The following is a 72,089-nucleotide window of genomic DNA, read 5'->3' as shown; positions in this document are numbered from 1 at the left end:
TAGTGAATGTTAATAGAGCGGTACTCACCACCCAGGGCTTATCACAGAAGTTATACACAGAGTGCAGAGAGTTTAGGCTTGGGACTCCAGCGTACTGCAGGCCGATCACCAAGCTGCGGAAATCGCCGTTCCGGGCCATGCTGAAGGCGTGCTGGCGGATGAGCACGAAGTCGGGCTTTAGAGACCTACAGGATCCAATAACAAGGAATTATAACTCCCAGGGTAACCAATATATCAGTATTATACTACCATGTTACCAGCAAGTACCAGAAAAAAACAATATGGCTCCTAATACCAGTCTACAGGATTTAATACCAAACTTTCCTAAGAAGCTTAACGGCAAATCAACCTAACCATACATCAACAGGGGAGCAGTGGGGTGTCTATCCGCACACTCCGCTCTATGGAGGCCGCACTATTGTTATCTGCATAGATGTGACAGCGACCTCCAGGCTACAATCACCGTGGAGTCAGGGGCCCCATATCCCCCTATATCTGAGTGTTAGGGCCTCAGGGGTTCATGTACTGCGGTGACTGCAATGTGACAGTCTGCCATGCCGCATTGCTCCCTCGCCAATAACCCGCAATGCAGTGGAGGGGCGAAGCGCTACACAGCTGAAGGTACACAACTGGGGGCCTTACTGTGTGTATTGTCGGGTATTGGAGTACATGGGATTACAGATACACCTATATGTTCCCCAAGGAGAAGAAACAGTAGTATGATCCCTTCTCCTCTACAATCACTATACCCATGATCCATCCTCCTCCTCCTCTATAATCACTATACCCATGATCCCTCCTCCTCTATAATCACTATACCCATTATCCCTCCTCCTCTATAATCACTATACCTATGATCCCTCCTCCTCCTCATCTACAATCACTATATCCATGATCCCTCCTCCTCCTCATCTACAATCACTATACCCATGATCCATTCTCCTCCTCTATAATCACTATACCCATGATCCCTCCTCCTCCTCATCTACAATCACTATATCCATGATCCCTCCTCCTCATCATCTACAATCACTATACCCATGATCCCTCCTCCTCCTCATCTACAATCACTATACCCATGATCCCTCCTCCTCCTCTACAATCACTATACCCATGATCCATTCTCCTCCTCTATAATCACTATACCCATGATCCCTCCTCCTCCTCATCTACAATCACTATACCCATGATCCCTCCTCCTCCTCTATAATCACTATACCCATGATCCCTCCTCCTCTGCATCTACAATCACTATACCCATGATCCCTCCTCCTCCTCCTCCACAATCACTATACCCATAATCCCTCCTCCTCCCCTACAATCACTATACCCATGATCCCTCCTCCTCCTCTACAATCACTATACCCATGATCCCTCCTCCTCCTCCTCCACAATCACTATACCCATGATCCCTCCTCCTCCTCTACAATCACTATACCCATGATCCCTCCTCCTCCTCCTCCACAATCACTATACCCATGATCCCTCCTCCTCCTCTACAATCACTATACCCATGATCCTTCCTCCTCCTCTAAAATCACAATACACATGATCCTTCTTACTCCTCCTCTACAATCACTATACCCATGATCCCTCCTCCTCCTCTACAATCACTATACCCATGATCCATCCTCCTCCTCTACAATCACTATACCCATGATCCCTCCTCCTCCTCATTTACAATCACTATACCCATGATCCCTCCTCCTCCTCATCTACAATCACTATACCCATGATCCCTCCTCTACAATCACTATACCCATGATCCCTCCTCCTCCTCTACAATCACTATATCCATGATCTATCCTCCTCCTCTACAATCACTATAACCATGATCTATCCTCCTCCTCTATAATAACTATACCCGTGATCCCTCCTCCTCCTCCTCTATGCTCACTATACCCATGATCCCTCCTCCTCCTCTACAATCACTATACCCATGATCTATCCTCCTCCTCTACAATCACTATAACCATGATCTATCCTCCTCCTCTATAATAACTATACCCGTGATCCCTCCTCCTCCTCCTCTATGCTCACTATAGCCATGATCCCTCCTCCTCCTCCTCTACAATCACTATACCCATGATCTATCCTCCTCCTCTACAATCACTATACCCATGATCCCTCCTTCTCCTCATCTACAATCACTATACCCATGATCTATCCTCCTCCTCATCTACAATCACTATACCCATGATCCCTCCTCCTCCTCATCTACAATCACTATACCCATGATCTATCCTCCTCCTCTACAATCACTATACCCATGATCCCTTCTTCTCCTCATCTACAATCACTATACCCATGATCCCTCCTCCTCCTCATCTACAATCACTATACCCATGATCCCTCCTCCTCCTCATCTACAATCACTATACCCATGATCCCTCCTCCTCCTCATCTACAATCACTATACCCATGATCCCTCCTCCTCCTCATCTACAATCACTACACCCATGATCCATCCTCCTCCTCTACGCTCACTTTACCCATGATCCATCCTCCTCCTCTACAATCACCACACCCATGATCCATCCTTCTCCTCTATGCTCACTACACCCATGATCCATCCTCCTCCTCTATGTTCACTACACCCATGATCCATCCTCCTCCTCTACGCTCACTTTACCCATGATCCATCCTCCTCCTCTACAATGAATACACCCATGATCCATCCTCCTCCTCTATGCTCACTATACCCATGATCCCTCCTCCTCCTCATCTACAATCACTATACCCATGATCTCTCCTCCTCCTCCTCTACAATTACTATACCCATGATCCCTCCTCCTCTACGCTCACTTTACCCATGATCCCTCCTCCTCCTCTACAATCACTATACCCATGATCCCTCCACCTCTACGCTCACTATACCCATGATCCATCCTCCTCCTCTATGCTCACTATACCCATGATCCCTCCTCCTCCTCTACAATCACTTTACCCATGATCCATCCTCCTCCTCTATGCTCACTATACCCATGATCCATCCTCCTCCTCTATGCTCACTATACCCATGATCCCTCCTCCTCCTCTACAATCACTATACCCATGATCTCTCCTCCTCCTCCTCCTCTACGCTCACTTTACCCATGATACCCTTCCCATTCATTACACACGGCTCTCTTTTATTATTCCCTTGCTGACATGGTGTCAGATGTTGCAGACAAACACATCATGCGTCGCTGGAGAATAAAGCTTCTTATGATGGTTAGAAAACACTCAACCTGCTTAATGAGTGGTTACTATGTTGCAGTACTCCACGCTCTCCACAGGGGGCACCCTACACAGTAACTCAGGAACAATGGCCGCAGCGTGATGTGTTATTAGACTGATCGATGTGAATGAGTGAGCAGGGACATGAATGGCACTGAGTGACGGCTCATACTGTACCGTGTATAAAGCAAGCGTCGCCTAGTCTACAAACACGACACAAAGCCACGCTACCTACATCTGTCCAGGTGCTGCAAAACTACAATTCCCATCATGCCCTGACAGCCAAAAGCTGTCAGGGCATGATGGGAGTTGTAGTTTTGCAACAGCTTGCCGTATATCATCCTGCCGTTTGTATATTCTGCAATGACAGCTTTCAACCACAAGGGGTCAGTGTGTCAGTCTTCACTGCTATTCTGCCATTCTATTCATGTATCCCGCTACGCCAGGCGCTTTGTATGGATTTGCCGCCATGTTGTAAACCGGTGTCAGTAAGTTATCAGCTTTCTGCCTCACTGGCTGTCTAGACTGTACGTGAGGATCATGTCAATGCATTATAGGAGACGAGGGGCTGCTAGGACTCCCGCTGCCGCTCATCTCCACCCAGTGCCCGCAAAGAGCTTTACCCAGCACTGGGTGGGATGTGAGCGGCTCTGCTACCTCATATATGTCATGCACTTAGTATTCTCCATCAGTCCCGCTATTACCGTGCGGCCGGGGGAGGGGGCGGATGTTATCACCAGCTGGAAATTTACATACTGACTATAAGTTATGGCCCCTGCCGGGCAGCGCTGCCGATCCTCCAGCATACAGGCCGATGGCGATACCAGGAGAAGCAAGATGAAGGGAGCGGCAGGAGCTCCGCAGGTATACAGCAATTGGTATACAGGGGGATGACTGGTATACAGGAGGATGACTGGTATACAGGAGGATGACTGGTATACAGGAGGATGACTAGTATACAGGGGGATGACTGGTATACAGGAGGATGACTGGTATACAGGAGGATGACTAGTATACAGGGGGATGACTGGTATACAGGAGGATGACTGGTATACAGGAGGATGACTAGTATACAAGGGGATGACTGGTATACAGGAGGATGACTGGTATACAGGAGGATGACTAGTATACAAGGGGATGACTGGTATACAGGAGGATGACTGGTATACAGGATGACTGGTGTACAGGAGGATGACTGGTATACAGGGGGATGTCTGGTGTACAGGGGGATGACTGGTATACAGGAGATGACTGGTATACAGGAGGATGACTGGTATACAGGAGGATGACTAGTATACAAGGGGATGACTGGTATACAGGAGGATGACTGGTATACAAGGGGATGACTGGTATACAGGAGGATGACTGGTATACAGGGGGATGACTGGTATACAGGATGACTGGTGTACAGGAGGATGACTGGTATACAGGAGGATGACTGGTATACAGGAGGATGACTGGTATACAGGAGGATGACTGGTATACAGGATGACTGGTGTACAGGAGGATGACTGGTATACAGGAGGATGACTGGTATACAGGATGACTGGTGTACAGGGGGATGACTGGTATACAGGGGGATGACTGGTATAGAGGGGGATGACTTGTATACAGGAGAATGACTGGTATACAGGGGGATGGCTGGTAAACAGGAGGATAACTGGTATACAGGATGACTGGTGTACAGGGGGATGACTGGTATACAGGGGGATGACTGGTATAGAGGGGGATGACTTGTATACAGGAGAATGACTGGTATACAGGGGGATGACTGGTATACAGGAGGATGACGGGTATACAGGAGGATGACTGGTATACAGGAGGATGACGGGTATACAGGAGGATGACGGGTATACAGGAGGATGACTGGTATACAGGGGGATGACTGGTAAACAGGAGGATGACGGGTATACAGGAGGATGACGGGTATACAGGAGGATGACTGGTATACAGGAGGATGACGGGTATACAGGAGGATGACGGGTATACAGGAGGATGACTGGTATACAGGAGGATGACTGGTATACAGGAGAAAGATTGGTATACAGGAGCATTTATGGTATACAGGAGGATGACCGATATACAGGAGAATGACTGGTATACAGGAGGATGACTGGTATACAGGGGGATGACTGGTATACAGGAGGATGACTGGTGTACAGGAGGATGACTGGTATACAGGGGGATGACTGGTATACAGGAGGATGACTGGTGTACAGGATTACTGGTTTACAGGAGGATGACTGGTATACAGGGGGATGACTGGTATACAGGAGGATGACTGATATACAGGAGGATGACTGGTATACAGGGGGATGACTGGTATACAGGGGGATGACTGGTATACAGGAGGATGACTGGTGTACAGGAGGATGACTGGTATCCAGGAGAAAGACTTGTATACAGGGGGATGACTGGTATACAGGATTACTGGTGTACAGGAGGATGACTGGTATACAGGGGGATGACTGGTATACAGGAGAAAGATTGGTATACAGGAGCATTAATGGTATACAGGAGGATGACTGGTATACAGGAGAATGACTGGTATACAGGAGGATGACTGGTATACAGGAGAAAGACTTGTACACAGGAGGATGACTGGTATACAGGAGGATGACTGGTATACAGGAGAAAGATTGGTATACAGGAGCATTAATGGTATACAGGAGGATGACCGACATACAGGAGAATGACTGGTATACAGGAGAATGACTGGTATACAGGAGGATGACTGGTATACAGGAGGATGACTGGTTATACAGGGGGATGACTGGTATACAGGATGATGACTGGTTTACAGGAGGATGACGGGTATACAGGAGGATGACTGGTTTACAGGAGGATGACGGGTATACAGGAGGATGACTTGTATACAGGATGATGACTGGTATACAGGAGGATGACTAGTATACAGGATGATGACTGGTATACAGGAGGATGACTAGTATACAGGATGATGACTGGTATACAAGAGGATGACTAGTATACAAGGGGATGACTGGTATACAGGATTACTGGTGTACAGGAGGATGACTGGTATACAGGATAATGACTGGTATACAGAAGGATGACCGGTATACAGGATGATGACTGGTATACATAAGGATGACCGGTATACAGGAGGATGACGGGTATACAGGAGGATGACTGGTATACAGAAGGATGACCGGTATACAGGGGGATGACTGGTATACAGGATGATGACTGGTATACAGGAGGATGACTGGTATACAGGATAATGACTGGTATACAGGATGATGACTGGTTTACAGGAGGATGACGGGTATACAGGAGGATAGCTCCGGAGCAGGGGGATGACTGGTATACAGGAGGATGGCTCCGGAGCAGGAGGATGACTGGTATACAGGAGGATGACTGGTATACAGGGGGATGACTGGTATACAGGAGGATGACTGGTATACAGGAGAAAGACTTGTATACAGGAGGATGACTGGTATACAGGAGAATGACTGGTATACAGGAGAAAGACTTGTATACAGGAGGATGACTGGTATACAGGAGAATGACTGGTATACAGGAGAATGACTGGTATACAGGAGAAAGACTGGTATACAGGAGGATGACTGGTATACAGGAGAATGACTGGTATACAGGAGAAAGACTGGTATACAGGGGGATGACTGGTATACAGGAGGATGGCTCCGGAGCTTGTTCATCATTACGGCCTTATTTATTTTTGCTGGAGTACTCCTTTCAATCAGGAACTTGGGGTATCCTTGGTCAAAAAGTCCATGTAGTGGGGGCGTAACTCACCTGACCACCTTCACGCCGTTCCTCATGACCTCCAGGTCCACAGAGAAGGTGCCATTAGAGTGGGCCACCAGGTTCAGATCGGAGAACTCAGCCTGTGGATGAGACAACACACTGGTGATGTACAGGGATGATGGGAGCCATATTACTGGAGATTATTGTGTGAATATGATCGAACGCTAAACAATTGTGAGCTTTCCTGCTCCCCGCAGAGGATCTGACGTCGTCTGCGGCTGAGAGGAGCCATGTCTAATCTCCAGCTTTAAAGAGTATTTTATAGATCCTGTATAAAGACGGCTTGTTCCTCCCATAAAGCATCGTCCCGCAGGAGCGGCTAATGGCTGCCGGCAAGGAGGGCTGGAGGATTTCCAGCGCAGACACACTGCACCAGAAACCAACACAAAGGGGGGATCGATAGATAAAGCCGTCCGAATGTGTATATATAGCAAGTGTAAAGGGGAGCCATACTGTAAAGGGGGACCCTGGAGTCTCCGCAACAGATAATGAAAGCTAAAGGGGCTAGCCAAGTATTACAGCCTGTGTATAGGGGATAACCAGCTGATCAATAGGGGGCTGACTGCTGGGACCCCCACTCATCATGAAAACAGACATCACGTGGTCCTGGAATAGCAGCTTGTAGGCTTCATTCATTGTCTATGGGACATCTGGACTTGCGGAGCACTGCTAACACTGCTGAAGTCCTATGGAGGGGAGGATGAGCATGCCCACTACTGATCCATTCTCATAATCAGTGGGGGTCACAGTGGTCAGGCCCCAGCAGTCGTGAAGTGATCCCCTATCCTATAGACAGTGAATGGAGGGAAGGATGAGCATGCCCACTACCGATCCATTCTCATAATCAGTGGGGGTCACAGTGGTCAGGCCCCAGCAGTCGTGAAGTGATCCCCTATCCTATAGATAGTGAATGGAGGGGTGGCTGAGTACGCCCACTACCGATCAATTTATTTGCCCTTCATTCCCATAGGCACTGGGGGTCCTAGTGATCAGACCCCAGAAGTAATATAATGATCCCCTATCCTATTAACAGTGAATGGAGAGGTGGCTGAGCATGCCCACTCTTGCTCTATCCACTTGACCTCAGTTTTCATAATCAGTGGGGGTCCCATTGGTCAGACCCCTGCAAACAAATATCCTATGGACCTCAGACTCAACTCTGCTCATTTGCATATTTAGCAGGCAGACTAGCGGGTGGCGATTTCTTTATGGGCATCAGTAGCAGTAGGAGGAGGTAAGTATATGATCCTTTATCCAGGGGTAGGGTGGGTTCTGCCCCGGGTGCCAGATTCCCTTTAAGGCTGTTGCCTAGGACCCAGCTCACTAGTCAGCCGGTGACCACAGTGACTCTCAGGTGTCCTATGACAGCTGAGTAGTCACCCACCAGTCTGCAGAAACACCTCACCTCCACCCTAGCGGATCTCTTCTAGGATAGATAAAGAGTGCGGGCGATAGATATAAGGTACAGGACGATATAACACTCAGCATTTCCTTTACTTACTTGCTCAACCTTGATGTCAAACTCTCCGCCGATTTTCTTCCCTTTAAAAATTTTCACCCTGCAAGGAGAATAAGATGCTACATGAGACGTGACACAGGCCGTAAGGGTCAGTACAGCAGCTGTAAAGCGAGTCTCACAGTGAAGCCCTGCCGATTTAGTGTCTGCGCTGTCCTCCTAACATACCTTTTGTCAGGTGACTTAATCACATGACGACATCATCTGTGCAGCGCTTCACAAGGTCATGTGACATCACCCCCCCTATCGTTTACCTACAGTCACTGACTGTAATCACAGGGAAGAAATTATCAAAACTGCCCCCACAGGGGAAAAGAAGTACTGCAGGAAGTTCCATCAAATCATGAGCCGTCTATGTACTGATCGGACATGATGGTCCTCCGCTGTAATCATAATGGAGGAGACAGACCCTTCCCCACCCACTCAGCTATTAGTTTCCTAACCAGATGTCCCTTTACACCCCTGAATAAGCAGCTGCAAAACTACAATTCCCATCATGCCTGGACAGCCAAAGGCTGTCCAGGCATGATGGGAATTGTAGTTTTGCCACAGCTGGAGGGCCAAAGGTCCCGAGTCCCTGGTTTAAAGAGTAAAGCAGCGGTCCCTAACCTGTGGTCCCGAACCAGTAAAACTACACCTCCCAGCTTGCACCCATCTGTGGAGTCACAGGACGCGCCCCCCCCCCCCCTTTTCCCCATCACTACCATGTAATAGATGATGCGTTCTGCTTTAGAGCATAATAAACACGTTGCCATTTATCTTCTCCTCCAGGACGTATGCGGATTAATTACCCAGTGCCGCGGGCGTCCACCCACAGGGAGCTGAGATCACTGCCGAACAATGAAGCCAGGGAGCCCCATCCTCTTAAAGGAGACACCTTCCCATATGTCTCTGACAGCCCCTCCAACATCCATGGCTGTTATCAGCCCCCCATATACTTTACTCGCCAGATCCGGGATGATCAAAGGGAATTCAATTATGAAAAGGGTTAACACAATGAGACAATCCCTTTAACCCCTTAAAGTGTATCCGCCATGATAGCCTGCTCCCGGATCGGGGGAGGTCTCCTCTCTTAATCAGGAAGTTTGGGTCTTCTTAGATACCAACAGACAATAAAACCATAATGTACTCAGCCTCCTTCTGGATTAGAATGGGGATCGTGTGGATCATTGTGTCTCCATCGAGACTGAAACTTGTAGATTAAAGGGGTACTCCAGCGAAATTTTTTTTTTTTTTCAGATCAACTGGTTTCAGAACATTATACAGATTTGTAAATTATTTATATTAAAAAATCTCCAGTATTCCTGTACTTATCAGCTGCTGCATACCATGCAGGAAGTGGTGTATTCTTTCCAGTCTGACACAATGCTCTCTGCTGCCACCACTGTCCATGTCAGGAACTGTCCAGAGCAGGAGAGGTTTTCTATGGGGATTTGCTGCTGCTCTGGACAGTTCCTGACATGGACAGAGGTGGCAGCAGAGAGCACTGTGTCAGACTGGAGAGAATACACCACTTCCTGCAGGACACACAGCAGCTGATAAGTACTGGAAGACTGGAGATTTTTAAATAGAGTACACCAGTTGATTTGAAATAAATTTTTTTTTTGCTGGATTACCCCTTTAAGTCAGGGGTGATAAGGGGTTAACTCCGTGATGTTTAACCACATTCATTACGTTGCGATCTGCCGTTGCTATTGATCGGCTTCGGAGGCGACCTCCACAATCGTGTACGCAGCTCAGCGGGTGTATGGTGTACGCAGCTCCTGTGAGGCGCGCCCATCCGCCATCACCGCAGAGGCTGCAGAGATGAAGCCGCGGGATGGGGGGGGGATAATTGCCAGGTAATTACATTGATAAGAGAGGGCGGTCCGGCGAGGCCGGGGATGTAATCCTGCCGGTGGTTATAACCTAGAATGATGGCGCTGGAGGGAGACGTACTGGGAATTAAAAAGCAATCTCGTCCTAATAAAGAGAATCTGCTGACTACACTATACAGGGCTCACCATGGTCTCCTGGGTAATGGAGGCCAAGCAGGGTGACAACTCCTCCCCACAGGTTGTCCCTGCCGCACACCACAGGTCTCTGCTGCTCTGGACACTTCAGGCTTCACGGCCTAAAGGTTTAGAATCAGCTCAGGACCTTCAAGCTTCTCCGTAGGAGCGTTCTGATGTATGAAGAGCGTGTGTCCTCCCAGATAGAGCCCAATGATTGAGGAAGCCACTCAACACTGACCATTCGGCTCTCCTATATCTCATCACTGACCATTCGGCTCTCCTATGTCTTATCACTGACCATTTGGCTCTCCTATATCTCATCACTAACCATTCGGCTCTACTATATCTCATCACTGACCATTCAGCTCTCCTACATGCTATCACTGAACATTCGGCTCTCCTATATCTAATCACTGACCATTCGGCTCTCCTACATGTTATCACTGATCATTCGGCTCTCCTGTATCTTAACACTGACCATTCAGCTCTCCTACATGTTATCACTGACTATTCGGCTCTCCTATATCTAATCACTGACCATTAAGCTCTACTACAGTATATCTGAACACTGACAGTACGGCTCTTTTACATGTCAACACTTACCATTCAGCTCTACTATATCGCATCACTGACTGTCCGGCTACTCTATATCGCATCACTGACTGTCCGGCTACTCTATATCGCATCACTGACTGTCCGGCTACTCTATATCGCATCACTGACTGTCCGGCTACTCTATATCGCATCACTGACTGTCTGTCTCTTCTATATCGCATCACTGACGGTCGACTCTCCTATATCTCAACACTGACCGCTCGGCTCTCCTATATCTGAATGCTGACTGTTCTGCTCTCCTATATCTCAACACTGACCACTCGGTTCTCCTGTATCTCATCACTGACTGTTCGGCTCTCCTATATCTCAGCACTGGCCACTTGGCTCTTCTATATCTCAAAACCGATTGGCTCCTCAACCTGACTATATGTAAACATGATAGCTGCTAAATCAGGAGGGGTCCAACCTCAGGATCCAAAAGCATCATAGACTCTGTCCATATACGTCCATTAATGTCTGACCCCAGTGAATTCCATCCTTAGGGCCAGTTCACACGGAGTAAAATTGGCAAAATTCTGTGGTGGACAGTAATCCCTTCTTGAAATTCTGCCAGTTTTACTCCATGTGAACCGGCCCTTAAAGGGGTATTACCATCTGACCCCCTCCAATGAATGGGGTCCTCAGAGCGCCTGCGCCTGCCCAATAGAGAATGAATGACAGAGCTGCTCTCAGTGCTCGATTCATTACGGGGCAGTTGCGTCTTCATTCTCGGGATTAGTGGGGGTCCCGTCAGATGGACCCCCGAGTGTTCAGCTTGTTGTCCCTTATCCTATGGATGAAAGATAACAAGCTGAGATGGGAATACTCCTTCAAGTGGTCTACTGACATAAGACATGTCTGTTCCCTCCACAATCCTAGTAGACATTGTCAGAGTTCTATTATGGCTGCCTATGACCCGCTGCTAGATAACCACTCTCCAACCAGTCTGATGCATTCTCCAGTAGCCGTCCCATCCCTCCTGGGTTATACACAATGTCCGATGACTGTATGAAGGCTACGATCGCTCTCCACACCTTCAGTGATCATCAGCTATAATATATCCTCTACAATGTGCTGATCCGGATGGCTGAGGATGATACCACAGGTCGGGATCTATGGGACTGATGTGATGTTTCTAGGATCCCCCCAAGGACAAGGTCCATTAGCCTTGCTGTATTCCCCGGGTGATCCAGGCAGATGTCACTGCGGCAGCCGATTCCTCCACCCTGAGCTCAAGGAGAAGCAGTGAGCGTGAGGCAATGACGGCGCGGCCTGCCACCTACTCTGCTACGCTCCGGGGCCTCACATCTCAGACACTTCAATATGTACGACCTGAATGATATCAGTGAAAGATTCCCAGCTACCTGACTCCGGGCCGACGGCTCAGCCATCAATCTGTAATACTGGAGATGTGATTAGGTTACTCAACCAGGCGGTGAAACGGCCTTAAAGTGAACGCGCCGCAACGAAAATCTGCAGACTGAAACGTTTTACAGAGGCAAGGGTCTGCAGAAAGAGATGGACGGACGAGGTGACGACTGAGCGTCTGTCACTGTCCTTGGTGGGGAAAATAACGTCATATGGGTCTGGTGAAGACACATCTAGGGTGGACAGCTCATCCCCATGGCTGTAGATATGGCTCCCGGACATGCCTGGACAGTACTGTTTTGCAACAAAGACTGTCCGGGCACGATGGTAGTTGTTGTTTTGCAACAGCCAAAATCTGTACAGGCATGATGGGAGTTATAATTCTGTAACAGCCAAGGACTGTCCGTGCATGATGGGAGATGTAGTTCTGCAACAGCCAAGGACTGTGTGGGCATGATGGGAGTCGTAGTTTTGCAATGCCTGGAGAGCTGCAGGTCGGGGACCAATGCCATCAGGGTGGGATACTGTCCTTTCACCCTTCCTAGCCAGGGTTGGGTCTTCCTCGCCATCTAGCGGAGGATGAGAAGAGACGACTATGCCGCTCCATGACATTATAGATGAGAGTGTAATAGGAGATATGGCGGCTTTCTTTATGTTACTATATAATGACCGCTCAGCTGACTCCCTTTAACACGTATGGTGTCATATACATTGCTAACATAGCCAAGGATGAGAAGAGACGACTATGCCGCTCCATGACATTATAGATGAGAGTGTAATAGGAGACATGGCGGCTTTCTTTGTGTTACTATATAATGACCGCTCAGCTGGCTCTCTATAACACGTATGGTGTCATATACATTGCTAACATAGCCAAGGATGAGAAGAGACGACTATGCCGCTCCATGACATTATAGATGAGAGTGTAATAGGAGACATGGCGGCTTTCTTTGTGTTACTATATAATGACCGCTCAGCTGGCTCTCTATAACACGTATGGTGTCATGTACATTGGATACGACTCTCTAGGAAGCACACAGGTCCATATATATATGTGTATGGGGGGGGGGGGCCATTTCCTTCTATCCCTCACTGATCCTGACATGTAATGAGGTCAGGAAATGCCGGATAATACATGGAGTCAATGAGGGGGTCCGCCTGCATGGTGTACACGACACAAGCAATCCCTGACTGCAGACACATGATGATTGGTCGCTTGGGCTCCTTCCCCGAGGCTTCTCCATCCCCGCTGCAGCCTGTAAGCCTATTTATCCCTGTGCCTGCATCTTATCGTCCCCCCCGCTCCTTTGCACAATGTGAATCACTGCCCGTAATTCTGCAGCCGATGGCTTTTATCTGTGCGGCACATGTTTCTAGAACGAGGGGGCGAGACTGTGAAATTACTTAGCACTTCTGCCTTATACCAGGGTGACTGATGCGGCATGAGGAGATGGGCGGTAGATGGCAGCGGGATACCGTGTGCCGGGAGCGGATCATATGACAAAGACGTATCTACCGTCACCTCCTAGCAGGATGCTGATGTCTTTACAATGGGGAACTGCTATGTAAGCGATATCCTAATATACATATGTGACATCACTGGATGGGCACTGTGACATCACAGATGTGTGCAGATCTCCAGGGCCCCCTCCCCCAGCTCGGTAATAGGGCGGTGTATTCCTCTCCATGCTGGGCACGGAGGAGCTGCTGGATGATGGAGATGCTCTGGGGTCCAGCTATACGCGCTGATGATCCCGCCAGTGATGAGTGACGGGCACAGGGGGCAGCCTGCCTCTTATAGTGGTCACTAAGGTTATAATCTGTAATGCTGCTGCTGGCGGGGGAGGGGAGGACGGGATGGCAGCCGACCGGAAAAACAGCAATATAAATAAATTAGAGCCTTATATAACCGGGATCCAAATAAATCCATTAAACGGCTGCTCCCTGCCCCCCGGCGTCATGTGATACGGGCTCCAGGAGAACGGCCGCTTACCGACCTTCACCTAAAGATCCTGGAAATGCAGCATAATGGAAAACAGCGCAGACGGGAATCCCATTCTATTATATGTAGACACCCACATCCTCCCAATGCTATATACCCCAATATAGCGGTGATGGGAAGACCTGAAATGCAGACAGGACCCTCATTAGGATCAACGAAACCCAATGAAAACTATGACCTGCTTATTTTAATGTGAGGACAAGAGACCCCCCCAACTCCTCCTCATCACAGGTAACCCCCATGCTTTACACTACAGCACTACACAAACAGATAGAAAGATAGATAGATAGATAGATAGATAGATAGATAGATAGATAGATAGATAGATAGATAGATAGATAGGAGATAGATAGATAGATAGATAGATAGGAGATAGATAGATAGGAGATAGATAGATAGATAGATAGATAGATAGATAGATAGGAGATAGATAGATAGGAGATAGATAGATAGATAGATAGATAGATAGATAGATAGATAGGAGATAGATAGGAGATAGATAGATAGATAGATAGATAGATAGACAGACAGATAGGAGATAGATAGATAGATAGATAGATAGATAGATAGATAGGAGATAGATAGATAGACAGACAGATAGGAGATAGATAGATAGATAGATAGATAGATAGATAGATGATAGATAGATAGATAGATAGGAGATAGATAGATAGATAGATAGATAGATAGATAGATAGATAGATAGACAGACAGATAGGAGATAGATAGATAGATAGATAGATAGATAGATAGATGATAGATAGATAGATAGGAGATAGATAGATAGATAGATAGATAGATAGATGATAGATAGATAGATGATAGATAGATAGATAGGAGATAGATAGATAGATAGATAGATAGATAGATAGATAGATAGATAGATAGATAGGAGATAGATAGATAGATAGATAGATAGGAGATAGATAGATAGATAGATAGATAGATAGAAGATAGATAGATAGATAGATAGATAGATAGATAGATAGATAGATAGGAGATAGATAGATAGATAGATAGGAGATAGATAGATAGATAGGAGATAGATAGACAGATAGATAGGAGATAGATAGATAGGAGATAGATAGATAGATAGATAGATAGATAGATAGATAGATAGATAGATAGATAGGAGATAGGAGATAGATAGATAGGAGATAGATAGATAGATAGGAGATAGATAGATAGATAGATAGATAGATAGATAGATAGATAGATAGAAAACTTGTATATAGGAGCAGCTTGAAAAAGACGACGGAGGTCGTCGAAACGTCGCTTCTGACTATTTTGTGCTGTTTCACCATGCAATAAACCACGTTTGTTTTTGCCAATCCGGAGTGCTGTGGGGATTTCTACATATAGATAGATAGATAGATAGATAGATAGATAGATAGGAGATAGAAAGATAGGAGATAGATAGGAGATAGATAGATAGGAGATAGATAGATAGATAGATAGATAGATAGATAGGAGATAGATAGATAGAAGATAGATAGATAGATAGATAGGAGATAGATAGATAGGAGATAGATAGATAGATAGATAGATAGATAGATAGATAGATAGATAGGAGATAGAAAGATAGGAGATAGATAGGAGATAGATAGATAGGAGATAGATAGATAGATAGATAGATAGGAGATAGATAGATAGAAGATAGATAGATAGATAGATAGATAGATAGATAGATAGATAGATAGATAGATAGATAGGAGATAGAAAGATAGGAGATAGATAGGAGATAGATAGATAGATAGATAGATAGATAGATAGGAGATAGATAGATAGATAGATAGATAGGAGATAGATAGATAGAAGATAGATAGATAGATAGATAGATAGATAGATAGATAGATAGACAGAAAGATAGATAGATAGATAGATAGATAGATAGATAGATAGATAGGAGATAGATAGATAGATAGATAGATAGATAGATAGATAGATAGATAGGAGATAGATAGATAGATAGATAGACAGAAAGATAGATAGACAGAAAGATAGATAGATAGGAGATAGATAGATAGATAGATAGATAGATAGATAGACAGATAGGAGATAGATAGATAGATAGATAGATAGATAGATAGATAGATAGATAGAAGAGATAGATAGATAGATAGATAGATAGATAGATAGATAGATGGATAGATAGATAGGAGATAGATAGATAAGAGATAGATAGATAGGAGATAGATAGGAGATAGATAGATAGGAAATAGATAGATAGATAGATAGATAGACAGACAGATAGATAGGAGATAGATAGATAGATAGATAGATAGATAGATAGATAGATAGATAGATAGAAAGATAGATAGATAGATAGATAGATAGGACATTGGAGGACCTGACACATCTGTGCATTATATGGATCCAATCATCTCACTGAGATCTGTATAATCCTTGAGGTCCTTGTCCAGGATGTTTTACTGATGTCTTATCCTCAAGAGGGGTCATCAATATCCGATCAATGAGGGTCCGCCCCCTGACACCCTATAAGGATAAGCCATCAATAAATAAAATGCTGCACGACCCCTGGTGGTGACACTGCAGAACTGCACCACAGATCACAGCCGATCAGTGGGGGTCTCAGCTGCAAAACCATTTGGGGACCATTGTTACAATATAAACAATATAACCACTATAATTCCGAGCCTATGATGATGTTTTAAAGGGTATGCCCAGGGTGGTCGGACACATAGGGTCCCTCATTGTAATACCAATCTTCCCTGAAATAATAAGACAGCCATGGAAGCCATAAATGGGTGTCCCTGGGGTTTCTTCCTCAGTGAGACCCCAGCAGAGATGCCTCTATATGTCTTGCAGCGCCCCAGTACAGATACCAGGAAGCAGACATTATATAGATTATACAGCTGCTCCGCCGTCACCCAGAGAGGATATTAGGAACCAACGTCAGGCCATGACACGTCCCTGAGAGGTCACCCAGCTAATACACATCGACAGGCTCCATTCCTGTGAGTATTGATCTAGTAAAAGAAAAAAAAAGATGGCCGCTCCCGTAGTGACAGGTGCAATAAATATAACTGAGCTTTCCTTCCAGATCACTGAAGATTTCCCTGTAAATCACACAGACAATGAAACAACATGGCAGACAACAGGCGTAACACTATACATCTCAGAAACCCAGAGGACTGTACCCTCTATATATACACACCGTATGTATACTGTATACTCTATATAACCCTATACATAAATATAGACTCCATTATCTTTCTCCATCATCCACCACACAGGAGCCGCAGCCGAGAATCAATAGTCCTCTCCCGGTATCCATCACATATATGGTCCACAGCGGCGTCATCTCCTCCGTCCTGTACATTATAACCTTCACCGCACTTCTCTTCCTAATCCTCCCATCTGTAAATCATCACTAATGTTCAGCAATGTAACTTCTATACAACATCTAGAATATCACAGCGACTACTCAGAGCTTTGTAAATGATGGGGGTCCACCTGCTGAGACCCCCACCGACTGTTAGACCAAAGGCAGAGAAGCGCCAAGAGTGCAAAAGTATCCACTACCCCCCATGTACATAAAACTACTATAATACTGCTCCTATATACAGGAATATAACTACTATAATACTGCTCCTATATACAAGAATATAACTACTATAATACTGCTCCTATATACAGGAATATAACTACTATAATACTGCTCCTATATACAGGAATATACCTACTATAATACTGCTCCTATATACAGGAATATAACTACTATAATACTGCTCCTATATACAGGAATATAACTACTATAATACTGCTCCTATATACAAGAATATAACTACTATAATACTGCCCCTATATACAGGAATATAACTACTATAATACTGCTCCTATATACAAGAATATAACTACTATAATACTGCTCCTATATACAGGAATATACTACTATAATACTGCTATATACAAGAATATAACTACTATAATACTGCTCCTATATACAAGAATATAACTACTATAATACTGCTTCTATATACAGGAATATAACTGCTATAATACTGCCCCCATATACAAGAATATAACTACTATAATACTGCTCCTATATACAAGAATATAACTACTATAATACGGCCCCTATATACAGGAATATAACTACTATAATACAGCTCCTATATACAAGAATATAACTACTATAATACTGCTCCTATATACAAGAATATAACTACTATAATACAGCTCCTATATACAAGAATATAACTACTATAATACTGCTCCTATATACAAGAATATAACTACTATAATACTGCTCCTATATACAGGAATATAACTACTATAATACTGCCTCCTATATACATGAATATAACTACTATAATACTGCTCCTATATACAGGAATATAACTACTATAATACTGCTCCTATATACAAGAATATAACTACTATAATACTGCTCCTATATACAAGAATATAACTACTATAATACTGCTCCTATATACAAGAATATAACTACTATAATACTGCCCCTATATACAGGAATATAACTACTATAATACTGCTCCTATATACAGGAATATAACTACTATAATACTGCTCCCATATACAGGAATATAACTACTATAATACTGCTCCCTATATACAGGAATATAACTACTATAATACTGCTCCTATATACTGGAATATAACTACTATAATACTGCCCCCTATATACAGGAATATAACTACTATAATACTGTTCCTACATACAGGAATATAACTACTATAATACTGCTCCTATATACAGGAATATAACTACTATAATACAGCTCCTATATACTGGAATATAACTACTATAATACTGCCCCCTACATATAAGTATCATTCGATACACCAGTGAATATATTTCTTTCTCAGTGTATCTTAGTTTGGATCTAATAACAATAATCAATACTCCTCCTTCCCCTGCCTCCACACGTCTCTGACCTTCCCCTGCCTTCACACGTCTCTGACCTTCCCCTGCCTCCACACGTCTCTGACCTTCCCCTGCCTCCACATGTCTCTGACCTTCCCCTGCCTCCACACGTCTCTGACCTTCCCCTGCCTCCACACGTCTCTGACCTTCCCCTGCCTCCACACGTCTCTGACCTTCCCCTGCCTCCACACGTCTCTGACCTTCCCCTGCCTCCACACGTCTCTGACCTTCCCGCCTCCACACGTCTCTGACCTTCCCCTGCCTCCACACGTCTCTGACCTTCCTCTGTCTCCTTCCTCCCTTGTACATCACTGTTCTGCTTTCTGTCCTTTGGTCACCATCGTGCTATCACCATCCATAGTACACAATAAATCACCCTACCCCTGACCTTTGCTCCTTTCCTTCCGCTTCTAATCGACAACCTTTCCCATAAACCTTCTATCATCTCTGTCTGACACTCTATGACCCCTGAGCCGCCCATAGATGCCACACAGCCGCTGCCCAGGACATCAGATAGGTGTCAGCAGATGGCACCACTATTGGGGGATCATCTGTTATACTGTAAGCAGCTGACATTTACTGAACGTATAAAGAACACAGTAACGATATCCTACTGACATATAACTGCTACACTCTCCTGCTGGGTGGGGGGTCCCTGAGGTCAGAACCCCCCCTCATAACATTCGGCCCTCACTTTATAAGATGTCTATGGACATCATGAGACCCCCCTAGAGGAGGAGTGTCGGGGGTCGGCACCATGCCACTAGGTGTAGTCTTCTCCTAGGTCTTGGTCTGGTCTAGCCCCCGTTATGTGGTCAGACCCCCACCCCAGCCCCTATAACCAGGACTTCCTTCAGTCACCACCGTCCCCTGTTCTTGGGTGGTGGTGCCATGCACAGGGCCTGTCCCTCTGGAGGACTCCAGCCTTCACCCATTCATGTACATGTAAGCTGATGGATGTGAGGTGCTGGAGATCAGCTGATCCCCGGGGACGGACTCTTTACAGTCTCTTTAATGATGCAGAAGGCGCGCTCCCTCCCCTCCTGGTGTAGACTCAAGGAAATGACTCTGCTCCGCTCACAGTCTCTGAGGGACTTAGTGACAACAATGGAGAACAGTAGGAGACGGGCCATGAATGCTGAGAAACATCACATACTCCCCCCCAAATCTCTCCCCCCCCAATCTCTCCTCCCCCACCTCACCAATCTCTCCTCCCCCACCTCACCAATCTCTCCTCCCCCACCTCACCAATCTCTCCTACCCCCACCTCACCAATCTCTCCTCCCCCCACCCCAATCTCTCCTACCCCCACCTCACCAATCTCTCCTCCCCCTCCCCAATCTCTCCTCCCCCTCCCCAATCTCTCCTCCCCCACTCCAATCTCTCCTACCCCCTCCTCAATCTCTCCTCCCCCCACCCCAATTTTTCCTCCCCCCTCCCCAATCTCTCCTACCCCCTCCCCAATCTCTCCTCCCCCTCCCCAATCTCTCCTTCCCCCTCCCCAATCTCTCCTACCCCCTCCCCAATCTCTCCTCCCCCTCCCCAATCTCTCCTACCCCCTCCCCAATCTCTCCTACCCCCTCCCCAATCTCTCCTCCCCCTCCCCAATCTCTCCTACCCCCTCCCCAATCTCCCCCCCAATCTCTCCTACCCCCTCCCCAATCTCTCCTACCCCCTCCCCAATCTCCCCCCCCATCTCTCCTACCCCCTCCCCAATCTCTCCTACCCCCTCCCCAATCTCCCCCCCCAATCTCTTCTACCCCCTCCCCAATCTCCCCCCCCAATCTCTCCTCCCCCCACCCCAATCTCTCCTCCCCCCACCCCAATCTCTCCTCCCCCCTCCCCAATCTCTCCTACCCCTACCCCAATCTCTCCTACCCCCTCCCCAATCTCTCCTCCCCCCCCAATCTCTCCTCCCCCCACCCCAATCTCTCCTACCCCCTACCCAATCTCTCCTCCCCCCACTCCAATCTCTCCTACCCCCTCCCCAATCTCTCCTCCCCCCCCCCAATCTCTCCTCCCCCCACCCCAATCTCTCCTACCCCCTACCCAATCTCTCCTCCCCCCACTCCAATCTCTCCTACCCCCTCCTCAATCTCTCCTACCCCTACCCCAATCTCTCCGACCCCTACCCCAATCCCCCCCCCAATCTCTCCTACCCCCTCCCCAATCTCTCCTACCCCCTCCTCAATCTCTTCTACATCTACCCCAATCTCTCCTACCCGCTACCCCAATCTCTCCTACCCCCTCCACAATCTCTCACCCCCTCCCCAATCTCTCCTCCCCCCACCCCAATCTCTCCTCCCCCCACCCCAATCTCTCCTCCCCCCTCCCCAATCTCTCCTACCCCCTCCCCAATCTCTCCTACCCCCTCCTCAATCTCTCCTACATCTACCCCAATCTCTCCTACCCCTACCCCAATCTCTCCTACCCCCTCCCCAATCTCTCCCCCCCTCCCCAATCTCTCCCCCCTCCCCAATCTCTCCTACCCCCTCCCCAGTGCCTCCTCCCCCCTCCCCAATCTCTCCCCCCCCCCCCAATATCTCCTCCCCTCTCCACAATATCTCCTACCCCACCCCAATCTCTCCTACCCCCACCCCAATATCTCCTACCCCCTCCCCAATCTCTCCTCCCCCACCCCAATCTCTCCTCCCCCCTCCCCAATCTTTCCTCCCCCCTTCCCAATCTCTCCTCCCCCCTCCCCAGTCTCCCCTCCCCCTCCCCAGTTTCTCCTCCCCCCTCCCCAATCTCTCCTACCCCCTCCCCAATCTCTCCTCCCCCCTCCCCAGTCTCCCCTCCCCCTCCCCAGTTTCTCCTCCCCCCTCCCCAATCTCTCCTACCCCCTCCCTAATCTCTCCTACCCCCACCCCAGGCAGTACACAGCACCACACACAGGCGGCTGCGGACACTCCTCACACTCACAGCCGATGCTGCAATTATTTCCTGCACATCAGCGGCCAAATCACCCGAGGCCATCTGCTCCTCCTCATCCTCCACCAGCTCCGCTCCCTGCCTGACTGCTGAGTGACTGCCAGGGGTCATATTATACACCATCATACATATATACTATCATGTATATATATATATATATACACACACCTTACATAATCATACATATATATATATAAATATATATATATCATACATACATATTATACACCATCATACATATATACTATCATGTATATATATATATATATATATATATATATACACACCTTACATAATCATACATATGTACATTATATATATATATATCATACACCATCATACATATATATATATATAAATATATATATATCATACATACATATAATACACCATCATACATACATATCATACACCATCATACATATATACTATCATGTATATATATATATATATATATATATATATATATATATACACCTTACATAATCATACATATATACATTATATATATATATATATCATACACCATCATACATATATAAATATATATATATATCATACATACATATAATACACCATCATACATACATATCATACACCATCATACATATCATACACCATCATACATATCATACACCATCATACATATATACTATCATGTATATATATATATATACACACCTTACATAATCATACATATATACATTATATATATATATATATCATACACCATCATACATATATATATATATATATATAAATATATATATATTATACATACATATAATACACCATCATACATACATATCATACACCATCATACATATATACTATCATGTATATATATATATATATATATACACACCTTACATAATCATACATATATACATTATATATATATATATATATCATACACCATCATACATATATATATATAAATATATATATATATCATACATACATATAATACACCATCATACATACATATCATACACAATCATACATATCATACACAATCATACATATATATCATACATACATATCATACACCATCATACATATCATACACCATCATACATATATATCATACACCATCATACATATATACCATACACCATCATACATATATACCATACACCATCATACATATATACCATAAGCCATCATACATATATATCATAACCTTTCATACATATATACCATACGCCATCACACATATATATCATACACCATCATATATATATATCATACACCATCATACATATATACCATACACCATCATACATATATATCATACACTATCATACATATATATCATACACCATCATATATATATATCATACACTATCATACATATATATCATACACTATCATACATATATACCATACACCATCATACATATATACCATGCACCATCATACATATATACCATACGCCATCATACATATATATAATAACCTGTCATACATATATATCATACACCATCATACATATATATACCATACACCATCATACATATATATCATACACTAACATACATATATATCATACACCATCATATATATATATCATACACCATCATACATATATATACCATACACCATCATACATATATATCATACACTAACATACATATATATCATACACCATCATAAATATATATACCATACACCATCATACATATATATCATACACTGTCATACATATATATCATACACTATCATACATATATATCATACACTATCATACATATATCATACAGTATCATACATATATCATACACCATCATACATATATACCATACACCATCATACATATATACCATACGCCATCATATATATATATCATAACCTTTCATACATATATTCCATACGCCATCACACATATATATCATACACCATCATATATATATATCATACACCATCATACATATATACCATACACCATCATACATATATATCATACACTATCATACATATATATCATACACCATCATATATATATATCATACACCATCATACATATATACCATACACCATCATACATATATATCATACACTATCATACATATATATCATACACCATCATATATATATCATACATATATACCATACACCATCATACATATATACCATGCGCCATCATACATATATACCATACGCCATCATACATATATATAATAACCTGTCATACATATATATCATACACCATCATACATATATATATATATATACCATACACCATCATACATATATATCATACACTAACATACATATATATCATACACCATCATACATATATATCATACACTGTCATACATATATATCATACAGTATCATACATATATATCATACACCGTCATACATATATATCATACACTATCATACATATATATATATATATACCATACACCATCATACATATATACCATACACTATCATACATATATATCATACACTATCATACATATATATATATATATATATATACCATACACCATCATACATATATATCATACACTGTCATACATATATATCATACACTATCATACATATATCATACCCCATCATACATCGACAGGCACCTGCTTTACTATATGCACAGATGGTGCCAACCACATCCCCCAAAATGTTCCCCTACCCGTAACCAATCCCAACCATATAGACCCTCAAGGGCTCTGAAGGATGTAAAGCAAATGCTGCAAAATCTGCTGCATTATCCCCTAAACTGATAGACAGCGGATTATCAATATTCTGGATTACTGGATGTGAGGAAGCCCCCGGGGGCCACTATTATATCTCTAATAGATGATGGCTGCCTTATATTACAGCCTGTGGGCTTCCCATGTGTGCCCATAAGCTCATATCGGAAAACGAGGAAGAGATTCCCCCCCCCAACTATGGCACAGCCCCCCCCCAACTATGGCACAGCGCCCCCACAACTATGGCACAGCCCCCCTCCAACTATGGCACAGCGCCCCCCCCCAACTATGGCACAGCCCCCCTCCAACTATGGCACAGCCCCCCCCCAACTATGGCACAGCCCCCCCCTCCAACTATGGCACAGCGCCCCCACAACTATGGCACAGCCCCCCTCCAACTATGGCACAGCCCCCCCCCAACTATGGCACAGCCCCCCCCCCCAACTATGGCACAGCGCCCCCACAACTATGGCACAGCCCCCCTCCAACTATGGCACAGCGCCCCCCCCCAACTATGGCACAGCCCCCCCACAACTATGGCACAGCCCCCCCCCCCCCCAACTATGGCACAGCGCCCTCCCCCCAACTATGGCACAGCGCCCCCCAACTATGGCACAGCCCCCCCCCCCCAACTATGGCACAGCCCCCCCACAACTATGGCACAGCCCCCCCCCAACTATGGCACAGCGCCCCCCCACAACTATGGCACAGCGGCCCCCACAACTATGGCACAGCCCCCCTCCAACTATGGCACAGCGCCCCCCCAACTATGGCACAGCGCCCCCACAACTATGGCACAGCCCCCCTCCAACTATGGCACAGCGCCCCCCCAACTATGGCACAGCCCCCCCACAACTATGGCACAGCCCCCCCCCCCCCCCAACTATGGCACAGCGCCCTCCCCCCAACTATGGCACAGCGCCCCCCAACTATGGCACAGCGCCCCCCCCCCCAACTATGGCACAGCCCCCCCACAACTATGGCACAGCCCCCCCACAACTATGGCACAGCGCCCCCCCACAACTATGGCACAGCGGCCCCCACAACTATGGCACAGCCCCCCTCCAACTATGGCACAGCGCCCCCCCAACTATGGCACAGCGCCCCCACAACTATGGCACAGCCCCCCTCCAACTATGGCACAGCGCCCCCCCCAACTATGGCACAGCCCCCCCCACAACTATGGCACAGCGCCCCCCCCAACTATGGCACAGCCCCCCCACAACTATGGCACAGCCCCCCCCAACTATGGCACAGCGCCCCCCCCCCCCCAACTATGGCACAGCAGCCCCACAACTATGGCACAGCGCCCCCCCAACTATGGCACAGCCCCCCCCAACTCTGGCACAGCGCCCCCACAACTATGGCACAGCCCCCCCCCCAACTATGGCACAGCGCCCCCCCCCCCCCCAACTATGGCACAGCGCCCCCACAACTATGGCACAGCGCCCCCCAACTATGGCACAGCCCCCCCCCCACAACTATGGCACAGCGCCCCCACAACTATGGCACAGCCCCCCCAACTATGGCACAGCCCCCCCACAACTATGGCACAGCGCCCCCACAACTATGGCACAGTCCCCCCAACAACTATGGCACAGCCCCCCCACAACTATGGCACAGCCCTCAACTCATTCCAGCAAAGCCCAGTGCCCGTTCTCACCCCCTAATGCTACCTATTCCCTGCCCTTCTCCATCTGTACTTACCAACCCTTTGCTCTTCTCCACCTGTACTCACCTTTCCCCTGTCCCTTTCCACCTGTACCCACCTACCCCATCCTTCTCCACCTCCTGTACCCACCTACCCTCTGTCCTTTTCCACCTGTACTCACCTACCTTTGTTCCTTTCCACCTGTACTCACCTACCCCCTGTCCATCTGCACCTGTACCCACCTAACCCAACCTTCTCTACCTGTGTCCACCTACCCCCTGCACTTCTCCAACTGTACTCACCAACCCCCTGCCCGTCTCCACCTGAACCCACTTACCCTCTGCAATTCTCCACCTGTATCAACCTAAATCCTGCTCTTCAGCACTTGTACTCATCTAACCCCTCATATTCACCACTAGTACTCAACTACCCCCTGCCCTTCTCTATCTGTACTTACCTAACCCCTGCTCTTCTTCACCTGTACTCACCTACACCCTGATGTTCACAAACTGTACTCACCTACCCCCTGCTCTCCACCACCTATCCCTTGCCTTTCTCCATTTGTACTTACCTACCCCCTGCTCTTTTCCACCTGTACTGAACTACAACCTGATGTTCAAGACCAATATTCAACAACCCCCTGGTCTTTGCCACTTGTAATCAACTACCCCCTTCCCTTCTCTTCCTGTACCTAACTTAACCCTCATCTTGATCAACTGTACTTACCTACCCCCTAGTCCACCTTTACCCACTTACCAATACCCTTCTCCACCTGTACAAACCTACTTCTGCCCTTCTCCACCTGTACTCACCTACCCCTGTTATTCTCCAACTGTACTCACCTACCCCCTGCACTTCCCCACCCATACCCCTGATCATCTCCATTTGTACTCTTTAAACCTACCCCCAGCCCTTCACTAACTGCATCAACCTACCTCACCTGTACTCACCTACCCCTGCTCTTCTTCATCTGTACCCTAAGCCCTTCTCCACCTGTACTCACCAAACCCCCACTGTTCTCTACCCCCGTACTCACATATGCTGCTCTTCTTTACCTGCACCCACTTACCCTTTGCCCATCTCCACTTGTACTTACCTACCCCTGCCCTTTACAACCTGTACCCACCTAACCCCTGCCCTGCTTCACCTGTACCCGACTATCACCTTCAATTCTCTACCTGTACTCACCTACCTGCTGCTCTTTGACAACTGTACTCACCTACATCCTGCCCTTCTCCACCTGTATGAACTTACCCTCGCCCTTCTATACCTGCATTCACCTACCCCCTGTCCTTCTCCACCTGTATTCACCTACCTCCTGCACTCTTCCAACTGTACCTACCCAACCATGTTCTTCACCACCTGTACCCACCTACCTCCTGACCTTCTCCACCTGTACCCATCTACCCCCTTTCCCTGCTCTACCTGTGCTTACCTACTTCTTTCCCTTCTCCACCTGTGCTCAGGTACCCCCAGTCCTTCTTCGCCTGTACCAACCTGCCTCCTACCCACCTAACACATGCATTTTTTCCACCTGAACTCACCAACCCCCTGCACTTTTCCCACCTGAAATTGCTTACCCCCTGCACTCACCTACTACACCATTCTCCATCTAACCCCTGCCCATCTCCACCTGTACTCGCCAACCCCATGCCCATCTCCACCTGTACTCACCTACCCCCTGCCCATCTCCACCTGTACTCGCCTACCCCCTGCCCATCTCCACCTGTACTCACCTACCCCCTGCCCATCTCCACCTGTACTCGCCAACCCCATGCCCATCTCCACCTGTACTCACCTACCCCCTGCCCATCTCCACTTGTACTCGCCTACCCCCTGCCCATCTCCACCTGTGCCCTTTGCCACCAGTACTCGCCTATCCCCTGCAATTTGCCACATGTACCCACTTACCCCTTGCACTTCTCCACCTCTACCCACCTACCCCTTCCCTTCTTAACCTGTACCTACCTACCCCTGTCCATCTCTACCTGGACACCTATCCTCTGCCCTTCTCTACCTGTAACCACCTACCCCCTGCCCTTCTCTACCTTTACCCACCTACCCCTGCCCTTCTGCACCACTACTCACTAACCCCCTGCTCCTCTCCACCTGTACCAACCTACCCCCTGCCCTCCTCCAGCTGCATACATCTACCCCTCAACAAACCTACTTCCCCCTTCTCCACCTGTCCTCACCTACCCAAGCTCTTCTCCACCTGTACCTAACTACCCCATGCTTTTCTCCACCTGTACTCACCTACCCCCTGCTCTTTACCTGTACTCACCTACCCCGTGCGATTTGCCACATATACCCACCTACTCTTCTTCACCTGTACACACCTACCCTCTGCCCCTCTCCACTTGCTCCCTGCCTTCCACCACCTGTACCAACCTACCCCTTGCCCTTATTTACCTGTACCCACCTACCCCCTGCTCTTCTCCACCTGTCCTCACATACCCACTGCTCTTCTCTACCGGTACCCACCAACCCCCTGCACTTATCCACCTGTACCTCCTTCCCTTCTCTACCGATACCAACTTACCCCCCAGCCTTTCTCCACCTATACTCACTGACCCCCTGCTCTATTCCACCTTTACCCCCTGCCCTTCTCAGCCTGTACCAACCTACCCTCTGCTATCTTCTATCTGCATCCACCTACCCCCTGAATGACCTACCTCACTCTTCTCCACATACCTACCTACCCTATCCTTCTCCACCTGTACTCTCCTACTCCATTCGTTTCTCCACCTGTACTCACCTACCCCCTGCCCTTCTCCACCTGTAGCCACCTACCCCCTGCCCTTCTCCACCTGTACTCACCTATCCCCTGCCCTTCTCCACCTGTACTCACCTACCCCCTGCCCTTCTCCACCTGTACTCACCTACCCCCTGCCCTTCTCCACCTGTACTCACCTATCCCCTGCCCTTCTCCACCTGTACTCACCTACCCCCTGCCCTTCTCCACCTGTACTCACCTATCCCCTGCCCTTCTCCACCTGTACCCACCTACTCCGTCCTTCTCCACCTGTACTCACCTACCCCATCCTTCTCTACCTGTACTGACCTACCCCTTGTTCCTTTCCCCTGCCCTTCTCCACCTGTACCCACTGCCCTTCTCTAGCTGTACCACCTACCCCCTGCCCTTCTCCACCTGTACTCCCCTACACTCTGCCCTTCTCCACCTGTACTCACCTACTACCTTCCCTTCTCCACCTGTACCCACCTACCCCCTGTCCTTCTCCACCTGTACTCAACTACCCCCTGCCCTTCTCCACCTGTACTCCCCTACACTCTGCTCTTCTCCACCTGTACTTACCTACTACCTTCCCTTCTCTACTTGTATCCACCTACCCCGTCCTTCTCCACCTGTACTCAACTACCCCATCCTTCTCCACCTGTACTCTCCTACTCCATTTGTTTCTCCACCTGTACTCACCTACCCCCTGCCCTTCTCCACCTGTAGCCAACTACCCCCTGCCCTTCTCCACCTGTACTCACCTACCCCGTCCTTCTCCACCTGTACTCACCTACCCCATTCTTCTCCCTACCTGTACTGACCTACCCCTTGTCCTTTTCCCCTGCCCTTCTCCACCTGTACTCCCTTACACTCTGCCCTTCTCCACCTGTACTCACCTACTACCTTCCCTTCTCCACCTGTACCCACCTACCCCCTGTCCTTCTCCACCTGTACTCAACTACCCCCTGCCCTTCTCCACCTGTACTCACCTACCACCTTCCCATCTCCACCTGTACCCCCTTACCCCCTGCACTTCTAAACCTGTACTCACCTACCCCCTGCCCATCTCCACCTGTACTCACCTACCTCCTGTCCTTCTCCACCTGTACTCACCTACCCCCTGCCCTTCTCCACCTGTACTCACCTACCCCCTGCCCTTCTCCACCTGTACTCACCTACCCCCTGCCCTTCTCCACCTGCACTCACCTACCCCCTGCCCTTCTCCACCTGTACTCACCTATCCCCTGCCCATCTCCACCTGTACTCACCTATCCCCTGCCCTTCTCCACCAGTACTCACCTGTCCCCTGCCCTTCTCCACCTGTACTCATCTACCCCCTGCCCCTCTCCACCTGTACTCACCTACCCCCTGCCCTTCTCCACCTGTACTCACCTATCCCCTGCCCTTCTCCACCAGTACTCACCTGTCCCCTGCCCTTCTCCACCTGTACTCACCTACCCCCTGCCCCTCTCCACCTGTACTCACCTACTCCCTGCCCTTCTCCACCAGTACTCACCTGTCCCCTGCCCTTCTCCACCTGTACTCACCTACCCCCTGCCCCTCTCCACCTGTACCCACCTACCCCCTGCCCTTCTCCACCTGTACCCACCTACCCACTGCCCCTCTCCACCTGTACCCACCTACCCCCTGCCCCTGTCCTCACCTATCCGCTGCCCTTCTCCACCTGTACCCACCTACCCACTGCCCCTCTCCACCTGTACTCACCTACCCCCTGCCCCTCTCCACCTGTACCCACCTACCCCCTGCCCTTCTCCACCAGTACCCACCTACCCCCTGCCCCTCTCCACCTGTACCCACCTACCCCCTGCCCCTCTCCACCTGTGCCCACCTACCCCCTGCCCCTCTCCACCTGTACCCACCTACCCCCTGCCCCTCTCCACCTGTACCCACCTACCCCCTGCCCCTCTCCACCTGTGCCCACCTACCCCCTGCCCCTCTCCACCTGTACCCACCTACCCCCTGCCCTTCTCCACCAGTACTCACCTGTCCCCTGTCCTTCTCCACCTGTACCCACCTACCCCCTGCCCTTCTCCACCAGTACCCACCTACCCCCTGCCCCTCTCCACCTGTACCCACCTACCCCCTGCCCCTCTCCACCTGTGCCCACCTACCCCCTGCCCCTCTCCACCTGTACCCACCTACCCCCTGCCCATCTCCACCTGTACTCCCCTACCCCCTGCCCTTCTCCACCAGTACTCACCTGTCCCCTGCCCTTCTGCACCTGTACCCACCTATCCCCTGCCCCTCTCCCCACCTACCCCCTGCCCCTCTCCACCTGTACTCACCTACCCCCTGTCCTTCTGCACCTGTACCCACCTATCCCCTGCCCTTCTCCACCAGTACTCACCTGTCCCCTGTCCCTTTCCACCTGTACCCACCTAACCCCTGCCCCTCTCCCCACCTACCCCCTGCCCCTCTCCACCTGTGCCCACCTACCCCCTGCACCTGTACCCACCTACCCTTGACCATGACCCACCCGCAGCCCTGCCCCCTCCCGTCCCCTCCCCCACCCTGCCCCCTGCCGGTGCTCACCAGTCGGTGTGCGGTTCGTCCACCACCAGCAGCACCTTGGCCCCTCTGGCCGCCGCCCCGGAGACCCCCCCGGCCGCCGTGGACACCTGCTCGCTGAGGGCGGCCGTGGTCTGCTTCACCGCATTGGACAAGGAGGAGAAGAAGCCGCCGCCTCCTCCCCCGGCGCTGGGCTCCGGTGACACGGCCGGGGGGACCGGGGAGACGGCGGGCGGCGGGGCGGGGGGGTCCGGCCGCTGCAGGTCGCTCATGTAGCCGTTGGGCAGGTTGGCCATGAAGTTGCTGTCCGACAGGCGGCGCCGCAGGTAATTCATCATGTGTTTCGGTCCGGTCCTCGCTCCTGCTCGGTAGATGTCCGGTGTGTCACCGGTGACCGCCGAGGTGCTGGGCTGTGACCGGCAGAGACCGCTCCGCTTCCTGTCAGCAATCCGCTCAGCTCCTGGTCAGATCGCTGACCGATCCAGTGAACGATAAGGTCGCTGACAGATCCCTTGGCTGGAGCTTTGGTGACCGACCCTGCAGACCGGGCCAGGCGGCGGAGGACGGAGCCGTGAGAGGAAAGACCCGCCAGGAGCTCCGGCCGCTCCGCTCGCTGCTCTTCAATCTGTCTCCTCGGCGACCGAGCAAGATGAGCATCTTCCTCCCTCCCCCCCGTCACTTGGTCTCTCCATCCGACTCCCCTATATCTGACTATGGAATAGTCCTCTCTGCAGTCAATTACGCAGAGATAGAATGTACTAAAAAAAAGAGAAGGGGAGGCGGGGTGGTGATGGTGAATCACCTGCATCCCTCCCTCTATGAAGCGAGGAAATGGTGCAGTCCGGTACCCAAAGGAAGAAGTAGAGCAGCAGAGATGGAGATACAGGAGAGGCGGACAGAGGAAGGAGCAGAGGAAGAAGAAGAGGATGGAAGGGAGAGGAAGGAGCAGAGGAAGAAGTAGAGGATGGAAGGGAGAGGAAGGAGCAGAGGATGGGTGACAGAGGAACGAGAAGAGGATGGAAGAGAGAGGAAGGAGAAGAGGAAGCAGCAGAGGATGGGTGACAGAGGAAGGAGCAGAGGATGGAAGAGAGAGTAAGGAGCAGAGGATGGATGACAGAGGAAGGAGCAGAGGAAGAAGAAGAGGATGGAAGGGGGAGGAAGGAGCAGAGGATGGGTGACAGAGGAAGGAGCAGAGGATGGGTGACAGAGGAAGGAGCAGAGGAAGAAGAAGAGGATGGAAGGGGGAGGAAGGAGCAGAGGAAGAAGTAGAGGATGGAAGGGAGAGGAAGGAGCAGAGGAAGAAGTAGAGGATGGAAGGGAGAGGAAGGAGCAGAGGAAGAAGTAGAGGATGGAAGGGAGAGGAAGGAGCAGAGGATGGGTGACAGAGGAACGAGAAGAGGATGGGTGACAGAGGAAGGAGCAGAGGATGGGTGACAGAGGAAGGAGAAGAGGATGGGTGACAGAGGAAGGAGCAGAGGATGGGTGACAGAGAAAGGAGCAGAGGATGGGTGACAGAGGAAGGATGACAGAGGAAGGAGCAGAGGAAGAAGTAGAGGATGGGTGACAGAGGAAGGAGAAGAGGATGGGTGACAGAGGAACGAGAAGAGGATGGAAGAGAGAGGAAGGAGCAGAGGATGGAAGAGAGAGGAAGGAGTAGAGGATGGAAGAGAGAGGAAGGAGCAGAGGATGGGTGACAGAGGAACGAGAAGAGGATGGGTGACAGAGGAAGGATGACAGAGGATGGGTGACAGAGGAAGGAGCAGAGGATGGGTGACAGAGGAAGGAGCAGAGGATGGGTGACAGAGGAACGAGAAGAGGATGGGTGACAGAGGAAGGAGCAGAGGATGGGTGACAGAGGAAGGAAGAGAGAGGATGGGTGACAGAGGAAGGAGCAGAGGATGGGTCACAGAGGAAGGAAGAGAGAGGATGGGTGACAGAGGAAGGAGCAGAGGATGGGTGACAGAGGAAGGAAGAGAGGAAGGAGCAGAGGATGGGTGACAGAGGAAGGAGCAGAGGATGGGTGACAGAGGAAGGAAGAGAGAGGATGGGTGACAGAGGAAGGAGCAGAGGATGGGTGACAGAGGAAGGAGCAGAGGATGGGTGACAGAGGAAGGAGCAGAGGATGGGTGACAGAGGAAGGAGCAGAGGAGGGATGACAGAGGAAGGAGCAGATGATGGGTGACAGAGGAAGGAGAAGAGGATGGGTGACAGAGGAAGGAGCAGAGGATGGGTGACAGAGGAAGGAGCAGAGGAGGGATGACAGAGGAAGGAGCAGATGATGGGTGACAGAGGAAGGAGAGACTGTACAGAGGAAGGAGCAGAGGATGGAAGAGAGAGGAAGGAGCAGAGGATGGAAGGGAGAGGAAGGAGCAGAGGAGAGATGACAGAGGAAGGAGCAATGATGGAAGAGACTGTACAGAGAGGGGAGAGACTACAGAGAGAGAGAGAGAGAGGAGCAAGGATGGAGGACAGAGGACACCGTGCAGAGAGGGGAGCAAGGATGGAAGAGACTGTAGAGAGAGGGGAGAGACTGAGGGTAGACAGAGAGGACAGTGGTATACAGAGAGGAGAGACCGGGGGTATACAGAGAAAAGAGACCAAGGGTATACAGAGAGGAGAGACCGGGGGTATACAGAGAGGAGAGACCAGGGGTATACAGAGAGGAGAGACCAGGAGTATACAGAGAGGAGAGACCGGGGGTATATAGAAAGGAGAGACCGGGGGTATACAGAGAGGAGAGACCGGGGGTATACAGAGAGGAGAGACCAGGGGTATACAGAGAGGAGAGACCGGGGGTATACAGAGAGGAGAGACCAGGGGTATACAGAGAGGAGAGACCAGGAGTATACAGAGAGGAGAGACCGGGGGTATATAGAAAGGAGAGACCGGGGGTATACAGAGAGGAGAGACCGGGGGTATACAGAGAGGAGAGACCAGGGGTATACAGAGAGGAGAGACCAGGGGTATACAGAGAGGAGAGACCAGGGGTATACAGAGAGGAGAGACCGGGGTATACAGAGAGGAGAGACCGGGGGTATATAGAAAGGAGAGACCGGGGGTATACAGAGAGGAGAGACCGGGGGTATACAGAGAGGAGAGACCAGGGGTATACAGAGAGGAGAGACCAGGAGTATACAGAGAGGAGAGACCAGGGGTATACAGAGAGGAGAGACCGGGGGTATACAGAGAGGAGAGACCGGGGTATACACAGAGGAGAGACCAGGAGTATACAGAGAGGAGAGACCAGGGGTATACAGAGAGGAGAGACCGGGGGTATACAGAGAGGAGAGACCGGGGTATACAGAGAGGAGAGACCAGGAGTATACAGAGAGGAGAGACCAGGGGTATACAGAGAGGAGAGACCGGGGGTATACAGAGAGGAGAGACCAGGGGTATACAGAGAGGAGAGACCGGGGGTATACAGAGAGGAGAGACCGGGGGTATACAGAGAGGAGAGACCGGGGTATACAGAGAGGAGAGACCAGGAGTATACAGAGAGGACGGGATGAATGTGAATGAGACTCCTGTGAATGTTGTGTACATCTTATAGGTATATTCTCTGCTCCTCCAGAGACAGCAGAGACAGCTGGAGAGACACAAGCAGTTGTAAAGAGACAGCTCCACCAGAATCCTGAGAGTCATAGGCGACAACTAAAAATAATCCTCCTCAGGGAGAGCGAGACATTCAGAGAGTTAGAGACTGCGGCCTCGGTGACGCTCGGCCCTCCCCCTATGTCACTGTGTTTCATCATGGCGGTGGGGCGTCTGTACACATCAGGTTGTGGTGGGATCCACCTGTGATCCAAGGTGAATGGACGGGCGGCTGAGACAACCTGTCTGCCCTCTACTGGAGATGAGTGATGGCTGCATGCTGATGGGCTCCTCTGACCCAGTGTATGGAGAGGCAGGGCTGCTGAGGTGGGATCTGTGCCCTGACACTATTTTATAAATCTTAAAGATGACCTCTTCCTTTACAAGGTGGATGCAGACCCCCTAAACTAGTACAGAGCAGACCCCCTAAACTAATACAGAGCAGACCCCCTAAACTAATACAGAGCAGACCCCCTAAACTAATACAGAGCAGACCTCCTAAACTAATACAGAGCAGACCCCCTAAACTAATACAGAGCAGACCCCCTAAACTAATACAGAGCAGACCCCCTAAACTAGTACAGACCAGACCCCCTAAACTAGTACAGACCAGACCTCCTAAACTAATACAGAGCAGACCCCCTAAACTAGTACAGAGCAGACCCCCTAAACTAATACAGAGCAGACCCCCTAAACTAATACAGAGCAGACCCCCTAAACTAGTACAGAGCAGACCCCCTAAACTAATACAGAGCAGACCCCCTAAACTAATACAGAGCAGACCCCCTAAACTAATACAGAGCAGACCCCCTAAACTAGTACAGACCAGAACTCCTAAACTAGTACAGAGAAGACCCCCTAAACTAATACAGAGCAGACCCCCTTAACTAATACAGAGCAGACCCCCTAAACTAATACAGAGCAGACCCCCTAAACTAATACAGAGCAGACCCCCTAAACTTATACAGAGCAGACCCCCTAAACTAGTACAGACCAGAACTCCTAAACTAGTACAGAGCAGACCCCCTAAACTAATACAGAGCAGACCCCCTAAACTAGTACAGAGCAGACCCCCTAAACTAATACAGAGCAGACCCCCTAAACTAGTACAGAGCAGACCCCCTAAACTAATACAGAGCAGACCCCCTAAACTTATACAGAGCAGACCCCCTAAACTAGTACAGACCAGAACTCCTAAACTAGTACAGAGCAGACCCCCTAAACTAATACAGAGCAGACCCCCTAAACTAATACAGAGCAGACCCCCTAAACTAATACAGAGCAGACCCCCTAAACTAATACAGACCAGACCCCCTAAACCAGGGATGGGAAACCTTCAGCCCTCCAGCTGTAGCAAAACTACAATTCCCATCATTCCTGGACAGCCAAAGCTTTGGCTCCCCTTGCATGATGGGAATTGTAGTTTTGCAACAGCTGGAGGGCCGAAGGTTTCCTATCCCTGCCCTAAACTAACACATACCAGACCCCCTGGATTATTAGATACCTTAGACCAGACCCCTACACTAATACAGACCCCAGACCTGACCCCTAAACTAATACAGACCCCAGACCAGAGCCCTAAACTAATGCAGACCCCAGACCTGACCCCTAAACTAATACAGACCCCAGACCAGACCCCTAAACTAATACAGACCCCAGACCTGACCCCTAAACTAATACAGACCCCAGACCAGACCCCCTGGATTATTAGAGACCTCAGACCAGACCCCCAAACTAATACAGACCCCAGACCAGACCCCTACACTAATACAGACCCCAGACCAGACCCCTAAACTAATACAGACCCCAGACCAGACCCCTAAACTAATACAGACCCCAGACCCCTAAACTAATACAGACCCCAGAGCCCTAAACTAATACAGACCCCAGACCAGAGCCCTAAACTAATACAGACCCCAGACCAGACCCCTAAACTAATACAGATCCCAGACCAGACCCCTAAACTAATACAGACCCCAGACCAGACCCCTAAACTAATACAGACCCCAGACCAGACCCCTAAACTAATACAGACCCCAGACCCCTACACTAATACAGACCCCAGACCAGACCCCTCAGCTAATACAGACACCGAACCAGACCCCTACACTAATACAGACCCCAGACCAGACCCCTACACTAATACAGACCCCAGACCAGACCCCTAAACTAATACAGACCCCAGACCAGACCCCTAAACTAATACAGACCCCAGACCAGAGCCCTAAACTAATACAGACCCCAGACCAGACCCCTAAACTAATACAGACCCCAGACCCGACCCCTAAACTAATACAGACCCCAGACCAGAGCTCTAAACTAATGCAGACCCCAGACCTGACCCCTACACTAATACAGACCCCAGACCTGACCCCTAAACTAATACAGACCCCAGACCAGACCCCCTGGATTATTAGAGACCTCAGACCAGACCCCCAAACTAATACAGACCCCAGACCTGACCCCTAAACTAATACAGACCCCAGACCAGACCCCTACACTAATACAGACCCCAGACCATACCCCAAACTAATACAGACCCCAGACCTGACCCCTACACTAATACAGACCCCAGACCTGACCCCTAAACTAATACAGACCCCAGACCAGACCCCCTGGATTATTAGAGACCTCAGACCAGACCCCCAAACTAATACAGACCCCAGACCGGACCCCTAAACTAATACAGACCCCAGACCAGACCCCTACACTAATACAGACCCCAGACCAGACCCCTCAGCTAATACAGACACCGAACCAGACCCCTACACTAATACAGACCCCAGACCAGACCCCTAAACTAATACAGACCCCAGACCAGACCCCTAAACTAATACAGACCCCAGACCCCTAAACTAATACAGACCCCAGAGCCCTAAACTAATACAGACCCCAGACCAGAGCCCTAAACTAATACAGACCCCAGACCAGACCCCTAAACTAATACAGATCCCAGACCAGACCCCTAAACTAATACAGACCCCAGACCAGACCCCTAAACTAATACAGACCCCAGACCAGACCCCTAAACTAATACAGACCCCAGACCCCTACACTAATACAGACCCCAGACCAGACCCCTCAGCTAATACAGACACCGAACCAGACCCCTACACTAATACAGACCCCAGACCAGACCCCTACACTAATACAGACCCCAGACCAGACCCCTAAACTAATACAGACCCCAGACCAGACCCCTAAACTAATACAGACCCCAGACCAGAGCCCTAAACTAATACAGACCCCAGACCAGACCCCTAAACTAATACAGACCCCAGACCAGACCCCTAAACTAATACAGACCCCAGACCAGACCCCTAAACTAATACAGACCCCAGACCAGAGCCCTAAACTAATACAGACCCCAGACCAGACCCCTAAACTAATACAGACCCCAGACCAGACCCCTAAACTAATACAGACCCCAGACCAGACCCCTAAACTAATAGACCCCAGACCCCTAAACTAATACAGACCCCAGACCAGACCCCCTGGATTATTAGAGACCTCAGACCAGACTTCTAAACTAATACAGACCCAAGCCCCTACACTAATATAGAACCAATACCTAACCTCTAAAATAATACAGACCCCAGACCAGACCCCTAAACTAATAAACCCCATTATATAAAGATGCTAGATGCATTAGAATATACAGACAACTGATCAGACCCCTTCAGAAATAAATACAGATTTTCCTTGAACCTCAAAAGGAATACAGACCCACCTAATAAGTTCCTGGCGAGTGAAGAGACTGCTGGAGTGGGGAGAGGTGAGTATGTGGGAGTCCCAGAGATTCCTCCTCTTCTCCAGGACTTTTGGCCGCCATGTTTCAGGTCTCCACTGACATGAAGTTTCCATTTTAATGCTTTGGCCCTCAACACCGAATACAGCAGCTCAGAGTTCTGGTGGGGAAGTAAAATGGGCACTTCATGTGAGCTGAGCCGATCTAATCCATAAGGTTCACTTATGCTGGGTTTACACGGAACGTTAATTCGCCCAATCGAACGATTAACAATTTTGAAGCAACGATTTGGTTTTTAGAACGATCAGCGTTTAGATGGAGAAAAATCGTTAGAAGATTCGTAAGAAAAATCGTTATTGTGATCGTTTTTAAGATCGCTTAACCCCTTAAGGACAGAGCCTAAAATGGCCTTAAGGACTGAGGCAAATTTTATGAATTTGACCTGTGTCACTTTAGTCATTAATAACTTCGGGATGCTTTTACCTATCTGGCTGATTCTGAGATTGTTTTCTCGTGACATATTGTACTTTACATTTCTGGTAAAATGGAGTCGATACTTATAACAACTCTTTATGAAAAAATCCTAAATAAAGTGAAAATTTGTGAAAAATTGCATTTTTCCAACTTTGAAACTTTTCTTCTTATACAGAAAATGGTTATGCCACATAAATTATATATTAAATAGCATTAGCAACATGTCTACTTTATGGTGGCAGCATTTATTAAACTATATTTAATTTTTTTTAGACAATAGGAAGCTTAAAACATTAGCAGCAAATTTCCAAATTTTCAGTAAAATTTAAAAATCAGATATTTTTAGGGACCTGTTCAGGTTTAAAGTGTATTTGAGGGGACTGTATGTTAGAAAGCCCCACAAAGCACCCCATTTCAGAAACTGCACCCCCCAAACTCTGCAAAAGCATATCCAGAAAGTGTTTTAACCCTTTAGGGGAGTCACAGAAATAAAAGCTAAGTGTGTAAGAAATTTGAAAATTTAAATTTTCTGTGCAGAGATTTTATTGTAATCCAATATCTTTCATAATTATAAACCTATTACCAGAGAAATGCACCCCAATATTGATTGCCCCATTTCTGCAGTTTATAGAAATACCCCATATGTGGCCCTATTGCGCTATTTGACGCAACCACAAGCCTCAGATATAAAGGAGCGCCTAGTGAATTTCAACGCCTCCGTTATATTTGGTCATTTCTGACCGTACCACCTCAGGTTGGCAGAGGCTCTGGGGTGCCAAAACCTAAAAAACACCCCTAAAGGGACACCATTTAGAAAACTACACCCCTCAAGGAATGTAACAAGGGGTGCGGTGAGCATCTGGACCCCACAGGTGCTTCACAGATTTTCAGAACAATATGGCGTGAAAAAATTAAAAATTATTTTTTACACTAAAACGTTGTTCTAGCCTTCAATTTTTCATTTTCACAAAGGGATAAAAGGAATAACAACCCAAAAAACATGTAGCGCAGTTTCTCCCGAGTACAGAAATACCCCACATGTGGACATAAAGTGCCAAGGGGGCGCAGGACGAGCCTCCAAAGGGAAGGAGCGCCAATTGGCTTTTGGAAGCTGGATTTCACTGGAATGGGCACGAATGTGGAACAATGTGACGTGAAAGGGAAAATTTTCATTTTTTCACTTTCACGGCACAAATGTGCCCGTCATCAAGGGGTCCATATCCTCACTGCACCCCTTGTTAGATTCCTTGAGGGGTGTAGTTTCCAGAATGGGGTCACTTGTGTAAATGCGACATGACATTCATCATCCATTCTGGCCAAATCCAGCCTTCAAAATCCAAATGGCGCTCCTTCCCTTCGGAGGCTTGCCCTGCATCCACATGGCGCTTTATGTCCACATGTGGGGTATTTACGGGGTATTTGTGTGTTTTTTTTCTCTTTTAACCCCTTGTGAAAATGAAAAATTTAAGGCTAGACCAACATTATAGTGTAAAAAATTTAATATTTAATTTTCACGCCACATTGTTCCACATTTGTGCCCGTCACCAGTGGGGTCCATATGCTCACTACACCCCTTGTTACATTCCCTGAGGGGTGTAGTTTCCATAATGGGGTCACTTGTGGGGGGTTTCAACTGTCTTGGCAACACAGGGGCCTTTTACATGCAACAAGGCCCTCGAAATCCATTCCAGCCTCCAAAAGCCAAATGGCGCTCCTTCCCTTTGGAGGCTTACCCTGCACCCCCATGGCGCTTTATGTCCACATGTGGGGTATTTCTGAACTCAGGGGAAATTGCTCTACACATTTTGTGTTTTTTTTATCTTTTAACCCCTTGTGAAAATGAAAAAATCAAGACAAGATTAATCATTTAGTGTAAAAATGTAAAAAAAATTTACATTAAATGTTGGTCTAGCCTTGATTTTTTTCCATTTACACAAGGGGTTAAAAAAGAAAATTAACGCAAAACGTGTTGGGTAATTTCCCCTGAGTACGAAAATACCCCACATGTGGACATAATGTGCCATAAGGGCACAGGGCAAGCGACCAAAGGGACAGAGCGCGATTTAGAGTCTGGAATGGAGGATGGAGGCCATGTCGCAATTACACAGCCCCTGTGCTGCCAAGACAGTAGAAACCCCCCACAAGTGACCCCATTGTGGAAACTACACCCCATAAGGAATCTAACAAGGGGTGCAGTGAGCATATGGACCCCACTGGCGACAGGCACTTATGTAGAACATGTGCCGTAAAAATTAAAAATACAATTTTTTTCATTTTCACGGCACAAATGTGGCCGTCACCAGGGGGCCATATCCCCGCTGTCCCCCTTGTTAGATTCCTTATGGGGTGTAGTTTCCAGAATGGGGTCACTTGTGGGGGGTTTCTACTGTCCTGGCCGCACAGAGGCTTTGTAATTGCATCATGGCAAGTCTCTAATGGGAATGGCGGCCATATCTATTTAGCTGGGGAAAAGGGACAATTCTAATTTATTTGGGGGTATTAGGCCAATTATTAGTTTATAAGGTTGAAAATGACAGGTGTCCATCAAATTCAACCTGTGTTGATCCAGAGAAAGGCAAAAAAAAACCCTCGTGAGGCAGACGACAGTAGCCTCATCACAGGGGAAAATTTCCTTCCCGACTCCATAATGGCGATCAGAATAATCCCTGGATCAACGTGACCCCTGAAATAGGAATAAGGGACAGAATTTAGATAATGTAGAACCCCAGTGATGTGTGGTGCGCCTTGGAGCGATCCAGTATGCAGAGGCCGGGGTGATCAGGACAGGTGTCACACTGGAAAATGGTGTCCTTCCTGATTACCCTCTTCCCCTAAACTCTGCACTTCTTCTGGGGTCTCCCGTTCTCCAGTGTGGGGGACGTCATCTGGAAAATGTTGTCCTGGTGCGATACGGGATCCTTCATATCCAGAAGCGCTGGGTCCGCTCCATGGCTGCTAAATATTAGGGCTCTATTACTGCTTCTGATATATTCGGATCGTGCCGCAAGCTACAGTAGCTCGGGCAGCGAGGGACCAGAAGAGGGGGTGCTGGTATATAAGTTATCCCCGTACAGGTGGTAACCTTTATCCAGCAGTGGGAAGATCAGTTCCCAAACGATCTCCCCACTAACTCCGAGGATGGGGGGGGACATGGTGGGGGCTGATTTGGGTGTCCCTTCCTTCATACACTCTAAGGGTATGTGCACACTGCGGAAAGGCGAAGGATAACCCTTTGTGCATTCCGCAGCTGGCACCTGCCGGCGGACTGATGCGGGTGCGCTTCTCCGCTCGTGTCACACTCCATTCTATGCATGGGCGGATTCCGCCCTCTGTCCAAAGAATGAATGTGTTCATTCTTTGGACGGACGATGGAACCCGCCTGTGCATAGAATGGAGTCTATGACACGAGCGGAGACGCGCGCCCGCATCAGTCCACCGGCGGGTACCAGCTGCGGAATGCACAAAGGGTTATCCTTCGCCATTCCGCAGTGTGCAAGTACCCTAAATCTGTAAGTGTACCCTGAGGTACCCTCACAGAGTTTGTAGAATTTCACGCCATACCGTGATCTCTTATTGGGACGGTACTGGCGGAAAAGACGTGTCTGGGGGGCAGCGTACACTACGCTACCCCCAGACACGTCACTGGATGATGAGGATGAATGGAGGAAAGAAGAATCCCCCCATTCATCCTCACTGGCTGTTTCAGTGTCGGAGGCAATAATAACGTATGCGTCCGACGCCGAAAACACCCTGGGGGCCATCTTTATAACGGGACTAGTATATGGGGTATGTACTGTAAATATGTAGTGGTGTAGTGTAAAACTTTATTTCGTGTAGTGTAAAAGTGTTTTTTACGTGTCTTTTTAACATTAAGTATAAAAAAAAAAAAAAAAACCTACTCCAAGAAAGGAGTTGCTGATAAATGCCGCACTTATGTGCGGTACTTATCAGCAAAGCGTGGCTGTAGGATATAGAAAAAAACACCCTACGCCAAAAAGGAGGAGTTGCTGATCAGCGGAAAAATGTAAAAAAAAAACAAACAAAAAAAACCACACCTTTCTTCAACCCTATAGCAACTGATAAGTGTATAATATACACTTATCAGCCGCTAGGGGGCAGTAGGTCCCGAATTTCGGAAATTGCCGATGGGAGCCGAGAGGAGCCGAAGCCGGGACCGGCGGAAATACCCGAAGACGCGACGAAGAAGAGGACGCGATCGGGACCCGGAAGAAGCGATCGGGACGCCGGGATCAGGTGAGTATGTGCCAATACCTCCTGGGGACACCTCAGCTACCAAGCTGAGGTGTCCCCAGCAGGTATTTAACACTTTTTGGGAACTTATATCGCTGTGATCGGGACGTGGCACCTTGGCCACCATTACTTTTCGGGACGTGGCACCTTGGCCACCATTACTTTTAACCGACCGCCATTTTTTTCCGGGTCATCGGGTCACCGATGACCCGGAAAGCTTCAGATCGCCGCTATTGGCTGATCTGAATTGATCAGCCAATAGCGGCGATCGTCAGCACAGGGGGAGTTAACCACCCCCCGTGGCGACAAGCTAGGATGGCCTGCTATACATTATAGCAGGCCATCTTCCCCAATCGCTGCATGTGTACACGCAGCGATCGGGGAAGCCGCGGGCGTAAATATACGCCCGTTTGCGTTAAGGCACGGGTTTTGGGGGCGTACACTTATGCCCGCGGTCGTTAAGGGGTTAAGCCCATCTTTTACATAGGGTAAATCTTTGAAAGACTGTTTACATGAAGCGATCTGCGAATTTTTAGCGAACAACGATTTGAGAACTATTTTTCGCTCATCGCTTGATCGTTTGCTGTGTTTACACGGAACGATTATCGCTCAAATGCGATCGTTATTGCGAAAATTCGAGCGATAATCGTTGCGTGTAAACGCAGCATTACTTTCTGCTATAGCTTTAAGGGTATCTATTGGTAAGTAAACACTTGGTGAGTGAGGTTTCCACAGCTGGAGCCCCTGCCAATCACTCAAATGGTTTAGACTCCATTCAAAAAAAGAGAGGTTATGAAAACCTTGGAATATTCCATGAAATGTTACGGGGGGAATAGACCTTCAAAAGACAAGGCAATTACTGAACCGCATGTGATCGTCTTTATGTCACCATGAGGAATCTGGAGGAGGAGGGATGGATAGGATGGCACGGACTGTGTAGAGCAGGACTGAAGACCACTATACAATAAACCAGGACCCCTCCAGTCATCCAAGTCTAATAGGAACATCAATTATTAGGCTGGGAGAACCGTGAGAGTGCCGTACAGATGGAGAGACAGGTGCGCGGTGACGTGAGGGATCCAGCGTGACAGCAGCGTCTGCCGGAGATATCTGGAAGGAGACGAGCATTTACTCCGCTGCTCAGATGACAAATATTTGCATGGAGGCATATGGTGACAGAGAAGACACCGGTTACTCATCAGGAGATGTAGGGATGAGACAGCTTAGATACATGGGACTCAGGGGGAAGGCTGCACCAGGAAGGGATCACAGACTCCTTTCAGCCTATATGACTTGTTAGAGTGTTCATCTGGGGGTGCAGAGCTTCTGGCATGTGAGGGTGGTGTGTGCCCAACCACATAATATCAGCTGGTCCTCGCATCACCTCACCTGATCACTGCAGATCACAACACCAAATCCCTGAAGATCACAGTACCTGATCACTGCAGATCACACCACCTGACCTCTGAAGATCACACCACCTAACCTCTGAAGATCACACCACCTGAATCCTGAAGATCACACCACCGACCCCTGAAGATCACACCACCGACCCCTGAAAATGACACCACCTGACCCCTGAAGATCACACCACCGACCCCTGAAGATCACACCACCTGAATCCTGAAGATCACACCACCGACCCCTGAAGATCACACCACGGACCCCTAAAGATCACAGCACCTGACCCCTGAAGATCACACCACCCGACAAGTACAGGTCATAGTGCCGCCTCTCACTACTTACAGACATAAATCCTGGCCCTGACCATGGTAGATCACTTCAGCACCTCCGATCTTCTGATCACTGATGGTGTGGTATCTGAGTGGGTCTAGGGTCACTTGGGCACTTGTCAAGGTAAGAGAGGGTTATCAGAAAAGAGAGTAGTGGAGAGAGGGTGCCTGACGGACCTTGTCCAGTTAGACGTGTTTTCTGCCTGGAACACTTTGAGCTGGAGAGGATATATAGAGAACACTCGGACTCATGTTTATTCTGTATCTGACCGCCTTCTGCCCTACAGTTGCAACATTCTCGTCCTGTCAGGGTAGTACGAGCCCCAGGCCTAGTTATCTAGGCTAAGCAGACTTCCAAGACGTCCCGGTCATCTTGTGATGCGCAGTGGAATACCTAGACTCTTAGTAACTTTGTTCCACTGGGTTCTGTTCCTGTGATCGCTAAGGTAACTGTCCTGCACATTTTAGAGAGGTTCCTGGCATGGACAAGGTGATTCTTCTGTGGCGACTCTCCCCCTGTGTACTTTCTAGCACTGCATAGTGGGGGTGGCTTGCATAGGGGGAATCTGTAGCTGGCTTACATCCTCACACACTGTCTAAAACCAACTACACTGACTCCTCCCACCAGGAATGAACTCCTTCTTACAGGGGTCTAACCAAACTCTACTCTGATTGGTGGGGGCTGTGTGTGCAGAAGAAAAAGAGGACAGAATAGGACAAAACTGGAGGGAAAGCACCTGCACCTGTGAGTGAACATTACACATGACATACTGTTAACCCTTCAGTTCCTTCAGCTGTGCAAAGGAGATAACAAGTGCTTTAGTGACACCTAGTGGGGAAAACAGTAATTGCAGTGCATACTTCATCCCCACCTGTGTGAACCTGAGGGAGTTACCTTACTCAGGTGCAATAAGACTTATGGGCCCGTACCAGGTCACTACATACTCCCCCACTTGAAATAAGCCGTCCGCTTAGAAGAAGTTACGAAAGAGGGTGAGCACAGCATGGGTTAAATAGGCAACATACCAATGAAAAAACACAGACTATAAATATGTCACAACATTATAATTAACTTTTGTAAAGTGCAGAAGGCAATGGTGAGATCATCCATAGTGCAGTAAGTAAGGTGCAATAAGACTTAGGGGCACGTCCGAGTCACTACACACTTTGTTCAGAAACATAACAAAGTCCATCATTTAACTCCTATGAAATCACTTTATCCACAGGTTCCTGATAACTCAGACAGAACTTTACCTTCACACATAGTAATAAGGCGGCAAGTCTCAGAGGACACAATATGTTAGTGATTAAATAGACTCTAGGTGGCGCTGTGGCATTAAGCTTTCTGCAATACAATGCATGTAATCTGTCTCCAGTCCTCTCCGAGTACTGTGTTACTCCACCCGGGGCAACAGTTTCTTCATTCTGCACCCTGCAGTCACAGGCTTTATCTTCTTAGGCATGATGGAAATTGTAGTTTCGCACCACTTCATAGGATTAGATTGTGTTTACATGATAGATGGCGGATACAAGCTCTCTAGCTCTAAAATCACTATTATACACGGCACTCGTGTGTATAATCCACACTCCCTTAACCGGTATGTGGTATATCCTATAATAACAATCTACACACCCCATATGCATCCCGCAACCCACATGACATAAATCACGAGCGCTAATTTCTGAGGAGGCTCCTCTAGCGACTCCTCCAGCCTTAATATCAGCGACATCTGTTTATAATTACTTGATGATGTTTTCTCCCCGGCAGCCATGCTGGTTATGAATAAATGATTACATGAAGCAGAGCCGGCCAGTGGGTAACCAGTCGTGAGCTTTGTGCAGCGCTGCAGGAATGAGAGCACGCAGTTCCCACATCCAACACTAGATGGCACTCATCATTTGTCCATCCCCAGCAGTCACTGCCGAGCGCCGTTCCCCAACCTGTGGCTTTCCATCATAGCCATCATAATGGGAGTTGTAGTTATACGACAGCTGGAAAACCGCAACCTGGGGAACACTGATGCAATATATGCCAAGCTGCTGTAATAATATAGAGACTATGGGGGAGATTTATCAAACATGGTGTAAAGTGAAACTGGCTCAGTTGCCCCTAGCAACCAATCAGATTCCACCTTTCATTCCTCACAGACTCTTTGGAAAATGAAAGGTGGAATCTGATTGGTTGCTAGGGGCAACTGAGCCGGTTTCACTTTGCACCATGTTTGATAAATCTCCCCCTACGTACTCTGCATCCCTGGCTAATGACTCTGTATCTCTGTATTGTGACTCTGGATTCCAAGTGTGAGTCCTCTCTCTCTCTCTCTCTCTCTCTCTCTCTCTCTCAGGAAGCATCTCTGACCCCAGGCACCCCCCTTAGAGGATCTTTATCTGCCCCCGCCTCTACCCCTCCCTCACACAAGTGCCCCCCCTCACATAGGTGCCCCCCCACCGGTGACACCTCCCTCACACAGGTGCCCCCCCCCCCCCGGGTGTCCCCTCCCTCCCACAGGTGCCCCCCCCCGGGTGACCCCTCCCTCACACAGTTGCCCCCCGGTGACCCCTCCCGTACTTAGGTGCCCCGGGGGCTGACATTCCTGAGCAAACACCCTGCAGAGTAAACACAGGCAGATGGCTGGCACAAGCCTTCACTCAGCGAGTGCGGAGATGGGGGTGGGGTGGCCCTTTAATCTGCTCCATCACACAATCGAGGAGTGTGTGCGGCTTGTGAGACCCCCCCGCACTGGAGCGTGCAGTCACAACTTGTTCACCTGTTGACCTAATTCTATTTTTCCCTTATGGATGTGAAGAGACTTGTCCCGGCGCATGCTTCTCTATTACATTATGGAAATCCCCCGCCTGACAATGGGGAGCAGGGACGGGAAGGTCTCCTTCACCGCAGCTGCACCCAATACAGAAAGAGGATGTGGTTGGTATACAGACTCCCCTCTATATAGGGGCTGTAACTGCACCTCTGTCCTGCAGGGGGCGCGACACACAGCAGCTTTGGGGAATATGATTTCCTCGCACCTGCAGGGATGAGCTGGGTAAGGGCGGGTTCACACAGACAGATTTATCTGACAGATTATTGAAGCCAAAGCCAGGACAGTCTGGAGGGTTGGAGAGGTTTTCTATTGGGTTTTGCTGCTGCTCCGGACAGTTCCTGACATGGACAGAAGTGGCAGCAAAGAGCACTGTGTCAGACTGGAGAGAATACACCACTTCCTGCAGGACATACAGCAGCTGAAGTACTGGAAGACTGGAGATTTTTTAATCGAAGTAAATTACAAATTTGATTTGAAAGAAAACATTTTGGTGAACAACCCCTTAAAGGATATGGAGCAGGGACAGTGAGATTAAATTCACCACAGCTGGGGAACCCATTTTAGGGAATGGAGCAAGGCTGTGGTCGTTATTGGGACCCAACCCCCCCCTTCCCGCTCCATATAGGTTTGCACCTGTATTCTGCAGGTGAGTTGGAAGGAGCAGCTTCGGGGAGTCTGATTTCCCTGCACCGGATCTTCCCTCTGATTCACATCCCTCCTGTTTTGAAGGGGGTGATCTTGGTAATGGATATGTATTAGTGATAAACTGTGTTTTGCCTAGTTTTGGATCCGAGGGGGCGGGGCATGATTCAGAGAGAACTGTGATATCATGCCCCGCCCCCGAAGATCCAGCACTAGACACAGCACACAACATCACTGCAAATTTGCAGTGAAACCCACTGCGGATCCATTGCCATGTCAATTGATGTCAATCCCGCTGCGAGTATGTAAATTAACCCCCCCCCCAACGCACTGATTGGCAGAGCGGGACGTTCAGATGCCAAGACCCCTTGAAGCAAGCCAGACACATGCAGGTACAGTCTGCTCCAGCTGCGAGTATGTATTCTCATAGAAAATACATGGCAATGGATCCGCAGCGGATTTCATATATGTGTGAAGCTACCCTAAAGATTATCTTTAAGGTACGTTCACACGTACTAGATCCGCAGCGAATGCCCCGCCGTGACACTGGGAGCCCTGAAACAAGCCGGAGCGGGTAACAGGTGATGTATAGGCTCTGGCGGCCGGGGGTTAACGGGGCGGGCTGCGGACAAAATCCCTGTGCAATGTGCATCCTGCTGCTAGTTTGTCTGCCCATAGAGTTTACTGGGCAGGGATCCGCAGCGGATTGTTCAAAAAATTGTTCAAATAAACTGGTGCCAGAAAGAGATTTGTAATTTACTTCTATTTAAAAATCTCCAGTCTTCCAGTACTTATCAGCTATTGTATGTCCTGCAGGAAGTGGTGTATTCTTTCCAGTCTGACACAGTGCTCTCTGCTGCCCCCTCTGTCCATGTCAGGAACTGTCCAGAGCAGGAGAGGTTTTCTATGGGGATTTGCTTCTGTTCTGGACAGTTCCTGACATGGACTGAGGTGGCAGCAGTGAGTACTCTGATAGACTGGAGAGAATACACCACTTCCCTCAGGACATACAGCAGCTGATAAGTACTTGAAGGCGGGAGATTTTTTTCTGGTGCTAGCCTTGATCCCCACGATGTGAGATGATCAGCAGGACATCATATGGGAAGCTAATGGAGGGGGGGGGGAAATCCTTCTAGTCCAAAGTGGACAAACCCTTTAAGGAATTTCTACCAAAAGGATACACAATGACTCCTGATAAATGGCTGCGGATAAGGACAAGATAGTCGGGTGAAGTGTTGGCTTTTCTTCCTTATGATCTCGACTACAAATAGAGTGAGTGATGGCTAAGTAAACATAGGCTGGTCCCCGGCTGACAGGTATGTGAGGGATAGGGAGGGAGGCACGGATCAGGCTTGTGCCGCTCCCATGGAAGTGTGCAGAGTCTGGCTTGTCTTTCCTGTGGCGCCCTCAGGGCAGGGAGAGGATTGGGAAGGTGTGTCAGCGTTGTGCCTGGCCTTATGTCTAGGGGGGGGGGGGATCAGGAAATATCACTTAATAACAATGCACCTCAATCCATAGCCCCGGGGCCCAATGCCCCACATAGGAATCCCATTGTTACCGTGCCCGGCGTGCTCCAACCTCGATGACTCGTTCATAACGCTTCCCATTCTTCCATCAACGACAGGCGTCTCCTGACATCGCTGGAAATTACTGGTTTATATCGGGTTTATGACTGTGCAGTATACAGCCGCGTTAAAGAGACAGTACACCTTATACGGGGGAATATGATTAGATTCTATCAGGTGGCCCCCAGCTACGCGTCACGCATGAGTGAAACCTAAGGGGTAATTTTTCCAAAAAAGAAAAAGGGGCCCTAAGGTTACGTTTCGTGGTGCCGCAATTAAAGGCCAAAGACCATGATGCTTTGTGTGGAAGCCAGAAGAACGACATTCCACCCCTTGTAGGGAAGTTATCAGATGATGTTCCTTGGCCTAAAGATCCAGCCAACGTCCTGCCCATCTAGGTCCATGGTGGGCTCTAACCCCTTCAAGTTGGCTGGACCCAAAAATACCCACCATCTATCTCCATACTTGGAGGGTATTGGAGGGTCCAGCCAACTTGAAGGGGTTAGAGCCCACCATGGACCTTGATGGGCAGGAAGTTGGATGGATCTACCTGCCGTGACCCGGGGTTCTTAGGTGTTGTTAGCAGTGGGCAAGTTGGTGTTTTATTTGGGCTCGTTTCATGGTGGCCAGGAGTGGTGATGCCCAACCCCAGGTAATAAGGACTGGGCTCTGTAAAGGTAGAACCAGGTGAGTGGGGGCAGGTGTAAGAGGTAGTAAGGAGCACAGAGTCCAGGACTTAAGGATAACACCGTACTTGAATACTCTTCAATGCAATACAGCTGAATGCTTTTCAGTGGGCCAAGAATAATCACAGTAATACAACGTCCTTCCTCCTGATGGACAACACAGAACATTTAGCTTTAGATTGCAGATAGTAGTCGAAGAAGGTGTACCTAAGTTTAGTTGGTTAGGGTGCTGTCTTGGAGACCTTGCCTAAATAGTGCAGTACTCTGCCGGGTGGGTGTGTAGTGACTTTGCAGAACACTCTCGTACAGTTAGAATAAGTTGTGAAGAAGAAGACCACCTTTTGCTAAACAAGTCTACGGAGTGTCAGGTTTGGTAGTGTAAGTCTTTGAAACTAACCTCTCAAGACTATCTGAGTAGACCGAGCAAGATCCAATGGAGTACTTCAGCTTAAGCTATTTGCTCCACTGCACCTTTGGGTTTAGCGCTGCATAGTAGTTACTAATAGTCTCTCATCAAGGAAATCTAGAAGCTGTGGCTCCTGACAAGGATCCTGGCCCTGGGCCAGGCCCGGATATAGGTTTCAGCAGGAACTCCATCTTTAAAATCCATATTTTTTTTATCCCTCTTATCAAGTTGCGTGTGACGCAGTCAACCTGCAACCTGAGATCAAAAAGTTGGATTTTATGTGACTGTCATGGTCAGATCTGTTTGTCTCTTCTTTTTTTACACTCAATTATCAACAACAATAAAGTGACTGACAAATATTATGGTCAAGAGACATAGATAGCCTAAACCCTTCTCTCCTGAAGTCTTCCCTCCAGCTAGTATATGTATTGCAGGCTGTGAGCTCTTAGGTCATGTTCACTCGCTGCAGTAAGTTGTTTTTTTTGTTTTTTTTTTCTAAATTGGTGCAGAAACACTGGTTTTCCAGCAACTTTGGAAATCTATATTATTGAAACATCAAAGAGCGATCAGTGGTCGGAGTATTATAGCTGCAATACAGACGCCAAAATTTACCCGTGTCCAGTTGTTCTAAGTGCTCCGGCCCTTTAAAGCCTGCTCAACTGTGATGTCATAATTACAAGATGATGGCCATGGAGACCATTATGGGCCGAGCTGAAAGGGAATATACTAAGATATCCAATGTAATGGCCTCTGTATACAGAGTACTGGAGCGCGCCGGGCTCTGATAGGGAATATACTGAGATATACAATGTAATGGCCTCTGTATACAGAGTACTGGAGCGCGCCGGGCTCTGATAGGGAATATACTGAGATATACAATGTAATGGCCTCTGTATACGGAGTACTGGAGCGCGCCGGGCTCTGATAGGGAATATACTGAGATATACAATGTAATGGCCTCTGTATACAGAGTACTGGAGCGCGCCGGGCTCTGATAGGGAATATACTGAGATATACAATGTAATGGCCTCTGTATACGGAGTACTGGAGCGCGCCGGGCTCTGATAGGGAATATACTGAGATATACAATGTCATGGCCTCTGTATACGGAGAACTGGAGGTGCCGGGCTCTGATAGGGAACATACTGAGATATACAATGTAATGGCCTCTGTATACGGAGAACTGGAGCGCGCCGGGCTCTGATAGGGAATATACTGAGATATACAATGTAATGGCCTCTGTATACAGAGTACTGGAGCGCGCCGGGCTCTGATAGGGAACATACTGAGATATACAATGTAATGGCCTCTGTATACAGAGTACTGGAGCGCGCCGGGCTCTGATAGGGAATATACTGAGATATACAATGTAATGGCCTCTGTATACGGAGTACTGGAGCGCGCCGGGCTCTGATAGGGAATATACTGAGATATCCAATGTAATGGCCTCTGTATACGGAGTACTGGAGCGCGCCGGGCTCTGATAGGGAATATACTGAGATATACAATGTAATGGCCTCTGTATACAGAGTACTGGAGCGCGCCGGGCTCTGATAGGGAATATACTGAGATATACAATGTAATGGCCTCTGTATACAGAGTACTGGAGCGCGCCGGGCTCTGATAGGGAATATACTGAGATATACAATGTAATGGCCTCTGTATACGGAGTACTGGAGCGCGCCAGGCTGATAGGGAATATACTGAGATATACAATGTAATGGCCTCTGTATACAGAGTACTGGAGCGCGCCGGGCTCTGATAGGGAATATACTGAGATATACAATGTAATGGCCTCTGTATACGGAGTACTGGAGCGCGCCGGGCTCTGATAGGGAATATACTGAGATATACAATGTAATGGCCTCTGTATACAGAGTACTGGAGCGCGCCGGGCTCTGATAGGGAATATACTGAGATATACAATGTAATGGCCTCTGTATACAGACTACTGGAGCGCGACGGGCTCTGATAGGGAATATACTGAGATATACAATGTAATGGCCTCTGTATACAGAGTACTGGAGCATGCCGGGCTCTGATATGGAATATACTGAGATATACAGTGTAATGGCCTCTGTATACAGAGTACTGGAGCGCGCCGGGCTCTGATAGGGAATATACTGAGATATACAATGTAATGGCCTCTGTATACGGAGTACTGGAGCATGCCGGGCTCTGATAGGGAATATACTGAGATATACAATGTAATGGCCTCTGTATACGGAGTACTGGAGCGCGCCGGGCTCTGATAGGGAATATACTGAGATATACAATGTAATGGCCTCTGTATACGGAGTACTGGAGCGCGACGGGCTCTGATAGGGAATATACTGAGATATACAATGTAATGGCCTCTGTATACAGAGTACTGGAGCGCGCCGGGCTCTGATAGGGAACATAGTAATATATACAATGTAATGGCCCCTGTATATAGAGTACTGGAGCGCGCCGGGCTCTGATAGGGAATATACTGAGATATACAATGTAATGGCCTCTGTATACAGAGTACTGGAGCGCGCCGGGCTCTGATAGGGAATATACTGAGATATACAATGTAATGGCCTCTGTATACAGAGTACTGGAGCGCGCCGGGCTCTGATAGGGAATATACTGAGATATACAATGTAATGGCCTCTGTATACAGAGTACTGGAGCGCGCCGGGCTCTGATAGGGAATATACTGAGATATACAATGTAATGGCCTCTGTATACGGAGTACTGGAGCGCGCCGGGCTCTGATAGGGAATATACTGAGATATACAGTGTAATGGCCTCTGTATACGGAGTCCTCTGATAGGGTTCAGTATATACATATATTGACTGCTCCTGCGCACGTCCCCGCCGCCAGGGACTCTGTGTCATGTGCCGGATCAGTATACGGACAAACAATACACGCTGTGCTCCGACATGTTCGTACGCATACCTTGTGATCCTATGGAGGAATGAGAAGTATGTAAACCAACTGGATTGTATGAGGGAATGTGCCTGCTACCTGCCTGATACGTGTGCGGGCCTGTGCCCTACCACACCGCCAGTGCCTGTCTGCCCGCCATCACCCGTGCACAGTAATGGTGCCCCCCGCCAGCCTGATAGGGCTGACACCAGAGAGCATATTAGATCACCTTACTCATGATGTATAGAGAGTGGGTTAGAATTCAGCCTGCCGGGGGCAAATGGGGCAAATTTCATCCGTATCTGGTTAGACTTAGCTGTGCCAATATGACTGCTGATTTAGGGGAGTGTATAATGTTTTTTTTTTTTTTCAGGTACTGTGTGGCGGTATGATTTCAGCACTGTATGGCGATATTATTTAGGCAATGAAGAGCGGTATTATTGGGGGCACCATATAGGTGTCTCAGGTATTGTCAGGTGGTGTTATTAGGGCACACTATACTGATCTTATTCTGGGACTGTACTGATATTGTTCGGACACTGTATGGCGATATTATTCAGGCAATGTTATTTAGACACCATATGGCAATATGTTATATGAGGCATCGTTTGTTTTTTTAATAAAAAGCGGTGATAATTTTGGCCACTATCTGGTCTTGTTGTTTAGAGAATGAATAATCATATTTCACGGACACAATATGGCGTTATTATTTACGCAACGAGTAATGATGTTATATGCTCACTGTATGGCGATATTATTTAGACAATGAGTTATGGTATTATTTGCACACTCTGTAGCAATATTATGTAGACAGGGAAAATGGCTATTACTTGGACACCTTATGGTGATATTATTTAGGCTGTCAATCCTCCTATTATTTGCTCACTGTATAGCGATACTATTTAGGCAATGAATAGTGGTACATAGGGTACTGTATTGCAATAAATAGTACTATTACTTAGAAACATTATTGCGACATTGTTTAGGTAAATAGTTGTATAACAATATAACGATATTATTTAGCCAGTGAATATTGGTATTACTTGGACAATATATGGCGATATAATTTATTCTGGTATTAATGGGGAACTGTATGGCAATATTGTTAGTCAATGAATAGTGGTATCACTTAGAAACCTAATGGCCATATTATTTAGCCAGTGAATATTGCTATTACTTGGACACTATATGGCGATATTATTTAGGCAATGAATACTGGTATTAATAGGAAGCTGTATGGCGATATTATTAGGCAATGAATAGTGGTATCACTTAGAAACCTTATGGCGATAATATTTAGCCAGTGAATATTGCTATTACTAGGACAATATATGGCGATATTATTTAGCCAGTGAATATTGCTATTACTGGGACAATATATGGCAATATTATTTAGTCCTGTATTAATGGAGAGCTTTATGGCGATATTATTAGGCAATAAATAGTGGTATCACTTAGAAACCTTATGGCAATATTATTTAGCCAGTGAATATTGCTATTACTTGGACAATATATGGCGATATTATTTAGCCAGTGAATATTTCTATTACTTGGACACTATATGGCAATATTATTTAGCCAGTGAATATTGCAATTACTTGGACATTATATGGCAATATTATTTAGCCACTGAATATTTCTATTACTTGGACATTATATGGTGATATTATTAAGGCAATAAATACTGGTATTAAAGGGGAACTGTATGGAGATATTATTAGGCAACGAATAGTGGTATCACTTAGAACCCTTATGGCGATATTGCTTAGGCTGTGAATATTGGCATTATTTGCACACTCTATGGCGATATTATTTATACAGTGACCATTGGTATTATTAGGGAGCTGTATGGTGATCTATGCCAATACTTTATAGCGGTGTTATTAGGGCACAACATAGTGATATCACTCCAGAACTGTACGCTGATATTATTTGGTCACCTTATAGCATTATTGCTTTTTTGGGCACAATGTGGCGCTATTATTACAAAGTTTTGCTCATATCCTGCACAGATGTTGACGCTGGCTGCTAGAATCATCCCCAGGTCCTACAGTAGCCATCAGTAGCCCGGGGGGACATGTGAGGAGATGACGACGTGCAGACTGCCAGGGATTTATATAACATTAGCACCTCCATGGTCCTCTGAAGCCTTTTGTTACCCCCCATCCCCCCTGAATTGCTTACAAAGGTGCAGGCACAGTAGGTGCTGACAACACAGGTGATGAGATGGGGGGGGGGAGTGCTCTGAAAGGTGATCATCCAGGTGAGGGGTGGGCGGAGCCAAGTGCAGCCCCTCCTCTGATTGGCCGTCCTTTTATCCAGGTAAATATAAAACCAGCGGAGTGCAGCTCCAGGTAGAATTGTGTGGAATCCTGCAGCTGTTCAACACAGTGACAATGGCCGTGTCCAGCCTGCAGTATACTATGGGAATCTCCAGTGGCTTCAAGGTCTACATCCTAGAAGGTGGGTGCCATCTGCTCTTACTGTAATGCAACTCATTCCCCCATTATTATACTATTTAGGTTTACCCCTAGATTGTTAATGGTATGTTCCAAAACATTGCACTCTGTCTATATAGACCACCCGGTAATGCTCCATGTAGCAGCATGTAGGGGGGAACCATTGACCCTGGTGGGGGGACTTGTGTGCATGTATTGGCCGATGCTTTGACCATTGACACTTTAAGTGAGGATTTAGATGCCTTATTGTCTCTTTTTTCTATATATTAAGTACTATGCCCAATAAGGGGTCTCCAAGGGTATACACAATACTAATATGGCTTGTATCATTGTAGGACAGCACAGCGCACGTAACGTGGACCGCTACCGTCCATTAACCAACCATGGGATCCCCATCTACCCCATCAAACGCAAACTGAGTCTGGACCCACCACAACCCCAGAAGAGACTGTGTTCTTCCAGCTACCTGAACAGGTAAGCATTGTTCTATCAGAGTCTTTACAAATGGTACATTCCATAAATTCTAGTTGGACTGTCCTGTAGACCCCGAACCTATCCCGTAGATCATTGTCCCCATCCTGTGGCTCCTCAGCTCTTGCAAAACTACAACCTCCATCATGATGGAGGTTGTAGTTTTGAAATGGCTGGGGATGCCCTAGACGTCACATATTTTTTTTCAAAAATTTTCCAAAAGTTTGCAAAGTTTATTAAGCCTTCAATGTCTTCTTACAGGGACAAGTCATCTCAGTCACCAGTGAACGTGAAGTGTGCAACAAGACAACCTCCTGCAACCGTGACCCCCAGCCCCAAAGTATTGGCTGCCCATGTGGACCTCAAAAATGTTCTAAAGAGGTTAATGCCAGAACGGAGGCTCCGACAAGAAGAAGAACAACCTCTAGCTTTGGTCAAAAGGTTGGAAAAGCCAAGCGAACCACCTATGGTGTCCTCAGCCATGCTGCAACAGGTGGGTGATTTCTTTATGACCCAATGAAGATGGTCAGGTCAACAGTGGTCTTCTGAAGGTCCAGCCAGGTCTAATATAACTTTGCTCCTCTTGTTTTAGATGAGACCTTCAGTCATCACTTGTATATCCAGACCGAAAACAAGTCCACTTCCGACTATGGACAAGACCACAACAAGTCCACTTACGACTATGGAGAACAAGACCAGAACAAGTCCAACTCCAACTATCGACAAGACCAGGACAAGTCCACCACCATCTACAGACAACAAGACCAGGACAAGTCCACCACCATCTACAGACAACAAGACCACATCTAATCTCCTCCGGGATTCACATACCCAACGTAAGTTCTTAAATTTTAGACCTGATCTTTGCATTGAATGAATTTTTTGTAAAAACATCAAACTCAACATTTATCTCTTTGTAGGGTCCCCCAGATCCTGCTCCCCGGAGGTAGAAGAACATTTCCAACGAAGTCTCAAATCCTGCACCTCTCATCCAAGTCTCCGCTCCCTTCCAGCTCCTTCCTCCTACAGTTCGGTAGAGGACCACTTCTCCAAAGCCCTGGGTTCCAGATGGTTCTTAATCCGGGCCGCAGCAGACTCCCCGTCTTCTCAGGAAAACCCAACCAGGCGCTAGCGCCACCCAATGGACCTTTTTTTCTTTGGATCTTCAACACTTATGAGCACTGCCGAAGGACTGGAGATGAGAGACTCTACTGCCGCTATTGTAATATATATATATATTTATTGATATTTTATCAGTCGAAATGGAATTCTGAAGAATTTTTTTATGGGGGTGCAGAGGAGGGGGGTTCCTGTAATGGGTTTATATTGGATCATTGTGTACAAATGAAATGATTGAAATAAAAGTGATTTGTTATATCATGGAGTCGAGTCCCTTACCTTCCGGCAATGGGTGACAACCTGCCTTCGGCTGTCGGGACATGGTGGGGGTTGTAGTTTTGCAACAGCTGTAGAGCAAAAGGTTGAGGTTTAAAATATACCAGATTGCACTAAAAATACTGGACGGAGTAGTTTCTGGAAGTCGGAAGGGGGTGAATACTTATACAATGCACCGGGTATCCTTTTACCTCTGATTTGGCTTATTTACACATTGATATGGTGGGTGGGCCCCCGGTGGCCCTCAAGGTCCTTTTGGCCGACACCAGGGTCTTGTCACTTACAACATTACGCTGTAACACCTCTAATACATGTAACAGATCATATATATATATATATATATATATATATATATATATATATATATATATGTATTCATCCCCTCCACTGAAGTTAATTCTATTGTATACTAGGTGGGCTCCAGGTGTAGACCCTCAGGTTTCCCTCAAGGTATCTCTATCTATCTTCTATCTATCTATCTCCTATCTATCTATCTATCTATCTATCTATCTATCTATCTATCTATCTCCTATCTATCATCTATCTATCTATCTATCTCCTATCTATCTATCTCCTATCTATCTATCTATCTATCTATCTATCATCTATCTATCTATTATCTATCTATTGATCTATCTACCTTCTATCTATCTATCTCCTATCTATCTATCTATCTATCTCTATCTATCTATCTATCTATCTCTATCTATCTATCTATCTATCTATCTATCTATCTATCTATCTATCTCCTATCTATCTCCTATCTATCTATCTATCTATCTATCTATCTATCTATCTATCACATGTTAGTTCCTCTCCTCTTCCCCAGATCTCTGCTTGCTGTGAGTGAATAGAAATCCTCTGGAGTGATCACCTCCTGGGGACACAATCTCCCTCCTGCACAGTGTGACCCCGGCAGAGGACATGGGGGGTCCTGGGGCGTCTGGTTCCCCCGGATCTACAGCCAGTGGATGGAGAGTTCCTTGTAGACGCAGGTCTGAACACGACACAAAGCCGCAGAGCCAGGTGTGTTACCTGCACTGAGTGATTCATTGTACGAGAGACGAGAGAGCCATGAGTCATGTGACCCCAGTGACAGATGGCGGCATCCTCAGTATATATATATGTGTGTGTGTGGTATAGCAGTGACATCATCGCCCTGCAGTCATCCAATGGGTAATGGTTATCATATGTGATAGGCTTAGATACACCAAACAGTATCCCACATTAAAGGCTTCGATACACCAAACAGTATCCCACATTATAGGCTTAGATACACCAAACTGTATCCCACATTATAGGCTTAGATACACCAAACTGTATCCCATATGATAGCCTTAGATACACCAAACAGTATCCCACATTATAGGCTTAGATACACCAAACAGGACCCCAGATGATAGGCTTAGATACACCAAACAGTGCCCCACATGATAGGCTTAGATACACCAAACAGTATCCTACATGATAGGCTTAGATACACCAAACAGTATGCCACATTATAAGCTTTGATACACCAAACAGTGCCCCACATTATAGGCTTAGATACACCAAACAGTATCCCACATTATAGGCTTAGATACACCAAACAGTATCCTACATGATAGGCTTCGATACACCAAACAGTATCCTACATGATAGGCTTAGATACACCAAACAGTATCCTACATGATAGGCTTAGATACACCAAACAGTATCCTACATGATAGGCTTAGATACACCAAACAGTGCCCCACATTATAGGCTTCGATACACCAAACAGTATCCTATATGAAAGGCTTCGATACACCAAACAGTATGCCACATTATAGGCTTCGATACACCAAACAGTATCCCACATGATAGGCTTAGATACACCAAACAGTATCCCACATTATAGGCTTAGATACACCAAACAGTGCCCCACATTATAGGCTTAGATACACCAAACAGTATGCCACATTATAGGCTTCGATACACCAAACAGTATCCTATATGAAAGGCTTAGATACACCAAACAGTATCCTACATGATAGGCTTAGATACACCAAACAGTATGCCACATTATAGGCTTAGATACACCAAACAGTATCCCACATTATAGGCTTAGATACACCAAACTGTATCCCATATGATAGCCTTAGATACACCAAACAGTATCCTACACAATAGGCTTCGATAAAACAATGACTGTCCCACATGATAGGCATAGATACACTGAACAGTATCCCACAAGAAAGGCTTAGATACACCAAACAGTATCCCTCATGATAGGCTTAGATACACCAGCAGTATCCTACACAATAGGCTTAGATACACTAAATGGTATTCTAAACAATAGGCTTAGATACACCAACAGTATTTCACATAAACCAATAGTATCTCACACAATAGGCTTAGATACACCATATGGTATGCCACACGATAGGCTTAGCTACTCCATATGGTACGCCACACGATAGACTTAGATACTCCATATGGTATGCCATACAATAGGCTTAGATACTCCAAATGGTACGCCACATGATAGGCTTAGATACTTCATATGGTACTCCACATGATAGGCTTAGATACTCCATATGGTATGCCACATAAGAGGCTTAGATATTTCATATGGTATGCCACATGATAGGCTTAGATACACCATATGGTATGCCACCTGATAGGCTTAGATACTTCATATGGTATGCCACATGATAGGCTTAGATACTCCATATGTTATGCCACATGATAGGCTTAGATACTCCATGTTATGCCACATGATAGGCTTAGATACTCCATATGGTACTCCACACACTAGGCTTAGATACTCCATATGTTATGCCACATGATAGGCTTAGATACTCCATATGTTATGCCACATGATAGGCTTAGATACTCCATGTTATGCCACATGATAGGCTTAGATACTCCATATGGTACTCCACACACTAGGCTTAGATACTCCATATGTTATGCCACATGATAGGCTTAGATACTCCATATGGTATGCCACACAATAGGCTTAGATACTCCATATAGTATGCCACATGATAGGCTTAGATACTTCATATGGTACTCCACATGATAGGCTTAGATAGAAAGATAGATTGCAAAACTACAACTCCCATCATGCCCGGACAGCCAAAGCTTTAGCTTTGGCATGATGGGAGTTGTAGTTTTGCAACAGCTGGACGGCCTAGGATGCCTCCCCCTGCTCTAGACTGTGTAGCCGCATTGTATGAGGGGTTCTGAGCGGGACTATCCCTATGTAGGCCTCAGATCCTTCAGGACGTTCTCAGTAAATCCTCAGAGATGAAGCTTCTCCTCATGATCTGTAATTATAAGATATGGCGAATAAGAGGGCAGATTGTGGGATTTAGGAGGGAAGATGTGTAACCCTCAGGACGGCCGGCCCCACCTTCCCGACAAGTCCTCGCAGCTTCTCGACATGTCACAGGAGCATTCCTCCCCACATGCCAAGCGGCCACAGCTGTCGCGGTGAGGTGTTACCTTCTTCAGACTCCAGGCCCCGGGCTACGAGTTGTGAAGCTACAATCCACTCAGGAATACGATCCCTGGAGGAACCGGTCCGACCGGTCTCCTGGAAGGAAATCCAAGACTCCAGGCTACAAGTGAAGAATGCCTGTGTGTGTCACTGCAACAACAAAGCCAGCGCGCCCCTCTGGGCATCCAAAAAGAACAATACGAGTGTCTAAGAGCCGACATCAAACAGGCCGAGACAAAGAGCCATCTTGTATCACCTACAATGGACTCCATCAGGGTGTACGGGCGACCGGGGAGGGGACACAGGAGAATATTAGGGGGGTGGGGGTATTATCTTGTTGATTCGACCTGCGGGGGGCTTCCATAATTGCAGTAAACATATGCAAAGTCTGACTATACAAGAGTGGAAATGGATGACCCTGGGCAAGGGGTGGAGATGCATAGAGGACCACAAAGACCATGAGGAGAAATTCATAGACACCCCCCCCCCCCAATCTACTATGGACCAGGTGGTCCTCAGGCCGTCCACTACCACTACATATACACTACAATACAAACCAATATGTCACACTAGATTGTATAAAATACGTCACACAAATCTGACGTATAAGGAACCGCCATGGGTCTCACCGCACCCCTTATCTATAGTGTCTGACAGAGTGCTCTGTGTCTGCTCTATAATCACGAAATACATCCTTCTTTAGGTATATATCCATAACCTGAAAAATACAGCACAGTATATATGTATAACAGCCTCATCATGTGTCCAATACTCCGAGCCTAGAAGTCTGGGTATGTTCTTTCTTATAGGGAGCAGTATTATAGTAGTTATATTCTTGTATATAGGAGCAGCATTATAGTAGTTATATTCCTGTATATAGGAGCAGTATTATAGTAGTTATATTCTTGTATATAGGAGCAGCATTATAGTAGTTATGGTTCAGGGAAGAAAAAGAGTGCTGCACCTCACACCTATGGCTGATACTAGTACCTCTCGGCTGCATAAAAAACATCAGAATTCTGTATGTGAATTGATCAAGCCACACTGCCCCATGTACCGCGTGCAGGTATCTGATACACATGGGTCCTTACACTAAGTCCACACTGTGCCGGTCAGCGACCACCCCCCCCCCCGCAGGCGTGCACAGTCAGGGAAGGGAGGCCATGGAACGGCCCTGCAACCCCCATGCCACGGAACCAGACCCAAAATTGCCAGACCAAAACCCAGCCAGCACCACCGGCGGAGGAAGCTGCCCCCAAACAGCACAAGTCTGGATAAGGTATTGCACTCACCATAGCTATCAAAGCTATTATAGTAGTTATATTCTTGTATATAGGAGCAGTATTATAGTAGTTATATTCTTGTATATAGGAGCAGTATTATAGTAGTTATATTCTTGTATATAGGGGGCAGTATTATAGTAGTTATATTCTTGTATATAGGAAGCAGTTTTATAGTAGTTATATTCTTGTATATAGGAGCAGTATTATAGTAGTTATATTCCTGTATATAGGAGCAGTATTATAGTAGTTATATTCCTGTATATAGGAGCAGTATTATAGTAGTTATATTCCTGTATATAGGAGCAGTATTATAGTAGTTATATTCCTGTATATAGGGGCAGTATTATAGTAGTTATATTCTTGTATATAGGAGGCAGTATTATAGTAGTTATATTCCTGTATATAGGAGCAGTATTATAGTAGTTATATTCCTGTATATAGGGGTCAGTATTATAGTAGTTATATTCTTGTATATAGGAGCAGTATTATAGTAGTTATATTCTTGTATATAGGAGTAGTATTATAGTAGTTATATTCTTGTATATAGGAGCAGTATTATAGTAGTTATATTCCTGTATATAGGGGCAGTATTATAGTAGTTATATTCTTGTATATAGGAGCAGTATTATAGTAGTTATATTCCTGTATATAGGAGCAGTATTATAGTAGTTATATTCTTGTATATTCTTGTTACATTCATGAATGTAAGATATAATAGTGTATGGATGATGATATTTGTCTAGTATGTTTGCTTTATATACGCAATACATTGTCTTCTCCTTGGGGTCATCTCTGCATTTTGTATGATAAGAAATCCTTTTGCACATTACATTCTCACCAATCACAGAAGCTGCTGTATATACAGTATATATATAGCGGAGATGCACATCGGCTATTTCTGTCCTCTTCGCCGCGATGACTCATGGTTATAGCAGGATTTCATGGGACTGGAGGTGACGCTCTTATATAGGGCAGAAATTGACCCGTAAAACCAGCGGCTTGTAATGAGGTGTCATAGGACTCTGCTGTTATCCGTCATACAGATAGATGTAAATGGGGGTGATGGTATTTTCCTATTGAGTAGCCATATTAAGCTGTGCAGCCTCACTTTATTTTTTTCACCCTGACCCCTTTCCGGGAATATATAATTTTTTTCCTGGTTGCAGCTAATATGGGCAGCCACCCAGCTTTCCCTGGTCCCTGAATGGTCCGGAGATCCTGACTATTATATTGCATTATATTCCGCATTACTCAAGGCTGTAGTTAGGATCCATGGTTTAGCTTCACAGTTATTCTGATGGTTTTTCAATCCTCTTCATGATCCAGGAGGGTCAGGATGAGCAGTGCCGGGTAGGGATGATTAATAGACATTTATCCCTAGTGCTATTACTTTTATTTCCTCCTCTATTAGCATTATATTCAGTGATTTCCCTCCGTCTTTTATAGTCTGCAAGCGTCATCCCTCTGTCTATGCTGAACATGAATGAAATTAAAATGTAGCCACTGACCTGACACATTGGGGCTGCTGAGGTTAATGTCAAAGTGATGAAAAGCAAAAAAAAAAAATTCTAAATAGTAACATTAATGCTGGTCTGACACCTAGTGGTCACAGAGCAAATTGCACTTCAATTGTTATTAATATTTTTTTTGAAGCAGTCATCCAGGATAAGAGATCCGTTGCTTTTCTTGATTGTTCACCGCCCCCCTTCCCCCAATTATACACATTTGATCATTTGATTTTAATGAAATCTTTTTCATGAGGTTTCCCACTAGCTGATGGGCTCACATTAATCTACACATGGGAGGCGCTATATATCTATGTTAAAGCTCCAGTAGCAGGAATGCCCTGAACATTGTTTAACTGCGCCACCTACTGGTCAGTATCAGAAGTAACTAGAATCACCTTAAAGAGACGTCGTATCTCAGGGTAGCATAAAATAGTGACAGAGAAGCTGAACAGAATGATGTATCACTGACATTGTTCTCTGCAGCTAATCCAGAGGTATCCTCCTGAATAACACGGACAATAAGTAGTCCTCTCCATTATGTGCATGAGCCCAGTAGTCCTGGATATTCATGAGAAGCAGAAAACTCCATCCCTCCCTTCAAGCTGCTGATTGGCAGTTATCTATCCATGCTGTGTATAGTCAGTCATCTGTCAATCAGCAGTTGGAGGGACGGTGAAGGGGTGCGGCAAGAATCCTATTCTCCTGCATATTAGGAGAACAGCTGAACGGAATGATGTAAGTAATTCACCGATCTGTTAAGCATTTCTGTCATTAGTGTATGCTGCCCTCATTTAAGGCGGAATAAACCTAGTCAGAGATTCCCTTTAAATAGATAAGCCTTGTATTTGCTAAAAAGACTTTATTTAATTTTTTAAACTAGAACTTAAAAAGACATCAAACATCATCAACAGTAAGAAAATGACCGGATGAAAAAGTAGATCTAGATGTAGGGGTACATATATATATATAAAAGTCATATCCCTGTAAACTGTCAGTGCTTTCAGGCCTGCTTTCAAACTACAACAGCGTCACACGTGTCCTCAGGTTGTGTGTGGTATTACAACTAGAGATGAGCGAAGCGCTTCGTTTGATCTGCGCTGATCTCATCAGGCCGCCAGCCTTTCGGCTCAGCTCCCGGCCACTCCTCCCAGGATGCAGGGAAAAGCTGGATCCAATCCTGGGAAGCTTCTCCCAGTTTCCTAGGATTGGATCCAGCTTTTCTCCGGTGGCCAGGGTGGAATAGCAATCAATAGATATTAGTTGCAATGCCACAAGGACAGAGGTGGCGCTGTTTTTGGAAAAAATAACTAAGTTTTTATTTATATTTATTCCAGAATAAACCTTTTAAGGGATTTTGGATCTTTCATTTCCAATATCCAGGGCCACATGGATGCACAGTTATACATGTATTCTATTGCTTTTCTGGCTCTGAAAAAGAGGAAGGAAAAGAAAATCAATATTACTAAAATATATACATCAACCACTAAGCTTCAGTGTAAAGAATCTTTTACTACTCGCTTTTTACCTTAAGGACATTTTGGAAGATTTTTACAATCTGTTGTCTCCTCCACCTTCAAGCTTTCTCCATCAATAGGACTACACTTTGGTTTTGGAACTCCAGAGAAAAAAACTTCTACAACCTTAGTGGCTCCTTCCACAACGTCCCTAGAGAGAGAAAAATATCATTTACACCTTATAAAATATTGGTTACATTAAAGAAACACTCCAGCAATAAACGTATAATATGTATACGTATGCATGTAATGTATGGCTATGTATATTCTTACCTTCTATGTACAAGAATATAACTACTATAATACTGCTCCTATATACAGGAATATAACTACTATAATACTGCTCCAATATACAGGAATATAACTACTATAATACTGCTCCTATATACAAGAATATAACTACTATAATACTGCTCCTATATACAGGAATATAACTACTATAATACTGCTCCTATATACAAGAATATAACTACTATAATACTGCCCCCTATATACAGGAATATAACTACTATAATACTGCTCCTATATACAGGAATATAACTACTATAATACTGCTCCTATATACAGGAATATAACTACTATAATACTGCCCCTATATACAAGAATATAACTATTATATAATACTGCTCCTATATACAAAAATATAACTACTATAATACTGCTCCAATATACAAGAATATAACTACTATAATACTGCTCCTATATACAAGAATATAACTACTATAATACTGCTCCTGTATACAAGAATATAACTACTAAAATACTGCCCCCTATATACAGGAATATAACTACTATAATACTGCTCCTATATACAAGAATATAACTATTATATAATACTGATCCTATATACAGAAATATAACTACTATAATACTGCTCCTATATACAAGGATATAACTACTATAATACTGCTCCTATATACAAGAATATAACTACTATAATACTGCCCTCTATATACAGGAATATAACTACTATAATACTGCCCCCATATACAGGAATATAACTACTATAATACTGCTCCTATATACAGGAATATAACTACTATAATACTGCTCCTATATACAGGAATATACTACTATAATACTGCTCCTATATACAGGAATATAACTACTATAATACTGCTCCTATATACAGAAATATAACTACTATAATACTGCTCCTATATACAGGAATATAACTACTATAATACGGTTCAGGGAAGAAAAAGAGTGGTGCACCTCACACCTATGGATGATACTAGTACCTCTCGGCTGCATAAAAAACATCAGAATTCTGTATGTGAATTGATCAAGCCACACTGCCCCATGTACCGCGTGCCGGTATCTGATACACATGGGTCCCTACACTAAGTCCACACTGTGCCGGTCAGCGACCACCACCCCCGCAGGCGTGCACAGTCAGGGAAGGGAGGCCATGGAACGGCCCTGCAACCCCCATGCCACAGGACCAGACCCAAAAATGCCACACCAAAACCCAGCCAGCACCGCCGGCGGAGAAGGTCGCCCCCAAACAGCACAAGTCTGGATAAGGTATTGCACTCACCATAGCTATCAAAGATAGAATGGGACAGACAGGAGGGATTAAAACCATGAGCACTCAGGTGTCTCCTGCTAATTGGGTCTGGTCCTGTGACATTGGGGTTGCAGGGCCGTTCCATGGCCTCCCTTCCCTACATGTGCACGCTTTGCGGGGTTCGCGGTCGCTGACCGACACGGTGTGGAGTTAGCGTAGGGACCCGTGTGGACCAGAGGACCTGCGCGGTGGTACACGGGGCAATATGGCTTGATCAATTCATATACAGACACTCTGGTGTTGATTTTTAATATAGGCCTAGCGGCATTAGTATCAGCCATAGATGGGATGTGCAGCCGTTCCATTCTCTTCAGTTCGTGCGATAACTACTATAATACTGCTCCTATATACAAGGATATAACTACTATAATACTGCTCCTATATACAAGAATATAACTACTATAATACTGCCCCTATATACAGGAATATAACTACTATAATACTGCTCCTATATACAAGAATATAACTACTATAATACTGCTCCTATATACAAGAATATAACTACTATAATACTGCCCCCTATATACAGGAATATAACCCCCCTACAGACATGTATGCTATATGACTCACGGATATGGGGGATATGTCGGTAAGCACTCCCGGTATCGTGTTTTCTCGGATTGCCCACATGGTGATGAGCATTGTCCCCATTCGCTCCATTCTGTCCAGGAACCGTCAACTGCATAAAAAGTTTTAAAAGGTTTTACCATTTCACCCATAATGACACAACTCGCAGTGACCTCACGTTCCACTATATTCTCCCTTGTCAGAGAAACGCCCTTTTATGCAAATATACAAGCTCCTCCCCTCCCATATATGGACTGAGAAGTCACTGGGCCCACAGTAGGGAGTCAGAACCGTAGTGATATCACTCACGAGGACAGTTATCCATGTCGTAGCAGGCTCGGCTGTCCCTAGGCTTCCCCTCGCACCACTTCCCCTCGTAGTTCTGGCCTTCACACTTGCGATGTCTGTACTGGTTCCCGACTCTTTGCCTGCAACGGATTGGGTCCCCTTGAAGACGGGTGCACTTGGACCAGGCACCCCACTCGGTCCACTGCCCATCAACTGCAGGAGAGAAGAGGATCAGTGCACTGGATAGTTCTCTGCTTGTTGGGGATACAGGATCCCCCTTTATATAGACGGCTGGATCTTTGGGGTCACCCACCCCCTATAGACACATAATTGCACTTACTGGGGCATGGCTTCTTTGTATTGCAGATAGTCTGTCTCTGTGATGGTCCGACACAGTCCTTTCCCTTATGACGGGGGGCGGGGCTATCACATTGCCTCGTCTGTCTTATCCGCCCGACACCGCAGGTGACAGAACACTCCGAGGCATCCTGCCATGGTCCCCATTGTCCATCCACTGCAGAGACACCACATGTCACACACAGCCTTAAATGATATATAATGGCATATAACTCACTAATATAGTCTTATCACTAATAGTGCTGGCTTCAGTGTATTCACACCTCACAGGAAGTTGTGTAGTCTTTTAATGGTGGTGTTGTCTCAGCAGCTTCCTGACTCCTCCCTCTCTCCAGAGTCAAAGCATTATCCTCTGCTGCCTTAGTAGGTGTGGCTTGTCTCTGAGCTCAAGCTCCACCCCTACAGTGATGTCACCATTTCTGACCAGCCCCTACAGCCTACAGAAACTTGTGCTTAACAATGCCACAGGCAGATGAGCAGACAAGGAATGAATACAGCAGGTGCTGCAAATTTAACTGACTGTAGAGCAGAAATCTGCTGTATACTGCAACATTCTGGAATTGGCAGGAGGGCTATGGGAGGGGATTAGGCAGGGTGGGAGAAATGTAATGGAGATCTGAGGGAAAGCAATGCATTCTGAGGATTGTAGTGCTTAGCAACTGCTACACCAGGAAGAAGTGAAAGGCCATGGGTTTCTGGGGGTTTCAGACAGGTAAGCACTGCTATACGCTTTCATGTTTTTTTATTTGCTGTTAGAATACCCCTTAAGGGTACGTTCACACTTACCGGATCTGCAGCTTATTTTCTGCTGCGGATTTGCAGCGGATCCGCAGCAGATTTCATTTAAATAGCTGAACAGAGCATCAAATCTGCACCATCAAATCTGCTGCGGATCCTGTAGGTGTGAACACACCCTAAATGTGGAAACAGTCAGCAGGCAGGGTAATAAATTAACAAAAAACAGTACATAATGCTCATAAACATATTGATAAGACAAAACTTATATAAATTTCTTATTTGAAGAAGCCTGTCAGTCAATGACTATTAAAAAAAAAAATCTCCACTCTTCCAGTATTTATCAGCTGCTGTATGTCCTGCAGGAAGTGGTGTATTATCTCCAGTCTGACACAGTGCTCTCTGCTGCCACCTCTGTCCATGGCAGGAACTGTCCAGAGTATCAGCAAATCCTCATAGAAAACCTCACCTGCTTTCCAGACTGGAGGGAATACATCACTTCCTGCAGGTAATACAGCAGCTGATAAGTACTGAAAGGCTTTCAATTTTTATTTATAGAAGTAAATTACAAATCTCTGGCACTTTCTGCCACCAGCTGATTTGGAAATTTTTTTTTTTTTGGTGAACAACCCCTTTAAATAAATATATTAGTAGAGCTACTTATACTTTTCCCACACGTATGTATATGAGTCGGCTCAGCCCCTCCCGCTCTAGAACATGACATTTTCAGTGTCATGGGTTCCCCTTAAATTACCCACCTGACTTCCCTTCCTCCCATACTTATAGTCACCAGTACCTTCAGTATCAATATCTGAGGGACTCCCATAGATGATAGATGGCAGGGACCAATACGTCAGCCCCTGGGCCCATTCCCTATAGGGTATTATTATGTCAGATCCGTCAACAGCAGCTTGTTGACAGTTTCCATTTCCCAGGGACTTACCCTCACAGAAGGGAACATCTCGACATTCTCTGGTGTCTTGCCTACTTCCGTCACAGTCTCTTCCGAGTGGGCTGGTGGAGGGCGGAGGGTTATTACACTCTCGGAAACGGGACTGAACTGGGAAAACTCCAGAACCTTCTCTGGTGCAGCTGAAGGAACATTGATCCCAGGCCCCCCAGTTACCCCAGGAGCCGTGAGCTGGGGACGGAGAAAAGATCAGCAGAATTAACCACCAGAATTTTGTGTTCTATTGAGTTGGTTGTAGACTCACAAAATGGCGGCCAGCTTAGTCTGCTTAAAGGGGTTATCCTGTACTTCTGCTTCTAACCAAGTGCTGGGACTCCTTTATTCATGGCATCAGCAGGGTCCCAGTACCCAGACCAGTACCAGGTACTAAAGTTGGAGAGCCCCTTTAAGTAGCATACTGTACATTATATCAGAGATCTTACTTTACTTACTTGGACAAATCTGCAGAGTGTCGCACGGTATTGTCTCTATGCTGTCACCCTCGCATTCTCCATTACAGGACGGCGGAGGGTTGTTGCATTGTCTGGTCCGTTGCCTTTGTCCGACCGAACATGTGACAGAGCACTCGGACCACGGGGTCCAGTCAGACCAGCCTCCCGCCTCTATGGGGATAACAAGGGGTCAGAGATATCAGATAACCAATACAATGTTGGGACCCCCACTGATCATATCAGATAACCAGTACAATGCTGGGACCCCCACTGATCATATCAGATAACCAGTACAATGCTGGGACCCCCACTGATCA

General features: G+C 46.8%; 3 protein-coding genes across 6 annotated transcripts in view; 1 reads left to right on the top strand and 2 right to left on the bottom strand.

The window, feature by feature from the left end:
• The window catches only part of SYN1 (synapsin I), a 73,629-nt gene extending 41,037 nt beyond the window's left edge, over positions 1 to 32,592 (bottom strand). For 2 of the 3 annotated variants that reach the window (XM_069943528.1, XM_069943530.1), the window contains exons 1-4: positions 31,969 to 32,592; positions 8,510 to 8,567; positions 6,997 to 7,088; positions 29 to 185 (exon numbers count right to left, since the gene is read on the bottom strand). In XM_069943528.1, the coding sequence (XP_069799629.1) occupies positions 29 to 185; positions 6,997 to 7,088; positions 8,510 to 8,567; positions 31,969 to 32,282 (621 nt within the window). In that variant the 5' untranslated portion in view covers positions 32,283 to 32,592. Of the gene's footprint in view, positions 1 to 28; positions 186 to 6,996; positions 7,089 to 8,509; positions 8,568 to 13,904; positions 13,981 to 31,968 lie in introns of those variants that run through there. The other variant, XM_069943531.1, reaches the window with a different exon arrangement.
• Positions 32,593 to 47,976: 15,384 nt separating this feature from the next.
• On the top strand, positions 47,977 to 59,013 carry LOC138802880 (transcription cofactor vestigial-like protein 4). Its single transcript, XM_069986597.1, has 6 exons — positions 47,977 to 48,042; positions 57,081 to 57,221; positions 57,553 to 57,691; positions 57,950 to 58,181; positions 58,281 to 58,524; positions 58,609 to 59,013. Exons 1-6 carry the CDS (start codon positions 48,003 to 48,005, stop codon positions 58,818 to 58,820), a joined length of 1,008 nt encoding a protein of 335 aa, XP_069842698.1. The 5' UTR covers positions 47,977 to 48,002; the 3' UTR covers positions 58,821 to 59,013.
• Positions 59,014 to 66,179: 7,166 nt separating this feature from the next.
• LOC138802926 (properdin-like) overlaps positions 66,180 to 72,089 on the bottom strand; it is a 67,480-nt gene continuing 61,570 nt past the window's right edge. For both annotated transcript variants that reach the window (XM_069986693.1, XM_069986691.1), the window contains exons 4-10: positions 71,773 to 71,943; positions 71,315 to 71,512; positions 69,620 to 69,793; positions 69,301 to 69,492; positions 68,995 to 69,103; positions 66,866 to 67,005; positions 66,180 to 66,768 (exon numbers count right to left, since the gene is read on the bottom strand). In XM_069986693.1, coding sequence (XP_069842794.1) covers positions 66,867 to 67,005; positions 68,995 to 69,103; positions 69,301 to 69,492; positions 69,620 to 69,793; positions 71,315 to 71,512; positions 71,773 to 71,943 — 983 coding nt within the window. In that variant the 3' untranslated portion in view covers positions 66,180 to 66,768; position 66,866. The remainder of the gene's footprint in view (positions 66,769 to 66,865; positions 67,006 to 68,994; positions 69,104 to 69,300; positions 69,493 to 69,619; positions 69,794 to 71,314; positions 71,513 to 71,772; positions 71,944 to 72,089) is intronic.

Source organism: Dendropsophus ebraccatus, chromosome 10 (genome assembly GCF_027789765.1).
Source record: "Dendropsophus ebraccatus isolate aDenEbr1 chromosome 10, aDenEbr1.pat, whole genome shotgun sequence".
Lineage (NCBI taxonomy): Eukaryota > Metazoa > Chordata > Amphibia > Anura > Hylidae > Dendropsophus > Dendropsophus ebraccatus.
Note: the sequence above shows the minus strand (reverse complement) of the source record. Positions and strands in the feature narration are given on the sequence as shown.

Bases quoted from the DNA above. Each gene is read 5' to 3' on its own strand.
- LOC138802880 (XM_069986597.1), top strand. From the start codon at position 48,003: ATGACTCTGTATCTCTGTATTGTGACTCTGGATTCCAAGT. The intron at 48,043-57,080 runs GTGAGTCCTCTC...CCTTTTATCCAG, and splicing joins TGTGACTCTGGATTCCAAGT to GTAAATATAAAACCAGCGGA. The intron at 58,182-58,280 runs GTGGGTGATTTC...CTCTTGTTTTAG, and splicing joins CCTCAGCCATGCTGCAACAG to ATGAGACCTTCAGTCATCAC.